This window comes from Pseudophryne corroboree, chromosome 6 (assembly GCF_028390025.1).
Source record: "Pseudophryne corroboree isolate aPseCor3 chromosome 6, aPseCor3.hap2, whole genome shotgun sequence".
Taxonomy (NCBI): Eukaryota; Metazoa; Chordata; class Amphibia; order Anura; family Myobatrachidae; genus Pseudophryne; species Pseudophryne corroboree.
The window spans coordinates 136,928,115-137,000,203 of record NC_086449.1 but is presented as its reverse complement, the minus strand read 5'-3'; the positions used below and the strand labels follow the sequence as shown (position 1 = coordinate 137,000,203).

The 72,089-nt window shown below is 47.2% G+C and overlaps 1 long non-coding RNA gene across 1 annotated transcript; it reads left to right on the top strand.

The window, feature by feature from the left end:
- Window positions 1-17,600: 17,600 nt before the first annotated feature.
- LOC134935053 (uncharacterized) lies at window positions 17,601-62,150 on the top strand. The gene is made up of 3 exons (XR_010179867.1): window positions 17,601-17,923; window positions 34,216-34,298; window positions 61,360-62,150. It is a non-coding gene; the product is annotated as an uncharacterized LOC134935053 (long non-coding RNA).
- Window positions 62,151-72,089: the final 9,939 nt, after the last annotated feature.

The window sequence follows — 72,089 nt, the reverse complement described above, 5'->3', positions numbered from 1 at the left end:
GCAGAGGAGACTGTGTTTATACCATATATTCCTTTTCAATTTAAGCGCCTGCAGTTTCCTGTAAGCGTCTGCTTTGCAATAATAATCAACAAGTTGCAGTGGCAAGCGCTCAGTGTTGCAGGCGTAGATCTCAGGACCAGCTGCTTCTCCCGTGGGAAGCTTTACGTGGCTTGCTCACGATTTAGTAGTCCCACCCATCTTTTTACGTTAATCCCTGAAAAAAACAGCAAATATTGTTTACAAAGAAGTTTTGTGATCAATGTGTACTTTTTAAAATATACTACTGTCTCTGTAATATTAGAGTGAAGCCATTATATAAATAATAATAATAATAATAATATATATTTTTTATGGGATCAGTACTAAATGCCGCCGGCCGGAATCCCAGCGGTCGAAATACCGACGCCGGAATCCCGACCACACAATCTCGACCACACAATCCCAACAGGGGTGGCGAGCAGAACGCAGCCCCTTGCGGGCTCGCTTCGCTCGCCACGCTGAGGGCATGGTGCCTCGCTGCGCTCGGCACACTATTACATTCTCCCTCTATGGGTGTCGTGGACACCCACGGAGGGAGAATATGTCGGGATTGTGGCGGTCGGGATTCCGGCGTCGGTATTTCGACCGCCGGGATTCCGGCCGGCGGCATCTTGACCGCATCCCATTATATATATATATATATATATATATATATACACTAGGTTTTTTGTTCCTTTAAAGGTTACTGGTAAGTGGTAACACCTCTCCTGGAGTATTGTGTACAGTACACAGTGTCCTATCTACAGAAAGAACAACAGATGTCAGTAGATGTGGTTGGGTCTGTTATGGTAAATAAATCAAGAATCTATGAAACAAACATATCTCTATCATTACAACAAATCTAAATAGAAAAATACTGTGCAACAAAATAAAAAATAACATTGGTAAGATATGGTACAATATACAGACCTGTAGATTATATTTTTGTGGCCAAATTCTATATGTATCTATATGTTACAATAATATTTAACCTTGCAATAAAAAATAAAAATGTAATTTAGTAAAGTCTTAGGAAGATATACACAAACCATCAAAGGTATTATTAGTCCTGTGCCCCACCGCTCAACGCCATAAATCGCAGTATCACACAGTTGGGGGTGAGGCTTAATGATGCGATTGACAGAGAATTGTCCAAGATTCGGTAGTATCATGATTATTATTCTTTATTTATATGGCATCACAAGGGGTCTGCAGCGCCTTAGAGAATACGTATGCACAAAACAGGAAACAAAACTGTACAAATCACTGCAGAACAGGGACAAGGTTTATAAACATTGCTACATCAGCAGTCATAGTACCCAAATATACAGCTGAGCGGCAGTAACCAAGGGACAGGTGCCATTGTAGGCAGAGGGGAGGAGATGATGTGAGGGTAGGAAAAGCACAAGAGGGCTCTGCTCGTGAGAGCTTATAATCTAAACCAGGGGTGGCCAAACAGTCGATCGCGATCCGCTGCCCATCCACCCGAAGCCGCGCCTCTCCTGCCTGCCGTCCTGCCCCTCAGTCTGGTCTCCGGCAGTGACGGCGGAGTGTATAGCTCAAATCAGGCGCCGGTTCGTTAGCCAATCAGTGCTCGCGAACCGGCGCTTGATTTGAGCCATACACGCTGCCGTCACCGCCAGAGACCAGACTGAGGGGCAGGACAGCAGGCAGGAGAAGCGCACGCTGCGCTTTCCACACAGCACAGTGAGCACTATGGAGGCATATCTGGCAATGTGGGGCATATGTGGCACTGTGGGGGCATATCTGGCACTGCGGGCACATGGCACAGTGGCAGCATATGTGGCAATGTGGGTCATATCTGGCACTGTGGGGGCATATCTGGCACTGCGGGCACATGGCACTGTGGGGGCATATCTGTAATTTGGCACTGTGGGGGCATATCTGGCACTGTGGGGGCATATCTGGCACTGGGGGCATATCTGGAACTGCGGCCACATGGCACTGTGGGGGTATATCTGTAATCTGGCACTGTGGGGGCATATCTGGCACTGTGGGGGCATATCTGGCACTATGGGGGCATATCTGGCACTGCGGGCACATGGCACTGTGGGGGCATATCTGTAATCCGGCACTGTGGGGGCATATCTAGCAGTGTGGGCACATGGCACTGTGGGGGTATATCTGTATCTGGCACTGTGGGGGCATATCTGGCACTGGGGGCATATCTGGTACTGCGGCAACATGGCACTGTGGGGGTATATCTGTAATCTGGCACTGTGGGGGCATATCTGGCACTGTGGGGTCATATCTGGCACTATGGGGGCATATCTGGCACTGCGGGCACATGGCACTGTGGGGGCATATCTGTAATCTGGCACTGTGGGGGCATATGGCACTGTGGGGGCATATCAGTATCTGGCACTGTGGGGGCATATCTGGCACTGTGGGGGCATATCTGGCACTGGGGGGCATATCTGGAACTGTGGCCACATGGCACTGTGGGGGTATATCTGTAATCTGGCACTGTGGGGGCATATCTGGCACTGTGGGGGCATATCTGGCACTATAGGGGCATATCTGGCATTGCGGGCACATGGCTCTGTGGGGGCATATCTGTAATCTGGCACTGTGGGGGCATATTTAGCAGTGTGGGCACATGGCACTGTGGGGGCATATCTGTATCTGGCACTGTGGGGGCATATCTGGCACTGTGGGCGCATGGCACTGTGGGGGCATATGTGTATCTGGCACTGTGGGGGCATATGTGTTTGAGGTTTTTACCTGTGGGGGCCAATGTGTTATTTCGTGCGAGACAGTCATTACACTCTGTGCAGCAAGGCTACGTCCCTTTTTTTGTTATACCACGCCCACTGTTTATTATACCACGCCCACTTTTTGTTATACCACGCCCCTTTTTGCACGCGCGCCTGCGGCGAGCGCTATTTTTCCTCCTAGGTAGATCACAAAAGCTTTTTAGCTTTCAAAGTAGATCGCCGACTCCAAAAGTCTGGCCGCCCCTGATCTAAACCATGCCTCCCAACTTTTGTCCATGCTGAACCAGGAACTGCCGTGCAGGAGGAGCGGGCATGGATGAAAAGGGGGTGTGACCTTGGGAGGAGTGGGTGGGGCCTCAGGTGAAGGGCGGGGCCTAGCACATCAACCCCCATTTTTGTCATTTTGGGGTCATGCCCAGCACTACCTGAGCAGCTGGGCAGCCCTCCTCCTCCCCGACTAACCCTCTCTGTACATCTATTCAGTGATCACCAGCTACTTTGCAGAGCAGAGCAGCAGTTATCACTGGCTCTCCCAATCTGCCCCCCTGCCCACGGGACACTGCGATCAGTGTCCAATTAACGGGACTGTCCCGCTGTATTCAGGAAAGTTGGGAGGTATGATCTAAACGGAAGTGGCAGATAGACAGGGGTGACGCAGGGGGGCGAGACAGTGAGCAAGGAGCATGTAGCAGTGGGTTAGGATGAGAGCTTGAAGTCTTTGATAAAGAACTGTAGTCTTGAGAGCCCACTTGATGTTTTGTAGAGAGGTGGGCAGAACCACATGACACCATCAGTTGTGTCTTGTGTCACTTTGGAGATATGCCCAGCACTCTCTGAGATGTTTGGCTGCCCCCCCCCCCCCCCCCCCAGGCTCTCTCTCCTCTTTGGATAGATGCCATGCGCCATCCACTGCTCTGCATAGCATAGCAGCAGTGTATGCACCCCCTAACTTCCCCCCTGCACCTCAGGACATCTTGTCACGTGGGTGGGACAGCTGGACAGTCCCAGAAAAACAGGACTGTTCCGCTGAATGCAGCACAGTTGGGAGGTATGAGAGAGTATGAAGGGGGATGAGGTCAGAGATGTAAATAATAGAGGGGTTTGTAAGTGAGTAGTAGGTAAGTATGTGTAACGGGATGTAGTCACAAGGAAGACAGTAACAATGTTGACTTTAGTAAATAAATAAAAATCAACACCAATGTCGATATATATTATGTCATCATTGTTAAAATAAGAGATGAGCGGGTTCGGGTTTTACTCGGATTTACTCGGTTCTCAAAACGGCATATGATTGGCTATCCAAAACACGAGACATCTGTGAGCCAATAAGATGCCGTTTTGAGAATCAAGTAAATCCGAGTAAAACCGAACCCGCTCATCTCTAGTTAAAATGTTGACAGGCAACGTGTTGAAAGCTGAAGTGTCGGGTTAGGTTGTGGGTGGGAGGGTTAGGGTTAGGCTGCGCGGTAAACCTAGAGTTAGGCTGCGGGGTTAGTTTAGGGGTAGGCTGCAAGGCAGGGGCGTTTTAATAGAAGAGTGGCCCATGTGCAGACTCCGGGTGGCCCCCTCCCCTTCATGGCGCAGTAGACTCTGGCATTCTGACAAAGTCTACTGTGCATGCGCAGGTCTCCGTAGACATGGCCCAGAGTCTTAATCTCTGTTGCATGTGTGCGGCGGCCATGATTTTTTCATCACAGTTGCAGCTTTGATGCGGGACTCCGGAAAGGTAAGTAATAAAACATGGATGCAATGTGTGTCGTGTAGGCCCTCCTGCACACATTGCACTGATTATAGAAATGCCAATACTGCAGGGGAGGAAAGTTATGGTTAGGCACGAAGGGTAGGCTAAGAGGTATGGATTAAGGGTAGAAATACTTACTGGAACGCCGGAGGATCGGAGTTCTGATCCATAAGTGATGGTCACATGACCGCTGCGACCCAGAAAACACCTCTGGAGGTGCTGCAGCCAGCAGGAGAAGGTAAGTTACCGCTGGGAGACCAGGACAATATGCCGACATTTTAACACTGTCTACATGATGAATATTGATATGATGACTGTCTGCATGTCATACCCAACCCTGTTGAGCACTAGTAGAGAACATGAAATTGATGTGTGTTAGAACTAGAATGAAGACATTTCCTATCATGTACTGTATATGGGGGGTCATTCCGAGTTGTTCGCTCGCAAGCGGATTTTAGCAGATTTGCTCATGCTAAGCCACCGCCTACTGGGAGTGAATCTTAGCATCTTAAAATTGCGAACGATGTATTCGCAATATTGCGATTACACACCTCGTAGCAGTTTCTGAGTAGCTCCAGACTTACTCGGCTTCTGCGATCAGTTCAGTGCTTTTCGTTCCTGGTTTGACGTCACAAACACACCCAGCGTTCGCCCAGACACTCCCCCGTTTCTCCGGCCACTCCTGCGTTTTTTCCGGAAACGGTAGCGTTTTTTCCCACACGCCCATAAAACGGCCTGTTTCCGCCCAGTAACACCCATTTCCTGTCAATCACATTACGATCGCCAGAACGAAGAAAATGCCGTGAGTAAAATTCCTAACTGCATAGCAAATTTACTTGGCGCAGTCGCAGTGCGGACATTGCGCATGCGCATTAAGCGGAAAATCGCTGCGATGCGAAGATTTTTACCGAGCGAACAACTCGGAATGACCCCCAGGATTTCACCCCCAAGTGTTTTGTGATTACTGTGTCTGTCTCTTTTGGGTACACTGTAAAGGTCACCTCGGATGAGCAGCCCCTGACTGTACCATATTTATGTGGCTGTCACCTCATTCCTTGTATTAAGTTCCAGGATCTTTGTTTCCTGTGGTTGCTCAATTGCCGTGGGAAGTGTTGCTGAGATTCCTCCGTCTATTAGCACAAATACAAGAGCCAGCTTGTTAACAAAGGCATGACGAGCGCATTAGGAAATATTCCAGCTGCTGAGGTCACAGCGTGTTAGTCAGAGTCTGAGCCCAGAGTCCCATCCGTATGAATCTCCACTGTGTCCATTCCTGTCCCAGAGATGTTATATTTCTACATGTGTTCTATAAGTCTCTGGGGGGTCATTCCGAATTGATCGTAGCTGTGCAAAATTTTGCACAGCTACGATCATCTTTCCTGACATGCGGGGGGACGCCCAGCATAGGGCTAGTCCGCCCCGCATGTCAGTCCGGCCCCCCTTGCAGAAGTGCAAAGGCGATGCCTTTGCACTTCAGGAGTAACTCCCGGCCAGCGCAGCTTTAGCGTGCTTGTCGGGAGCTACTCCACGCTCCCTGGCCCGCAGCAGTTGCGTATGACGTCACGCAGCCGCTGTGGCCCGCCCCCCGCTCGGTCCGGCCACGCCTGCATTGGCCGGACCACGCCTACTAAACGGCGGCTAAACGCCGCTGTTTCGCCCCCTCCCGCCCATCGATCGCCTCTGCCTGTCAATCAGGCAGAGGCGATCGCTATCCTGCTACGGCCTTTGACAGTTCCGCAGGCGCACTACGGCGCCTGCGCAGCAGGGACCCGTTCGCTCTGCTGCGTTAAAACGCAGAGAGCGAACGGGTCGGAATGACCCCCTGGAGCACAGTCACTCAGCACTGTATAAGCCGGGTCTCACACATCATACCAATCAGGTTATTGCTGCAAGAAAGTCAGTTCTTTACAAAGATACATTTGATGAACAAATGCTTAATGAATATGCATTCACCTTACAACAGGGTAAGGAATTAGGTAAAAACCGGAATGGTCTGGACCCCAGAGAAATTCGGGGAAAAAATGATTTAAAACTGTTCTACACGATGGAATATGATTGCACTGAAAGAGTTTGTAAATAATAGTGACTTAGGGGTCTATATGGAGTATCCAATTAGCTGCTGTTAATCACTGTGGCAAATTGTCTCGCTGGTGGCTATCCTATTAGCCCATACTTGCCTACTTTTGAAAAAGCATGTCAGGGAGATGTGAAAGTAATGCGCCCTACACACTGGGCGATAACACTGCAAGATATGAACGATCTTGTTAATTATTGAACGAGATAACGTTCATATCTGTCAGTGTAGAGGCACCAGTGATGTACGATGCGCGTCCCCGCGCTCATTCATTGCTGATGATCCGTCGGCTGTGCATGCAGGCCAATATGAATGAGATCGTCCATATTTGTCTGCACGTTTACGGAGCTGCGTGACGGGGGAAGCGAAGAAACTTCACTCCCCCCGTCACTGCCCCCCCCCCCCCGCGCGCGCGCGCCGCCGGGTCTCCCGTCTGCTGTATCAGCGGTCGGGCAGCTCGGCGGCACATCGCCGAGTCTGTAGGGCCCATAACACCTATCAGTGCGGACGCATACCTCCCAACATGACCCTCTCCAGGAGGGACACAATGCCCTGCTTCTGGACTTTTCTCTTAATTTATGATTGCCGGCACCTGTTTTGAACAGGTTAATGGATAAGAAAGGTGTTTCAGCAAAGGTTATGCAATCATCCATTAAGAGGGAAGTCCAGGAGCAGAGCATTCTGTCCCTCCTGGAGAGGGTCATGTTGGGGGGTATGCGGACGTGTACTGCTACATCTGAGAGGCGTGTCATGAAAATGACTTACATTCAAATGTAAATGAGGCCCAAAGTTAGTAAGATCTACTTGTTGAAGAAAAGACACTGATATTTTGCAGGATTTGTTTGTACATTGTGTTCTACAAGAGGTTCCATATACTGTAAGTGGCCACGAGAAACCTTATTTAAAATGCATGTAGCCATAGGGATCACTGTGCATTATTACCAATGCAGGAAAATGGCACTGATGTTCCCATTTGAATGTATGTATCTCTGATTTCTTTTTCCCCCCAAGATTGTAATAGCTGCATAATGGGGATAAGGTGCAATCAGGGAGTTTGTTGGTCTATTCAGGGAGTGAGGGAGATTGCTGCTATTTCAGGGAGTCTCCTGCAGAATGAAGGAGGGTGAGCAACTATGTATTAGCCATGATAAGACACCGCGAGCCGCGGCTTATCTGTAACTTAGTTTCACCTGCCTCAGAAAGGCGAAAACAAATCCTCGCAAACACCCCCGTTTTCATCTGAAAACGGGGCTGTACTACCGAAAATACACAGGTTATACTAAACATGTGTTCTCGGGAGAGAATTTATATTTTTACAGGTGACCAAATTGGATAGCCTGTAAAAAAAATACGGGTGAAACATTGGGAAAAGTTGCGTAAAACGTCCAATGTTTCTTCTCTGATAACTGGATACCCCCTTATGGACTGTCTTTGGGGCCGATTTTTCAGCATCCAGATCTGAGGATGCAGATGTGAGGTGATAAAATCCACCCAATCCGCAATGCAATTATTGATTACATCACATGGATGTATCAATAATCGTATGCAAGGACAGAGCTTGCAAGAATGGTGTCCCTGCAATGCTATTTTGCACCCTTATTGCAAAATTCCCAGAGTAATGGCTGCACATGCACCACTGCCGACATCGCCTCCACCACTGCCAATGCCAGCACTCACCTCCCCTTTGCGATGAACCCCCATCCCCACTTCTGTTCATACTCACCAAAGCCAGGGATTGGTGGTGGGAGCTCCTGGAGGGCTGCGGTCGTCAGGGCTCCCTGCTGCTGTGACCTCCGGTGATGTAAAGTGAGCTGCCACTTTGCAGCATCACTTTACTGCACTGGAGATCACAGGAGCCGCAGGGGGCCCCGATGACTGGAGCCTGCACTGGAGCAGCGATCACCGGTTCTTGCAGAAGTACAGAATCCGTAGTGAACCCTGTGATTATGCCAGATCGCATTTCCCATTATAAGTACAGGAAATGTGATTTTGGCTACTAAAAACAGTAAATCAAAAGGGTTGGAGCAGTTTTTCAGCCCTTTAATACATTCAAGTGATACTAAAATAATGTGAAAAGGGTGTGAAAACTTATATAACAATAATATGTAGTGCACATTGATGTATACAGTAGCACTGCTTGTAAAAAAAAATATATATGAAAAATCACTCTTTGTGGATGATAAATAGGAGTTGGAAAATTCTCACACCAATGTCCTCGGTGGTTTCAATACAAGCTGGAAATTTCCGTCCCGATGTGTCTGTCTGTTTGTTCAGGGGATCCACTTTGATGTAATTTAGCTCAAATGGGATTACATGAATTGCCAGACATCATACTACACATCAACTACAAAGATGGCAAAGTGAGATATAGGTGGATAATTACAGGTATATTTACTAAAATATAGGTTTTTAGAAGAGGAAATGTTGATCAAAACAACCAATCAGATTCCAGGTATTATTTACCTAGAGAAATAATCAGTAGAATCTTATTGGTTGCTATGGGCAACATCTCCAACAGTGAGGTTAATGGATGAAAAAGCACTGGCTAGCATTAGAGTCAGATGTACACATTATACAAATATACACACACACACAGATATATGAGCTCAGGCCCGGATTGGCAACGGCCGCTACCGGGGAATATCCCGGTGGGCCGATTGGAGTGCACGGCCGCCTGCCCTCTATGGCCCCGCCCCTTCTCCTGCTTCTACATGCTGAGCGCCGCGGCTGCTGGCCGCTATCAAGAGAGCCGGCCCGCCCCCCCTTCGCGTCACCCTGGTCCTTGTGAGAGACACGGCCACTGGCCGCTATCAGGAGAGCCGGCCCGCCCTTCTCCACCCCCTCCCCTCCGCTTCGCATCACCAGGCTGCCTGTGGGAGCCGCGGCCATTGGCCGCTATCAGGAGGGTTGATGCTAGATTCAAGTGGCCTATCAGGAGAGCTGGCCCGCCACCCCTCCACATCACCAGGCTGATTCTGAGCGCTGCGGCCGCTGTCAGGAGAGATATTTTCTAGATATGAGGTATGGGGTGTAATGTTACGTCTGGAGGTATGAGGTGTAAAGTGTTGTTTTCGGGTATGAGGTGTACAATTATGTCTGGGGTTATGAGGTGTAATATTATGTATGGGGGTATGAGATGTCATATGTTTGTGGGTATGAGGTGTTATATAATATTTGAAAGTGTGAGGTGTAATATGTCTGGGAGTATGAGGTGTGAGGTGTAATATATCTGGGAGTCTTATTAAATGTATGCATTGCGTAATGTAAACCACAAGGTGGTTGGAGCGGCATTCCTACAATGTGACCTATCCCGCATGTTGCATTCCACGCTGTCAGACAGCATGGACCCTCCGCGGCGCACTCGCACCTGCTGGGGGTGGTTGGATGTGATCATAACTGTGCCGCGGTGGATGGAATCTTTTTGTAGGCGGGAGTGTATGATTTTGAGTCGCCTACAAGAAGTTTCCATCCACCGCGGCACAGTTATAATCACATCCCTCCCCCCTGCTGACTCAAACATCACCCCAACCCCTCCACCCCTGCTGGAAGACTCCGCCGCTGCCAGTGCCCTTACTGACCTCGCTCAGCCAGGAAGCAGGTCGCTGTACGTCACTCTTCATGACGTCATCACGCACGCCGGCACCGCTTGCAGCTTGCCATTCCCCTTACCGCCTCCGGCCACATCCTGCACACCACCGCCGCTGCCCATGTCCTCCTCACAGCCGCCGCCCACGTCCTCCTCCACTTCCCATGGCCTACAACTCCGCACCACCGCAGACTACACCCCCCTCCGCTGCTCATGTACTCTTACCCTGCTTCCCTATGTCCCTGTCACTCTTCCTGTCCCTGCTGTCACTCGCTCTGTCACTGTCCTTGTTGCCACTCTCTGTCACTGTCTCTGTCACTGCCTCTCTGTCACTCTCCCTGTCCCTATGTCCCTGCTGTCACTCTCCCTTTCCCTGAATTGTGGATCATACCACGTGGCATATGTGAATTTCGGCTCATACCTTGTGGTGTAATGTGAATTTCTGCTCATATTGTGTGCTATAATGTGAATTTCTGCTCATACCGTGTGCTATAATGTGAATTTTCGGCTCATTCTGTGTGATATAATTAGAGATGAGCGGGTTCGGATTTAACGCCAGAATTAACGCCAGTTCGGTTTTATCCGGATTTTTTCTATTGGCTATCCAAAACACGTGACACCCGTGAGCCAATAAGATGCCGTTTTGAGAACCGAGTAAATCCGAGTAAAACCGAGTAAAACCGAACCCGCTCATCTCTAGATATAATGTGAATTTCTCTAACGTCCTAAGTGGATGCTGGGGACTCCGTAAGGACCATGGGGAATAGCGGCTCCGCAGGAGACTGGGCACATCTAAAGAAAGCTTTAGGACTATCTGGTGTGCACTGGCTCCTCCCCCTATGACCCTCCTCCAAGCCTCAGTTAGATCTCTGTGCCCGAACGAGAAGGGTGCACACTAGGGGCTCTCCTGAGCTTCTTAGTGAAAGTTTTAGTTTAGGTTTTTTATTTTCAGTGAGACCTGCTGACAACAGGCTCACTGCATCGAGGGACTAAGGGGAGAAGAAGCGAACTCACCTGCGTGCAGAGTGGATTGGGCTTCTTAGGCTACTGGACATTAGCTCCAGAGGGACGATCACAGGCCCAGCTTGGATGGGTCCCAGAGCCGCGCCGCCGGCCCCCTTACAGAGCCAGAAGGCAGAAGAGGTCCGGAAAATCGGCGGCAGAAGACGTCCTGTCTTCAACAAGGTAGCGCACAGCACTGCAGCTGTGCGCCATTGCTCTCAGCACACTTCACACTCCGGTCACTGAGGGTGCAGGGCGCTGGGGGGGGGGCGCCCTGAGACGCAATAAAAACACCTTGGATGGCAAAAAATGCATCACATATAGCTCCTGGGCTATATGGATGCATTTAACCCCTGCCAGAATCCATAAAAAAGCAGGAGAAAAGTCCGCGAAAAAGGGGCGGAGCCTATCTCCTCAGCACACTGGCGCCATTTTCCCTCACAGCTCCGTTGGAGGGAAGCTCCCTGGCTCTCCCCTGCAGTCACTACACTACAGAAAGGGTTAAAAAAGAGAGGGGGGCACTAATTAGGCGCAGTATTAACTATACAGCAGCTATAAGGGGAAAAACACTTATATAAGGTTATCCCTGTATATATATAGCGCTCTGGTGTGTGCTGGCAAACTCTCCCTCTGTCTCCCCAAAGGGCTAGTGGGGTCCTGTCCTCTATCAGAGCATTCCCTGTGTGTGTGCTGTATGTCGGTACTTTTGTGTCGACATGTATGAGGAGAAAAATGATGTGGAGATGGAGCAGATTGCCTGTAATAGTGATGTCACCCCCTAGGGGGTCGACACCTGAGTGGATGAACTGTTGGAAATTACGTGACAGTGTCAGCTCTGTATAAAAGACAGTGGTTGACATGAGACAGCCGGCTACTCAGCTTGTGCCTGTCCAGACGTCTCATAGGCCGTCAGGGGCTCTAAAGCGCCCGTTACCTCAGATGGCAGATATAGACGCCGACACAGATACTGACTCCAGTGTCGACGGTGAAGAGACAAATGTGACTTCCAGTAGGGCCACACGTTACATGATTGAGGCAATGAAAAATGTTTTACACATTTCTGATAATACGAGTACCACCAAAAAGGGGTATTATGTTCGGTGAGGAAAAACTACCTGTAGTTTTCCTGAATCTGAGAAATTAAATGAGGTGTGTGATGATGCGTGGGTTTCCCCCGATAACAACTGATAATTTCTAAAATGTTATTGGCATTATATCCTTTCCCGCCAGAGGTTAGGGTGCGTTGGGAAACACCCCCTAGGGTGGATAAAGCGCTCACACGCTTGTAAGGGCTCTACCCTCTCCTGAGATGGCCGCCCTTAAGGATCCTGCTGATAGAAAGCAGGAGGGTATCCTAAAATGTATTTACACACATACTGGTGTTATACTGCGACCAGCAATCGCCTCAGCCTGGATGTGCAGTGCTGGGTTGGCGTGGTCGGATTCCCTGACTGAAAATATTGATACCCTAGATAGGGACAGTATATTTTTGCCTATAGAGCATTTAAAAAAATGCATTTCTATACATGCGTGATGCACAGCGGAATATTTGCCGACTGGCATCAAGTCTAAGTGCGTTGTCCATTTCTACCAGTAGAGGGTTATGGACACGTCAGTGGTCAGGTGATGCGTATTCCAAACGGCATTTGGAAGTATTGCCTTATTAAGGGGAGGAGTTATTTGGGGTCGCTCTTTCAGACCTGGTGGCCACGGCAACAGCTGGGTAATCCACGTTTGTACCCCAGGTCGCCTCTCAACATGAGAAGACGCCGTATTATCAGGCGCAGTCTTTTCATGGACAAGCGGGCAAAAGGTTCCTCATTTCTGCCCCGTGACAGAGGGAGAGGAAAAAGGCTGCAGAAATCAGCCAGTTCCCAGGAACAGAAACCCTCTCCCGCCTCTGCCAAGCCCTCAGTATACGCTGGGGCTTTACAAGCAGAATCAGGCACGGTGGGGGGCCCGTCTCAATGAATTTCAGCGCGCAGTGGGCTCACTCGCAAGTAGACCCGTCACCCCTGGATCCTTCAGGTGATATCTCAGGGGTACAAATTAGAATTCGAGACGTCTCCCCCTCGCCGTTTCCTAAAGTCGGCTTTACCGATGTCTCCTTCTGACAGGGAGACAGTTTTGGAAGCCATTCACAAGCTGTATTCCCAGCAGGTGATAATCAAGATACCCCTCCTGCAACAGGGAACGGGGTATTATTCCACACTGTTGTGGTACCGAAGCCGGACGGCTCGGTGAGACCGATTCTAAATCTAAAATCTTTGAACACTTACATACAGAGGTTCAAATTCAAGATTGAGTCACTCAGAGCAGTGATTGCGAACCTGGAAGAAGGGGACTACATGATGTCTCAGGACATCAGGGATGTTTACCTTCATGTCAAAATTTACCCTTCTCACCAAGGGTACCTCAGGTTTATGGTACAGAACTGTCACTATCAGTTCAGACGCTGCCGTATGGATGGTCCACGGCACCCCGGGTCTTTACCAAGGTAATGGCCGAAATGATGATATTCCTTCGAAGGAAGGGAATTTTAGTTATCCCTTACTTGGACAATTCCCTGATAAGGGTAAGATCCAGGGAACAGTTGGAGGTCGGTGTAGCACTATCTCAGGTAGTGTTGCGGCAGCACGATTGGATTCTCAATATTCCAAAATCGCAGCTGGTTCCGACGACTTATCTTCTGTTCCTAGGGATGATCCTGGACACAGTCCAGAAAAAGGTGTTTCTCCCGGAGGAGAAAGCCAGGGAGTTATCCGAGCTAGTCAGGAACCTCCTAAAACCGAGCCAAGTCTCAGTGCATCAATGCACAAGGGTTCTGGGTAAAATGGTGGCTTCCTACGAAGCAATCCCATTCGGCAGATTCCACGCAAGAACTTTCCAGTGGGACCTGCTGGACAAATGGTCCGGGTCGCATCTTCAGATGCATCAGCGGATAACCCTGTCACCAAGGACAAGGGTGTCCCTCCTGTGGTGGTTGCAGAGTGCTCATCTTCTAGAGGGCCGCAGATTCGGCATTCAGGACTGGGTCCTGGTGACCACGGATGCCAGCCTGCGAGGCTGGGGAGCAGTCACACAGGGAAGGAATATCCAGTGCTTATGGTCAAGCCTGGAGACATCACTTCACAAAAATATCCTGAAGCTAAGGGACATTTACAATGCTCTAAGCTTAGCAGGACCTCTGCTTCAAGGTCAGCCGGTGTTGATCCAGTCGGACAACATCACGGCAGTCACCCACGTAAACAGACAGGGTGGCACAAGAAGCAGGAGGGCAATGGCAGAAGCTGCAAGGATTCTTCGCTGGGCGGAAAATCATGTGATATCACTGTCAGCAGTATTCATTCCGGGAGTGGACAACTGGGAAGCAGACTTCCTCAGCACGACCTCCACCCGGGAGAGTGGGGACTTCACCCAGAAGTCTTCCACTTGTTTATAAACCGTTGGGAAAAACTCGACAGGTATTGCGCCAGGTCAAGGGACCCTCAGGCAATAGCTGTAGACGCTCTGGTAACACCGTGGGTGTACCAGTCAGTGTATGTGTTCCCTCCTCTGCCTCTCATACCCAAGGTACTGAGATTGATAAGATGGAGAGGAGTAAGCACTATATTCGTGGCTCCGGATTGGCCAAGAAGGACTTGGTAACCGGAACTTCAAGAGATGCTCACGGAGGATCCGTGGCCTCTACCTCTAAGAAGGGACCTGCTCCAGCAAGGACCCTGTCTGTTCCAAGACTTACCGCGGCTACGTTTGACGGCATGGCGGTTGAACGCCGGATCCTGAAGGAAAAACGGCATTCCGGATGAAGTCATCCCTATCCTGATCAAAGCCAGGAAGGATGTAACCGAAAAACATTATCACCGCATTTGGCGAAAATATGTTGCGTGGTGCGAGGCCAGTAGGCCCGACGGAGGAAATTCAACTGGGTCGATTCCTACATTTCCTGCAAACAGGAGTGTCTATGGGCCTGAAATTGGGGTCCATTAAGGTTCAAATTTCGGCCCTGTCAATTTTCTTCCAAAAAGAACTAGCTTCAGTCCCTGAAGTTCAGACGTTTGTAAAAGGGGTACTGCATATACAGCCTCCTTTTGTGCCTCCAGTGGCACTTTGGGATCTCACTGTAGTTTTGGGTTCCAAAAGTCACATTGGTTTGAACCACTTAAATCTGTGGAGTTAAAATATCTCACATGGAAAGTGGTCATGCTGTTGGCCCTGGCCTGGGCCAGGCGCGTGTCAGTATTGGCGGCTTTATCCTGAAAAAGCCCTTATCTGATTTTCCATTCGGACAGGGCGGAATTGAGGACTCGTCCTCATTTTCTCCCTAAGGTGTTTTCAGCGTTTCACCTGAACCAACCTATTTGTGGTGCCTGCGGCTACTAGGGACTTGGAGGACTCCAAGTTGCTAGACGTTGTCAGGGCCCTGAAAATATATGTTTCCAGGACGGCTGGAGTCAGGAAATCTGACTCGCTGTTTATCCTGTATGCACCCAACAAGCTGGGTGCTCCTGCTTCTAAGCAGACTATTGCTCGTTGGATTTGTAGTACAATTCAGCTTGCACATTCTGTGGCAGGCCTGCCACAGCCAAAAATCTGTAAATGCCCACTCCATAAGGAAGGTGGGCTCATCTTGGGCGGCTGCCCGAGGGGTCTCGGCTTTACAACTTTGCCGAGCAGCTACTTGGTCAGGAGCAAATACATTTGTAAAATTCTACAAAATTGATATCCTGGCTGAGGAGGACCTGGAGTACTCTCATTTGGTGCTGCAGAGTCATCCGCACTCTCCCGCCCGTTTGGGAGCTTTGGTATAATCCCCATGGTCCTTACGGAGTCCCCAGCATCCACTTAGGACGTTAGAGAAAATAAGAATTTACTTACCGATAATTCTATTTCTCATAGTCCGTAGTGGATGCTGGGCGCCCATCCCAAGTGCGGATTGTCTGCAATACTGGTACATAGTTATTGTTACCAAAAAATCGGGTTATTGCTGTAGTGAGCCATCTTTTCTAGAGGCTCCTCTGTTATCATGCTGTTAACTGGGTTCAGATCACAAGTTGTACGGTGTGATTGGTGTGGCTGGTATGAGTCTTACCCGGGATTCAAAATCCTTCCTTATTGTGTACGCTCGTCCGGGCACAGTATCCTAACTGAGGCTTGGAGGAGGGTCATAGGGGGAGGAGCCAGTGCACACCAGATAGTCCTAAAGCTTTCTTTAGATGTGCCCAGTCTCCTGCGGAGCCGCTATTCCCCATGGTCCTTACGGAGTCCCCAGCATCCACTACGGACTATGAGAAATAGAATTATCGGTAAGTAAATTCTTATTTTTCGGCTCATACCATGTGCTATAATGTGAATTTCGGCTCATTCTGTGTGATATAATGGGAATTTTGGCTCTTACCATGTGCTATAATGTGAATTTTGGCTCAAACTGTGTGGCATAATGTGAATTTCGGCTCATTCTGTGTGGTATAATGTGAAATGTGCACCAGTACTAGATAGTATAAGGTGCATAATGATAGTATTATGGGGTGCATAATGGGGGTAATTCCGAGTTGTTCACTCGTTATTTTTTTTCGCTATGGAGCGATTAGTCGCAAACTGCGCATGCGCAATGTACGCAGCGCGCCTGCGCCAAGTAAATTAGCACAAAAGTTTGGTAATTTACTCACGGCGTAACAAAGTTTTTTCATCGCTCTGCTGATCGTAGTGTGATTGACAGGAAGTGGGTGTTTCTGGGCGGAAACTGGCCGTTTTATGGGAGTGTGCGGAAAAACGCAGGTGTTCGAGTTACAAAACGCAGGAGTGGCTGGAGAAACGGGGGAGTGGTTGGGCAAACGCTGGGTGTGTTTGTGACATCAAACCAGGAACGAAAAGGACTGAGCTGGTCGCAATGGCTGAGTAAGTCTGGAGCTACCCAGAAACTGCGGGGTAATCATTACGAGAAAATTAGCGAAGCTTTCGTTAGCAAATCTGATAAGCTAAGATACACTCCCAGTAGGCGTAGGCTTAGCGTGTGCAATACTGCTAAAAGCAGCTAACGAGCGAACAACTCGGAATCACCCCCTATGTGTATAAGGGCTATATGGTGTGGTAAACTACACTAAAGGACGTCCCCTTTTGAGTGGCCATGGCCCTTTTCCGAAGGGGCGCGCATAATTGCAACCTTCACTTTTTCATACCCCCACTTCAAAATTTCCACTTCGACCAATGTGTGTGTGTATGTAGGCTGGCATTGACGTGTGTGTGTGTGTGTGTGTGTGTGTGTGTGTGTGTGTGTGTGGTTGCAATGATTAGGGATATTCTGTAGCGGAGATGATCTAACTTGTTGTTCTGTGCTAGGGGACTATTATACGCTAAGGGAGATGATCTGTCTGAAGAGAGGGGAGTTATTTAGTTCTAAAGGAGGGGATGATCTATTTTTAGGCCCGGCAACATGGGGGTTGAAAGAGACACCTGTACCGGGTCTCGAAGTTCACAAGGGCCGCTGGAACAAGGACTGCAGTGCCTAATAATGTTTTAATAATGCAGCGCCTAATAATGGTCCGCATATTAAGTACATGACCTTATTAAAAGCAAATTAAGACTGCGGAGACCCCGAGCGCCGGAAGAAGCCACTGTGCACTCCATAGTGCATTCCAGCACCCAGGAAACATGCAGCAGAGTCGGGCAGAGCAAATGCAGCAGGAGCTGTACCATCACTACTGCACACCGTACCAGAAATGTGAGAGAGGGAGCCTAACACCGCAGAGAAGACACCAGCAAAGGTTACCTATTAATCATCCCGGCTGGTATAGCCATCTATACATCAGGACTGTCTCTCTCTCGCTTTAAAATGCCTTAACACAGTGGTTCCCATCATGGTACCCTAGGGCACAGGTTGTCAAACTCGATCCTCAGTACAACAAACAGTGCATCTTTTCCAGGTCTTCTCGCAGAGTCACAAGTGAAATAATTAGCTCCACCTGTTCATCTTTTGAAATGTGTTTAGTGAGTAATGAATATACAGATGGAGCCCTCCTCATCTATGCCTTTAACAGGATTAATTGAGCCAGGTCAGTTGGAGTTAATCCCCTGCTGTAATGACTTAATCCCCTGCTGTATTGTTCTCTCTGTATTGTATTGCAGCTGAGAACACTAGATGAAAGGCTTATGCTAATAAAACATGGTGCACCTAGGCGCAGCAAAAAAGCCAAGATCAGCAAGGCTCCATCTGTACCTGTTCACATGCCCGATTATCTGCATAACATTCGCTGTTTGTGGTCCTGAGGACTGAGTTTGAGAACCACTGTAATAGAGTATAGCATGAAGTAGCTATAATTGCTTTAAAATGTATTTAGAGAGTGTGCGCAGGATTAACTGTCACCCCAGTTTTAATTTCTTAACTACTTCTGCTACAACACAATACCATATACACATTTTAATGTGTTAGGTTTAGCTACTATGACATGCGCTGCCTTTTGTTGGTGTAACTCCGCGTACATTACATTTTAAAGCAGTAATCCCGCCTACTTTGGTATTGGTCCCGCCAGTACAGTTGATTTGGTGCCGCCCACAAGGCCACTTCTAGAAATTTTTCCAGGGACACTTTTATCTCCCAATCCGTCCCTGTATGCGCTGGTATTGGGATCCCAACGGTCGGGATGCCTGCTGTCACAATACTGACAGCAGCATCCCGGTGTTTAAAATACAGACACTGGTTCATTTTAAAAGCGAACCCTGATCCCCACACCCCCTAACCCTAACTCACCTTTCCCGCAGCATAAATCTAACCTTCCCCGAATCTCAGCCCGAATCTCACAGTGTGTACGGACCTTAACCCTCCCTCCCTCCCTCCCTCCCTCCCTCCCCGCAGCCTAACCCTAAACCTCCCTCCCCCGCAACCTGACCCTAACCCTCCCATCAGCCTAAATCTAACCCTCCCTTCCCCGCAGCCTAAATCTAATCCTCCCCCACATCCTAACCCTAATCTCCCCCCCCCCCCCCCCCCTAGGGTAACCCTAACCTCCCCCCTTGCAGCTTACCTCTCCAGCAGCCCACAGAAGCATCGTTCCTGATTTTGGTATACTGATGAATGTCGTGATACTGCCAAGTTCCTTCAAAAACTGTGTGCAAGTGTACCTAGATGAATTGATGCTGTTTTAAAAGGCAAAAGGTGGTCACAGCAAATACTGAAATATACAAAATACAAGGACAGTGCTGGCACATTCACATTAAAAATAGTTGTTTTTAATAACACATGTAAAATGCATTCACATATAAAATATATCTATTACTTAATAAAACCATTAAGTTATACACTTCTCGAAGTATTTCTTCCTTTTGTCACCAACCAGAGAATTTATATGATCCTTAATTTATATATACATGCAGCTAAGCGCTTAGACTAAATGATATTATATGATACTATTGTCCCAATTGTAACTAATTTCTTTAGTTTGTTACAATAGTAGCTTATCCAGCTGCTTCATCGAGCCTCAATTGATTTCTCCAATTACAGTTCTTTAACACACAGTTAATTAGATGCAGTTTCCAAACACAGTTCCTCCACACACTTATGCTGATAAATGGTGTGATTCCATCTTATGGTAGATTATAATTATCGCTCATGAGACTCATAAAGATATCTATCTACAAATGAGTGTGCAGCTTTACACGTGTTGGTTAATACCTCTCCCGGATGTCGCTTCCAAATACAGCCTTATGCGGAGTCCACCATCTAGTGGATAAAAGGTAAAATATTGGATCCTATCCGCGTGTATAGCTGTCTCTGGCCGGCCAACAAACAATTTGGATATCCAAAATCTCCTCTGCAGTATATCCGACAAACGCGTTTCTCCGCTTAGATATTCAGCTCAGCGGCTTCATCAGTGTCCTCGATTTGATTTAATTTCTCTTCCTTCACGTTGCATGTTGTTAGTTGCTGAAAATTAACTATTGACACTTTTATTTTTGAAAGCATTCTTACTTAGCATTTTTTCCACACCTGCCTAAAACTTTTGCACCGTACTGTATGTATATAAGTATGTGACTGTATTTGTATGTGACAGTATATATGTATGTGTATACAGTATGTGTGCTGCATTGGGCTGTTTCACTGGAGATTCGCTTCCGGTCCAATTATGCCAGGACAATGTTTAGAGGCACTTGCCCCTGTATTCACCTGCGATGCAGGTACTGGTTGTAAAGAGCTGTATGTTTCTAAACATTGTTCTGGCATAAATGGACTAGAAGCAAATCCCTGGTGAGCCAGTCCAACTGTACGTGTTGTGTGCATGTCCCCCCAACTATGACGATTTGATGGGACTGTCCTGTTTTTTGGGTAGTGTCCCATCAGCGGGCAGGTGGAACAGGAGGGAGGTAATGCTGTGTGTGTGAGGCTCGGGGCTGTTGGGGAAGTGATGTGCAAGTCCCCGGCGTGAAGTGAAATGTGCATGTGACTTGTGGCCACACTCTAGTTCATGTGCATGCTGCAGACTTGCGCACTATGATCTGATCCCTGTATCCACAAATGTTGCTTATTAGGGCCACCCCCCCCCCCTCTCTCTCTCTCTCTCTCTCTCTCTCACTCACACACACACACACACACACACACACACACACACACACCGAGTCTTAAGTGCCCCAGGCCTCCCAAAGCCTTAATCCAGCTCTGCATTGAACGCACCAATCGATGAGCATCGGAATGCAACACTGAATTGAGAAACCATTTCTGTTGAGTTGGGAACACTGATATCTACCAACCATCAGCTTCCAATGTCCATCCATAGGGCATACCACAATTCCCAAGAGAGTGCAAGTGCTTGGTTGCTCCTAGCCATCTCCCTGTCCCCTAAAAACATCCTGCGAATGCCATGAACACTGGCATTAAAGGGGCACTGGTTAGGGGGGAGAATCTCCCAACTGTACTACAATTGGAACAACATTTTTGATCCATGTAGTGCAGTCCCCATAACTATACCTCCCAACTTTCCCGCATTCACTCTCCGAGATGCTGGACACGCCCCCAGACTCTCCTGCATCGTGAATAGGCACTGTACGCGTGCGCACGGCGTCTATTCACCCGCTGCTTACCCATGCAGAGCAGCGGCGTGTTCTCCCCCAACCACACACACCATGGGAAACTTCAGCCCGCGGGTGGGACAGCGGGACAGTCCCATGAAAACGGGACTGTCCCGCTGTCCCACCCGCGGGCCATATTGTCCCATAGTGGGTGGGGTAGGGGGTGGCAGTTAGTGGGAGCACACACCGCTGCTCTGTGTGGGTAAGCAGCAGATGAATAAACTCTGTGCGCATGCACCCAGCACCTATTCACAGTGCAGGGAGAGTCTGGGGGCGTGTCCAGCATCTCGGAGAGTGCTGGGCACGCCCCCACAGTGATGGGAACCACAAAGCTCTGCCCCAGTTCCCCGAGGCCGCACCCTCTTTTTTCGGCTATGGGTGTTCCAAGGGTCCCGATCCACTGGCCACCAATGTTGGAAGATATGCCCATAACCAGAGTCGGATTAACAATGGGGCGGATGGAGCTGCAGCTCCAAGCCCCCCATTGGAAATAGGCCCACAGAGTTCCCTACAGTGCAGGCAGCCAGTGATAACAGGAAAAATATAGGTGGTCATTCCGAGTTAATCGCAGCCAGCAGCTTTTAGCTGCTGCTGCGATCAATAGTCCACGCCTATGGGGGAGTGTATTTTAGCTCAGCAGGGCTGCGATCGCTTGTGCAGCCCTGCTAAGCTAAAAAAATCAAGCAGAAGAAGCCTAGGGCTGGACATACTTACCCTGTGCGATGGATCCAGCGATGATGGGCGTGGCTTTGACGTCACTCCTCCGCCCTCCGTTGTCCTGGACACGCCTGCGTTATACTCACCACTCCCCGAAAACGCTCTCCAACAGTCCGAATCCGCCCCGCCACACCTCCTTGCAGTCAATCTTCTTAGCGGTCGCCACTGCGACCGCTTCCGTCGGAAGCCGCAACGTAACCCGGCGACCCCTGTCGCCGGGCAATGTCGCGCATGCACATTCTGCACCGGTTCGCACAGCAGCGAAAAAACGCTGCGTGCGAATGGGTCGGAATGACCCCCATATTTCCTGTCATCACACACAGCAGCGCACGCACCTCATTCACCCACCTGCCTTTCCTATCCTCCTGTATCCATCTGAGGCCCCGCCCCCAGGCAGGGCCAATAACAGAAATTTTGGGGCCCGGTACACTGATGTCTTTGGGGCCCCATATATACATATATATCTATATATATATATATATATATATATATACACACGTATACACACACGTTTTGTAGTCCAGCACTCCAATGACATTAGGTCCTCTGGTGCCCCTTGGATAGTGGAGTACAAATAACAGGCAGCGACACTCAGTGACTATCAAAAGCACCAATATATTATAGCATAGTGAAAATAAGTTGACTTTTCGGAGCCCGCATGCTCCTTTGTCTTCACCCTGACAGAGGTGCGCACCCTGAGTGCCGCTGCCTGTTGTTTGTACTCCATTTATATATATATATATATATATATATACATGGAGAAGGACAGCACACCTGTGCAGGTAAAAAGGCAAATGTCCTGGTGCCAGCGGTAGGTGAACAAGCAGAACACCAATATATCCAAAGAAATTGTCCACAGCACTCAGTAAATAAATGTAGAGGAGGCAGGAGTAAAGCAACGTTTCAAAGGTTTATTCCTTCATCGTCAGGCACATAATACAATACACAAAACTCTCACCTTATACCCCCAGGTAACACACGTGTTGGCGGCCGGAAGTCAGAGGGACGTCGTCCACACAGGACGTCATCAACCGCTGCCCGTTGCCATAGCCACCTAACAAACATAAAGAAATGGGATACAATGTAATAGGGGATGATACATTAATACAAAAATTAATCACAACAAAATAGCAATACATCTTTAATAGAGACACATAGTAAACATTAAGAAGAGATCATGAGCAAGAGAGCAAACTCTTAATCAAATGCAGGCATAAATTCCAGACTGTTCATTAAGGCCCTTCGGTGCCAGGGTTTGTAGGCGATGTATCCATCGTGCCTCGCACCTCAGTAATTTCAGAGAACGGTCACCTCTTCTCACATCAGGGGGAATATGATCAATTATAATGTATCGCAGAGTGGCCAAACTGTGACCGGCATTCATAAGATGCCTGGCCACAGGTTGGTCACTCTGCCTGGTGGTTAAAGCATTCTGTATGGCATACCTGTGTGCAGCCATACGTTCCCTCAAGGTACGTTCCGTCTTGCCGACGTAACTTAGACAACAAATAAATAATAAAGCGGATAGTACATGTAACTCTGTGCTGGATAGCAAATTTTTGACCACTGTGGGGATGATTAAATGTAGTACTTGTTATAAGGGAACGACAGGTGGTACAATTAATACACCTATAGCACCCTGGTTTGCGGCCTAAAAATCCAGTTTCAGCTGGATTAATCCGTTGAGCAGTAATGTCCGTCTTGACAACCAGGTCACGAATATTCCGACCTCTAGTATAACAATTCATAAGATTCATTTCAGAGAGATTAAGGGATTTGTCAGTCTTGACTATAGGCCAGAGTTTTTTACTGGTGTTATTAATAATATGGCTCGATGCATTAAAATGTGTCACCCATGGTATTTTAGGGGCCCCAGTGATTTTATCCTTTGATTTCAACAGGACTGAGCGGGGTATTCTAAGTAGTGATGTGCACCTGAAATTTTTCGGGTTTTGGGTTCGGTTCCGTGGCCGTGTTTTGGGTTCGGACGCGTTTTGACAAAACCTCACCGAATTTTTTTTGTCGGATTCGGGTGTGTTTTGGATTCGGGTGTTTTTTTCAAAAGACCCTAAAAAACAGCTTAAATCATAGAATTTGGGGGTCATTTTGATCCCATAGTATTATTAACCTCAATAACCATAATTTCCACTAATTTTCAGTCTATTCTGAACACCTCACAATATTATTTTTAGTCCTAAAATTTGCACCGAGGTCGCTGGATGGCTAAGCTAAGCGACCCTAGTGGCCGACACAAACACCTGGCCCATCTAGGAGTGGCACTGCAGTGTCACGCAGGATGGCCCTTCAAAAAAATACTCCCCAAACAGCACATGACGCAAAGAAAAAAAGAGGCGCAATGAGGTAGCTGTGTGACTAAGCTAAGCGACCCTAGTGGCCGACACAAACACCTGGCCCATCTAGGAGTGGCACTGCAGTGTCACGCAGGATGGCCCTTCAAAAAAATACTCCACAAACAGCACATGACGCAAAGAAAAATGAAAGAAAAAAGAGGTGCAAGATGGAATTGTCCTTGGGCCCTCCCACCCACCCTTATGTTGTAAAAACAGGACATGCACACTTTAACGAACCCATAATTTCAGCGACAGGGTCTGCCACACGACTGTGACTGAAATGACTGGTTGGTTTGGGCCCCCACCAAAAAAGAAGCAATCAATCTCTCCTTGCACAAACTGGCTCTACGGAGGCAAGATGTCCACCTCATCATCATCGTCCGATTCATCACCCCTTTCACTGTGTACATCCCCCTCCTCACAGATTATTAATTCGTCCCCACTGGAATCCACCATCTCAGGTCCTCGTGTACTTTCTGGAGGCAATTGCTGCTGGTGAATGTCTCCACGGAGGAATTGATTATAATTCATTTTAATGAACATCATCTTCTCCACATTTTCTGGAAGTAACCTCGTACGCCGATTGCTGACAAGGTGAGCGGTGGCACTAAACACTCTTTCGGAGTACACACTGGAGGGAGGGCAACTTAGGTAGAATAAAGCCAGTTTGTGCAAGGGCCTCCAAATTGCCTCTTTTTCCTGCCAGTATACGTACCTACGTGACGTGCCTACTTGGATGCGGTCACTCATATAATCCTCCACCATTCTTTCAATGGTGAGAGAATCATATGCAGTGACAGTAGACGACTTGTCAGTAATCGTTGGCAGGTCCTTCAGTCCGGACCAGATGTCAGAATCAGCAGTCGCTCCAGACTGCCCTGCATCACCGCCAGCGGGTGGGCTCGGAATTCGTAGCCTTTTCCTCGCACCCCCAGTTGCGGGAGAATGTGAAGGAGGAGATGTTGACGGGTCGCGTTCCGCTTGACTTGACAATTTTGTCACCAGCAGGTCTTTGAACCTCTGCAGACTTGTGTCTGCCGTAAAGAGAGATCCAAGGTAGGTTTTCAATCTAGGATCGAGCACGGTGGCCAAAATGTAGTGCTCTGATTTCAACAGATTGACCACACGTGAATCCTGGTTAAGCGAATGAAGGGCTCCATCCACAAGTCCCACATGCCTAGCGGAAACGCTCTGTTTTAGCTCCTCCTTCAATGCCTCCAGCTTCTTCTGCAAAAGCCTGATGAGGGGAATGACCTGACTCAGGCTGGCAGTGTCTGAACTGACTTCACGTGTGGCAAGTTCAAAAGGTTGCAGAACCTTGCACAACGTTGAAATCATTCTCCACTGCGCTTGAGACAGGTGCATTCCACCTCCTTTGCCTATATCATGGCCAGATGTATAGGCTTGAATGGCCTTTTGCTGCTCCTCCATCCTCTGAAGCATATAGAGGGTTGAATTCCACCTCGTTACCACCTCTTGCTTCAGATGATGGCAGGGCAGGTTCAGGTGTTTTTGGTGGTGCTCCAGTCTTCTGTACGCGGTGCCTGTACGCCGAAAGTGGCCCGCAATTCTTCTGGCCACCGACAGCATCTCTTGCACGCCCCTGTCGTTTTTTAAATAATTCTGCACCACCAAATTCAAGGTATGTGCAAAACATGGGACGTGCTGGAATTTGCCCAGATGTAATGCACTCACAATATTGCTGGCATTGTCCGATGTCACAAATCCCCAGGAGAGTCCAATTGGGGTAAGCCATTCTGCGATGATCTTCCTCAGTTGCCGTAAGAGGTTTTCAGCTGTGTGCCTATTCTGGAAAGCGGTGATACAAAGCGCAGCCTGCCTAGGAACGAGTTGGCGTTTGGCGAGATGCTGCTACTGGTGCCGCCGCTGCTGTTCTTGCAGCGGGAGGCAATACATCTACCCAGTGGGCTGTCACAGTGATGTAGTCCTGAGTCTGCCCTGCTCCACTTGTCCACATGTCCGTGGTTAAGTGGACATTGGGTACAACTGCATTTTTTAGGACACTGGTGAGTCTTTTTCTGACGTCCGTGTACATTCTCGGTATCGCCTGCCTAGAGAAGTGGAACCTAGATGGTATTTGGTAACGGGGGCACACTACCTCAAGAAATTGTCTAGTTCCCTGTGAACTAACGGCGGATACCGGAGGCACGTCTAACACCAACATAGTTGTCAAGGCCTCAGTTATCCGCTTTGCAACAGGATGACTGCTGTGATATTTCATCTTCCTCGCAAAGGACTGTTGGACAGTCAATTGCTTACTGGAAGTAGTACAAGTGGTCTTCCGACTTCCCCTCTGGGATGACGATCGACTCCCAGCAGCAACAACAGCAGCGCCAGCAGCAGTAGGCGTTACACTCAAGGATGCATCGGAGGAATCCCAGGCAGGAGAGGACTCGTCAGACTTGCCAGTGACATGGCCTGCAGGACTATTGGCTTTCCTGGGTAAGGAGGAAATTGACACTGAGGGAGTTGGTGGTGTGGTTTGCGCGAGCTTGGTTACAAGAGGAAGGGATTTACTGGTCAGTGGACTGCTTCCGCTGTCGCCCAAAGTTTTTGAACTTGTCACTGACTTATTATGAATGCGCTGCAGGTGACGTATAAGGGAGGATGTTCCGAGGTGGTTAACGTCCTTACCCCTACTTATTACAGCTTGACAAAGGCAACACACGGCTTGACACCTGTTATCCGCATTTCTGTTGAAATACTTCCACACTGAAGAGCTGATTTTTTCGGTATTTTGACCAGGCATGTCAATGGCCATATTCCTCCCACGGACAACAGGTGTCTCCCCGGGTGCCTGACTTAAACAAACCACCTCACCATCAGAATCCTCCTTGTCAATTTCCTCCCCAGCGCCAGCAACACCCATATCCTCATCCTGGTGTACTTCAACACTGACATCTTCAATTTGACTATCAGGAACTGGACTGCGGTTGCTCCTTTCAACACTTGCAGGGGGCGTGCAAATGGTGGAAGGCTCAAGCTCTTCCCGTCCAGTGTTGGGAAGGTCAGGCATCGCAACCGACACAATTGGACTCTCCTTTGGGATTTGGGATTTCGAAGAACGCACAGTTCTTTGCTGTGCTTTTGCCGCAAGTCTTTTCTTTTTTCTAGCGAGAGGATGAGTGCTTCCATCCTCATGTGAAGCTGAACCACTAGCCATGAACATAGGCCAGGGCCTCAGCCGTTCCTTGCCACTCCGTGTCGTAAATGGCATATTGGCAAGTTTACGCTTCTCCTCAGACGCTTTTAATTTTGATTTTTGGGTCATTTTTTTACTGATCTTTTGTGTTTTGGATTTTACATGCTCTGTACTATGACACTGGGCATCGGCCTTGGCAGACGACGTTGATGGCATTTCATCGTCCAGGCCATGACTAGTGGCAGCAGCTTCAGCACGAGGTGGAAGTGGATCTTGATCTTTCCCTATTTTTTTAACCTCCACATTTTTGTTCTCCATATTTTGCGCACAACTAAAAGCCACCACAGGTATACAATGTAGATGGATGGATAGTATAGTATTACTTATACTTATGGACGACGAGCGATGACACAGAGGTAGGTACAGCCGTGGCCTACCGTACTGCTGCTTAGTGCTTATATATAAATATAATATACTGTATAACGGACCTGGTGGACAGTGTCAGCAGCAGACTGCTAAACTAGTATGAAGAAAGAAAAAAAAAACACCACAGGTATACAATGTAGATGGATGGATAGTATTACTTATACTTATGGACGACGAGTGACGAGTCGACACAGAGGTAGGTACAGCCGTGGCCTACCGTACTGCTGCTTAGTGCTTAATTATATATATAATATACTGTATAACGGACCTGGTGGACACTGCAGTGTCAGCAGACTGCTAAACAAACTAGCATGAAGAAAGAAAAAAAAAACACCACAGTGTTTTTCAGGCAGACAAACGTATACTGGACTGGTGGTCACTGTCAGCAAAACTGTGCACTGTACTCCTGCTATAACTGCTCCCCAGTCCCCACAATTAGGCAGTGTGAGCAGTGCACTCAGCACAGATATATCATGCAGCAGTGCAGCACACTGAGTGAGCACAGATATGGTGGAGCGTTTTTTTTCAGGCAGAGAAACAACGGATTAAACTCAAAACCCTGCACTGTACTCCCTAACAGCTGCTCCCCGTCCCCAATCCTCCCCACAATTATAACTAACTAAGTTCTAATATAATACAACGGACTCGGAGAGGACGCCAGCCACGTCCTCTCCCTATCAATCTCAATGCACGTGTGAAAATGGCGGCGACGCGCGGCTCCTTATATAGAATCCGAGTCTCGCGAGAATCCGACAGCGGGATGATGACGTTCGGGCGCGCTCGGGTTAACCGAGCAAGGCGGGAGGATCCGAGTCGCTCGGCCCCTTGTAAAAAAAAGGTGAAGTTCGGGCGGGTCGGATTCCGAGGATCCGAACCCGCTCATCACTAATTCTAAGTGCTTTATTTTTGGCTTTAATAAGGTTATCAAGATTATACCCCCTAGCCAGAAAGTCAGAAATCATATTGTCAATACTTTTTACTGCAGTTTGGGTGTCACAACAAATTCGGCGTACTCTAATAAATTGAGAATATGGCAAGCCGTATTTGAGTGATTTAGGGTGGAAACTTCCCACATGCAGCAGGGAGTTCCTATCAGTGGATTTTTTGAACAGGGATGTAATCAGCCGATTACCACACAGTTCAATGGTGACATCAAGAAAATGAACACTAGTCTGATCCATACTGTAAGTGAACTTGATGGGGCAGTCTAAGGTATTGTGTAAACATCAATAAAAAATTGAGATAACCACTTAACTAGCGCTTCAGTATGTTCACGGGCTCACTTATTCTTCCCAATTCATCTCCATCATTTTGCATAAAAGACAAGGAAGTAGGGAGAAGAATATAGTGTGATACAGTTTTTTAATGATACACAAAATACAAAACATTAAAATTCAGCGGTCTGCATAAAAGGCATATTTGACAGGTAGGCTTCTCAGTCAAAAATAGATACAGTGGAGGTTTTACCAGATTTGATGGAACTGTGGTTTAGACAGTTCAAAACAGCATATGGGTATGGTGGGGATCCCAAGAAGCGTCACTCATAGTTGTCCCAGCTGCAGTTCAGGTACCGGTTCTCCTTCAGTGTACTAGAGTTGAGATGCCTCCTTTTATGCAGACCGCTGAATTTTAATGTTTTGTATTTTGTGTATCATTAAAAAACTGTATCATACTATATTCTTCTCCCTACTTCCTTGTTTTTTATGCAAAATGATGGAGATGAATTGGGAAGAATAAGTGAGCCCGTGAACATACTGAAGCGCTAGTTAAGTGGTTATCTCAATTTTTTATTGATGTTTGCACTGTTACTGAGGGGTTTAAGGACACCTCTAGGAGTTAACCTGTGACAGGCTGCTTCTTGCGCACGACAGAATTCTTCCACCCTGTTGTTTTGTAAGGTATTGTGTAACTTCATGAGATGATCAAAGGAATATTTAGAACCAGTCCAAATAATAAATAGGTCGTCGATGTAGCGACCAAAAAATAAAATATTAGCAGAAAATAAAGAGTTAGAGAAAAAAAATTGTTTTTCCATAACAAACATATAAGCGTTAGCGTACGGTGGGGCCACATTCGACCCCATCGCAACGCCAGACACTTGTAAATAAAAATAACCATCAAAATAAAAATAATTATGTGTATGGATCACCTTGACTATGAGCAGAATAGAGTGTATAGCTGGATCAGTGGTAATTCCAACACAGACACAACGTTACACCCACTGTTATAATTGACCTCATTTTCAATCAGATACTGCAACCACAAGTGATTTGGATATGAATGAAGATCATTTCAACCGTGATGTTTCTCATGCCCCTTTAGGGGTACGTACACGGTACCAGTTAAAAAATCCTTGAGGCGACCGACACGCAGGGGTGGCAAGAGGTCGAGGTCGTGGCAGAAACGACAGACCTCCGCTACCCAGCAGATAGTGGTGAATCTATCTAATAGGACATTAACTGATCTAGAGCTCAAGGTGTTAAACTGTGGACTTTTGTTTGTACCGACCTGTCATTTTGATAGTTTTAAATGGGAGATTGAAAAATATTCATTGAATCGTCAATTACGTTTACATGAGCATTTCAGTGGTTCAGGGGTGACACGGATGGCTACTGAACAGAGGGTTTCTTCTGTTCCGCCGCAATTGCGGAAATTACAACCTCTGTCCACCTTTGAACCATTTACTAATAATTCTTCCATTAAAACTTTTTCCCACATGTTTTGCATTGTCATCAAGCTTTGTATAACAACTTATCTTTTGGTGAGACTGAGGCTATAAAGAATATTGCTAGTTATGATGATATAATAATTCGCCCCGCAGACAAAGGCGGGGCAATTGTTATACAAGATTTAAATCAATACAGAGATGAGATTAATCGACAACTTGGCGACACTAATGTCTATAGACGTCTTGATGGTGACCCGACTGATGCTTTTGTTGATATACTATCCTCTAAATTATTGGTAGCTGTGAATGAGGGGTTTATAGATCAAACATTGGCTGATGCACTTAGTCCTAAATATCCAAGAGTGCCATTAATCTATACCCTCCCCAAAATTCATAAGGATTTGACATGCCCGCCTGGTCATCCCATTATCTCTGCTCGAGGGTCGTTGTTTCAGAATTGTTATGTTTACTTAGATTCTTTGCTACAACCGTGCATTACCAATAACAAGTATTATTTATATGACACTACTGCTTTTTTAAATAAGTTGGGTGAAGTACAGGTTCCATCCAATAGTTGGCTTTGTAGTGCCGACATTACTAGTCTTTACAGGGGCGGATCCAGAAGAAAATGATAGGGGGAGCACCATGGAAGGGGCAAGTACATTTGCGTGCGGCTTCGGTGCATGTGAGGTGGCGCTTCTTATACAATGCCCACAGTTGTAGCGCTCATTATGCAATGTCCACTGTACTGGTAGTGCCCCTTATATAGACCCCAAAGTAGTGGTGCCCCTTATGCAATGCCCGTATTGCCCCAGTAGTAATGTTGCCTGTAGTAATGCCCCCAGTCATTTAGCGCCCTAGTAGTTATGCCCCCAGTGGTAATGCCCCTCCAGTTATGACCCCAGTAGTTTACCCCCCCCCCTTTAGTTTAGCCTCCCAGTGGAAATGCCCCCAGTAGTTTGTCTGCTTGTAGTTTAGCCACCATTACAGATGGAGTTCTGTCTGTGCCTGGGCCTATCACCGCGTCTGGGGCGTGCCCATGTCCGTGACATGCACGTGCCCCATTCACTGGAATGAGAGCATCTGTGTGCACTCCCAGCGGGGCTAAGTGGCGACCAATCAGACAGAGAGTGCCCCATAGAGGTACTGTGCCCCACGGCGCGCGCGCGCCAAAAAATGGGTGTGGCCAATTAAAATGGGACGTGAAACACAGACATATGCCCCCAATAGTGCAGTGCCAGATCCACAATGGCCCCCACAGTGCCAGATCCACAATTGACCCCACAGTGCCAGGTATACAAATGCCCCCACAGTGCCAGGTATACAAATGCCCCCACAGTGCCAGATCCACAATTGCCCCCACAGTGTCAGATCCACAATTGCCCCCACAGCAGCCAGTGCTGCAGCTGCTTACCGCTGCTGCACTGCTGTTGCTGCTGCTGATCCTCCTCCGGGCTCCGGCTGTGAGGGACGGGTGAGTCAGGAGAGGAGAGCGCCCGCCAGCGCGGCTGTGTCTGGCGCGACGGCGTATAACGGACTTCGTTCAAACCAGCCGCCGGTTCGTGAGCCAATCAGAGCTCGCGGACCGGCGGCTTCTGATTGGCTGCCGGTCCGCGAGCTCTGATTGGCTCACGAACCGGTGGATGGTTTGAACGAAGTCCGCTATACGCCGCCGCGCCAGACACAGCCGCGCTGGTGGGCGTTCTCCTTTCCTGACAGCTGAGACACGCTGTCGCCGGACTGAGCGTCAGCGTGTCTCAGTGACACAAGCGGGGGCGCTGTGCAGGGAGACGGGCGCCCGCTGGTAACACAATCTCAGCGGGCGCCCGTCATCTCTCTGTGCGGCGCCGGCGCTGGGGGGGGACGGAGGCCACAAATGACAGGGGGGGCACGGGCCCGAGTGCCCCCCCCGGATCCGCCACTGAGTCTTTATACTGTGATCACTAATGATGATGGCATTAGGGCAGTTCGCCAGTTAATTTCTGAACATGAGTTGTATGCTGGTCCCAACATTGATTTTGTTTGTGACATTCTTGAGATGATCTTAACACATAATTATTTTTATTTTGATGGTTATTCTTATTTACAAGTGTCTGGCGTTGTGATGGGGTCGAATGTGGCCCCACTGTACGCTAACACTTATATGTTTGTTATGGAAAAACATTTTTTTTTTCTCTAACTCTTTATTTTCTGCTAATATTTTATTTTTTGGTCGCTACATCGACGACCTATTTATTATTTGGACTGGTTCTAAATATTCCTTTGATCATCTCATGAAGTTACACAATACCTTAGACTGCCCCATCAAGTTCACTTACAGTATGGATCAGACTAGTGTTCATTTTCTTGATGTCACCATTGAACTGTGTGGTAATCGGCTGATTACATCCCTGTTCAAAAAATCCACTGATAGGAACTCCCTGCTGCATGTGGGAAGTTTCCACCCTAAATCACTCAAATACGGCTTGCCATATTCTCAATTTATTAGAGTACGCCGAATTTGTTGTGACACCCAAACTGCAGTAAAAAGTATTGACAATATGATTTCTGACTTTCTGGCTAGGGGGTATAATCTTGATAACCTTATTAAAGCCAAAAATAAAGCACTTAGAATTAGTGATGAGCGGATTCGGTTTTACTCGGTTTTACTCGGTTTTACTCGGTTCTCAAAACGGCATCTTATTGGCTCACGGATGTCACGTGTTTTGGATAGCCAATAAGATGCCGTTTTGAGAACCGAGTAAAACCGAGTAAAACCGAGTAAAACCGAACCTCGCTCATCACTACTTAGAATACCCCGCTCAGTCCTGTTGAAATCTAAGGATAAAATCACTGGGGCCCTTAAAACGCCATGGGAGACACATTTTAATGCATCGAGCCATATTATTAATAACACCAGTAAAAATCTCTGGCCTATAGTCAAGACTGACAAATCCCTTAATCTCTCTGAAATGAATCTTATGAATTGTTATACTAGAGGTCGGAATATTCGTGACCTGGTTGTCAAGACGGACATTACTGCTCAACGGATTAATCCAGCTGAAACTGGATTTTTAGGCCGCAAACCAGGGTGCTATAGGTGTATTAATTGTACCACCTGTCGTTCCCTTATAACAAGTACTACATTTAATCATCCCCACAGTGGTCAAAAATTTGCTATCCAGCACAGAGTTACATGTACTATCCGCTTTATTATTTATTTGTTGACATGTCCGTGCGGTCTAAGTTACGTCGGCAAGACGGAACGTACCTTGCGGGAACGTATGGCTGCACACAGGTATGCCATACAGAATGCTTTAACCAACAGGCAGAGTGACCAACCTGTGGCCAGGCATCTTATGAATGCCGGTCACAGTTTGGCCACTCTGCGATACATTATAATTGATCATATTCCCCCTGATGTGAGAAGAGGTGACCGTTCTCTGAAATTACTGAGGTGCGAGGCACGATGGATACATCGCCTACAAACCCTGGCACCGAAGGGCCTTAATGAACAGTCTGGAATTTATGCCTGCATTTGATTAAGAGTTTGCTCTCTTGCTCATGATCTCTTCTTAATGTTTACTATGTGTCTCTATTAAAGATGTATTGCTATTTTGTTGTGATGAATTTTTGTATTAATGTATCATCCCCTATTACATTGTATCCCGTTTCTTTATGTTTGTTTGTTAGGTGGCTATGGCAACGGGCAGCGGACGACGTCCCTCTGACTTCCGGACGCCTCCGCCAACACGTGTGTTACCTGGGGGTATAAGGTGAGAGTTTTGTGTATTGTATTATGTGCCTGACGATGAAGGAATAAACCTTCGAAACGTTGCTATACTCCTGCCTCCTCTACATTTATTTACTGAGTGCTGTGGACATTTTCTTTGGAGATATATATATATATATATATATATATACACTGCTCAAAAAAATAAAGGAACACTTAAACAACACAGTGTAAATCCAAGTCAATCACACTTCTGTGAAATTAAACTGTCCACTTGGGAAGCAACACTGATTGACAATCAATTTCACATGCTGTTGTGCAAATGGAATAGACACCAGGTGGGAATTATAGGCAATTAGCAAGATACCCCCAATAAAGGAATTGTTCTGCAGGTGGTGACCACAGACCACTTCTCAGCTCCTATGCTTTCTGGCTGATGTTTTGGTCACTTTTGAAAGCTGACGGTGATTTCACTCTAGTGGTAGCATGAGACGGAGTCTACAACCCACACAAGTGGCTCAGGTAGTGCAGATCATCCAGGATGGCACATCAATGCGAGCTGTGGCAAGAAGGTTTGCTGTGTCTGTCAGCATAGTGTCCAGAGCATGGAGGCGCTACCAGGAGACAGGCCAGTACATCAGGAGACGTGGAGTAGGCTGTAGGAGGGCAACAACCCAGCAGCAGGACCGCTACCTCCGCCTTTGTGCAAGGAGGAACAGGAGGAGCACTGCCAGAGCCCTGCAAAATGACCTCCAGCAAGCCACAAATGTGCATGTGTCTACTCAAACAAACAGAAACAGACTCCATGAGGGTGGTATGAGGGCCCGACGTCCACAGGTGGGGGTTGTACTTACAGCCCAACACCGTGCAGGACGTTTGGCATTTGCCAGAGAACACCAAGATTGGCAAATTCGCCACTGGCGTCCTGTGCTCTTCACAGATGAAAGCAGGTTCTCACTGAGCATATGTGACAGACGTGACAGAGTCTGGAGACGCCAAGGAGAACGTTCTGCTGCCTGCAACATCCTCCAGCATGACCGGTTTGGCAGTGAGTCAGTAATGGTGTGGGGTGGCATTTCTTTGGGGGGCCGCACAGCCCTCCATGTGCTCGCCAGAGGTAGCCTGACTGCCATTAGGTACCGAGATGAGATCCTCAGACCTCTTGTGAGACCATATGCTGGTGCGGTTGGCCCTGGGTTCCTCCTAATGCAAGACAATGCTAGACCTCATGTGGCTGGAGTGTGTCAGCAGTTCCTGCAAGACGAAGGCATTGATGCTATGGACTGGCCCGCCCGTTCCCCAGACCTGAATCCAATTGAGCACATCTGGGACATCATGTCTCGCTCCATCCACCAATGCCACATTACACCACAGACTGTCCAGGAGTTGGCGGATGCTTTAGTCCAGGTCTGGGAGGAGATCCCTCAGGAGACCATCCGCCACCTCATCAGGAGCATGCCCAGGCGTTGTAAGCAGGGACGTGCGGTGAGCTAAATGGCTCAGGAGGCACTGGCTAGCACCAGAGCCAGATTTGAATGCAATGTATGAGCCAAAGGGTACATCTGGGCATTATAGACAGGTGCAGTAGCATAAACTTCTGGAAATTTGGTGAGATTTGATCTGAGAAGTGCAGAAAAGGTCAAACTGCCTCACCTGCCATAGACTTTTTACTCCAGAGTTTTAGCTATAAAAATGATTAGAATAATGCAAAGAAGATATTTCAAACATATTCTTTGTATTTTTCATATACTTTATACAATCAATACTCTGGTACAAACGTTAGTATGACAGGAAAGGCTCTGCCTCACCACACCGCACGTCACTGCATTGTAGGGGGGTCATACAGGCACTTGGAGTCCATACACACTACTGAGCCTCATTTTGACTTGTTTTAAGGACATTACATCAAAGTTGAATCAGCCTGTAGTGTTTTTTTCCACTTTAATTTCGAGTGTGACTCCAAATCCAGACCTCCATGGGTTAATAAATTTGATTTCCATTGATAATTGTTGTGTGATTATGTTGTCTGCACATTCAACTATGTAAAGAACAAAGTATTTAATAAGAATATTAATCATATTATATCATACCAATTATATCGGCGAGAGGCTCGTTATTTCAGCCGGTAGCAATCTTTTTAGATGAGATATTTCAGCCTTATATACAACGCATGCCTAGGTATCTATTGGATATGAGTACATTATTGAGACGCATTGAAAACTTATCCACTCTGCCGACTAATACATTGCTCTGCACAATAGATGTGCAGAGCATATATATGTCTATACCCCATGAGGGAGGCCTGGCAGCAGTGGAGAAGTTTTTAAATGCACAAAATGATTATGATGGACCAGACATTTCGTTATGTTTGAAATTATTGGAAATGACGCTGTGTAAAAATTACTTTCTATATGACGGCAGATTTTATTTACAGTGTCAGGGGTGTGCGATGGGGTCCAGTGTGGCCCCGTCGTACTCAAACATATATATGTTTGGAGTTGAGGAGGAATTGTTTTTTGTTGACACAGAGATATCACGAGATATAATTTTTTTCTGCAGATATATAGATGATTTGCTAGTGATCTGGCAGGGCACTGAGGAGTCTTTTGTTTCCATTATAGAGGCACACAATAATAGGGAACACCCTATTAAACTTACGTACTCAATGTCTGCTGAAACGATTCAGTTTTTAGATGTGCAATTGACCATCTCTGGGGGGAGAATATCTACATCATTGTTTTCAAAAGCTACAGACAGGAATAACCTACTACACTTTAAAAGCTGTCACCCTTTACCCCTTAAGCGGGGCCTTCCCTATTCTCAATTTTTGAGGGCCAAGCGCATTACATCAGACCCTAAGTTAGCAGTAGAACAAATAGAGGATATGGCAAAAAAAATTCTGGCGAGAGGGTACCATCCTGCTTTGTTACAGAAAGCCAAAACTAAAGCTTTGGCTTTAGATAGACAACAACTACTATATCCGCAAAAAAATTAAACCATGTATTCCATGGGTACAAGAATTTAATTCTGTCAGTAATTCAATTAACGGTTCAGTTAAAAGACATTGGGACCTTATACAATCAGATCCGGATTTAAAATTGACCAATACTAGAATTATGTCTAGTTATAAAAGAACTAGAAATCTACGGGATATATTAGTCAGAACAGACATCTTTGACCCTAAGCCACAATCTGTGTTTTATGGCATGAGACTAGGGTGCTATAAATGCACATGCACCACCTGCCAGTTTCTAATACCAGGAGACAAATTCCAACACCCTCACACTGGGAAAACGTACCAAATCCAACATCGACTCACATGTGGGTCGCGCTTTGTAGTATATCAATTGATTTGCCCCTGTGGGCTGTCATACATTGGAAAGACAGAGATAACTTTCAAAGAACGTATGACAGCCCACAGGTCGGCTATTAAGGCGGCTATCCACACTGGTAAGAGCGATCAACCCGTCGCACGTCACTTTTGTGTGGCCCGCCATTCGTTGACATCTGTAAGATACAGAATGATAGATCACATTGTGCCATCATTAAGAGGTGGCAACCGGGGGTTAAAATTGTTGCAGAGAGAGGCGCAGTGGATCCAATGCCTGGACACTGTGTCACCCCGGGGTCTAAATGAGAATTTGAGTTTGAGTTATTTTAGATAATATATTGCTGTCATTATGTGGCCCTAGTTAGGTCTCTATTTGTATATATAGGAAGATGAGCTAGAAGCATTTATAACAACTGATTAGCAGGTCTAATGTTATATGCTGTATGCATTTTTTTTTAGAAGGTTATGCATTCAGTGACAGTGTTTATGGTTGCTATGGTGACTGGGAAGCACATGGATGACGTCATCATTGACGGACACGCCGCCGGGCGGGTGATTGTCCCGCTTCCGGAGAGACGGTGTTTCACACCTGGTGAGGTCTCTATTTATGTGAGTATTGTGTTACATTGATTGTAAGCCTGAGGACAATGTGAATAACATTGAAACGTTGCTGTATCACTGCTGTCTGTCGTTATTTATAAGTCGCCTGGAGTGCTGTGCCTTTGGAGAAGTATATATATATATATATATATATATACACATAGATACATATACATGTATATACATATTACAGTGACAGTGATGTACCTTATCATCCAAAAGCACTCACAGTCTATAGAGAGTGGAATTGGGGCCGCGGGCGGCTGCTGTCTTTGATAGTCTCTTGCATGGGCGGGCAGCATGGCTCCTCAGCAGTGACAGGGACAGATGGAGGGAAGGATCGGCACGCGGCATACTGCATATTGATGCCACGCCGCCGGCAACGCAACAAGGTCACGGACCAGATCATGTGACGGGGTAATGCAGGGGGTCCGGCATGGGCAGAAGAGTTTTATTGCACCGATGCTTTCTGTGTAGTTTGCGGGCATCTGACGCACACAGTCTTAATAGCGTTATTATGTTATGTTATGCGGCCCCAGTTTTTGCGGTAAATTCTCGGGGCCCGGTATGGGTGTCCCCTTTGACTCCCCCTGTCGCCGGGCCTGCCACCAGGGCCTCCAAAGCTCCACCCCCATACAGCCCGAGGCCACGCCCCCTTGCCAATCCAAAATAATTGCAGCAGCTTACCATTCCTGCAGCAGCTTCCCAACAAGAAAACGCCTCATGAAAGATGGGAAGGGTCTGGGCAGGAGGCTGCTGTCTTAGGAGAGCTGGGTCCCTGGATATCAGAGCTGAGGGAGCATGCAAAATCCGGTGAGTCACAGCTCACACCAGACCTAGAGGTCTCCTCTCCTCCTCAGTGGTGTCTGTGTCAGTAAGTTTTGTGTTGTGTGTGTGTATCAGCAAGTAGTGTCTGTGTCAGTAAGTTTTGTGTTGTGTGTGTAGTGTCCGTCAGTAAGTGGTGTCTATGTCAGTAAGTTTTGTGTGTGTGTGTGTGTCAGCAAGTAGTCTGTATCAGTAAGTTTTGTGTTGTGTGTCTAGTGTCCGTCAGTAAGTGGTGTCTGTGTCAGTAAGTTTTGTGTTGTCTGTGTGTGTGTGTGTGTGTGTGTCAGCAAGTATTGTCTGTCAGTAAGTGGTGTCTGTGTCAGTAAGTTTTGTGTTGTGTGTGTGTGTGTGTGTGTGTGTGTCAGCAAGTAGTGTCTGTCAGTAAGTGGTGTCTGTGTCAGTAAATTTTGTGTTGCATGTGTAGTGTCTGCAGTAAGTGGTGTCTGCATCAGTAAGTTTTGTGTTGTGTGTAGTGTCTGACAGTAAGTGATGTCTGTGTCAGCAAGTTTTGTGTTGTGTGTGTGTATCAGCAAGTAGTGTCTGTGTCAGTAAGTTTTGTCTTGTGTGTGTAGTGTCCGTCAGTAAGTGTTGTCTGTGTCAGCAAGTTTTGTGTTGTGTGTGTATCAGCAAGTAGTGTCTGTGTCAGTAAGTTTTGTTTTTGTGTGTAGTGTCCGTCAGTAAGTGGTGTCTGTGTCAGTAAGTTTTGTGTTGTGTGTATGTGTGTCAGCAAGTAGTGTCTGTCAGTAAGTGGTGTCTGTGTCAGTAAGTTTTGTGTGTGTGTGTGTGTGTGTGTGTCAGCAAGTAGTGTCTGTCAGTAAGTGGTGTCTGTCAGTAAGTTTTGTGTTGTGTGTGTAGTGTCCGTCAGTAAGTGATGTCTGTGTCAGTAAGTTTTGTGTTGTATGTGTGTCAGCAAGTAGTGTCTGTCAGTAAGTGGTGTCTGTGTCAGTAAAGTTTGTGTTGTGTCTGTAGTGTCTGTCAGTAAGTGGTGTCTGTGTTAGTAAGTTTTGTGTTGTGTGTGTGTCTCAGCAAGTAGTGTCTGTCAGTAAGTGGTGTCTGTGTCAGTAAGTTTTGTGTTTTGTGTATGTTTGTGTGTCAGTAAGTAGTGTCTGTGGGTAAGTGGTGTCTGTGTCAGTAAGTTTTGTGTGTGCGTATGTGTCAGTAGTGTCAGTAAGTTTTGTGTTGTGCTGTGTGTCAGTAAGTGGTGTCTGTGTCACTAAGTTTTGTGTTGTATGTGTAGTGTCTGTCAGTAAGTGGTGTCTGTTTCAGTAAGTGTTGTGTGTGTCAGTAAGTAGTGTCTGCGTCAGTAAGTTTCTCTGTGTTGTACGTGTGTGTCAGTAAGTAATGTCTATCAGTAAATGGTGTCTGAGGCTGTTAGTTTATCTGTGTTAGTAAGCGGTATCTGTGTCATGTGTGTGTCAGTAAGGGGTCTCAGTAAGTTGTATCTGTGTCAGTAAGGGGTGTGTGTTAGTGAGTATGTATGTGCCAATAAGTGGTATCTGTCAGTCAGTAGTGTCTTTGTCAGTAAGGGGTGTCGCAGTAAGTGTGTCAGTAAAGGGTGTCGCAGTAAGCGGTGTGTTTCAGTAAGGCATGTCTGTCAGTAAGTTTGTATGTTCCAATAAGTGACATCTGTGTCAGTAAGGGATGTCTGTGTTAGTAAGTGGTATCTGTCAGTAAATGTGTTTTGTATCAGTAAGGAATGTCTATGTATGTAAGTGTGTGTGTGTCAGTAAGTGTGTATCAGTGTGTTTGTGTCAGTAAGTGGAATAGTGTGTCAGTAAGTGGTATCTGTAAGTAAGGTAAGGGGTGTCTATAAGTCTGTCTGTCAGTAAAAGGTGTCTGTGTCTGTAAGGGCTATCTGTGTCTATAAGAGATGTCTGTATAGGTAAGTGGTGTATGTGTCAGTAAGTGGTATCTGTCAGTAAGGGGTGTCTGTTGGTGTGCGGTGTCTGTCTGCAAGTGTGCCTGTGTCAGTAAGATATGTCTGTGTCAGTAAATGGTGTCTGTGTCAGTGGCGGAAGTCTGGGAGGCAATGGAGTCGGATGCCGCCGGGCTTCAGCAATGAAGGGGGCACCTTCTCGATTGCCTCCGACAGTGTGGTTGTCCGGCTGTGGCTCCCGTCTCCCGAATGACACCCCAGCTCCAGCCCCCTGAGAAGTGCGGCTGCCCGGCTCCAGGATGATGATACCGCGTTTCTTCAGCACCCACCCCCGATAGCGCAGCTACCCAGCTCCGGCCTCAGCCTGATGACATCACGGCTTGCCGGCTCCCGACCCACAGTGCAGCTACCCGGCTCCAGCTCCTGCACCACCACAGCACAGCTTCAGCTCCTGCCGCACAATGCCGCTGCCCATCTGCTGCATGCTGACACTGAGGCAGGTGAGAAGAGGTGTCTGATGGAGGAAAGTGTCAGGGTGGGGGACAGTGTGTGTATGTGTGTATTTGTATAGATGTGTATGTGACTGTGAGTATGTAGATATGTGGCTATGTGCGTGTATATATATGACTATGTGTGTATAAGTGGTATAATGTGTGTGTGTATATGCTGTGTGTATATGTGGTTGGGTGTATAATTGTATATATGTGAGTGTGTGTATATGTGGCTGTGAGTGTATACCTGAACTGGGCTGCAGGGGGGGCAATATAAACTTTTTCGCCTCCGGGCATCTGATAATAACTTACGCCCCTGGTCTGTGTTAATAAGTATCTGTATCAGTAACTGTGTCCCATGAGCCCTCAGTTCCCTGATTGCTCTGTTTTGCCCCTATCTCTGCTCCCCTTTCCCTATCTCCTCTATATTGCCCCCCATCTTTTCTAATCTTTCCACACCTGCTCTGTTTTGCCCCATCCTTTCTCCCCTTTCCACCTTCTTTGCATGTTGATACAGCTCTCTGTATCATATGGAGGTCACTGCGATTCTATCCGTATTAAATGCTGGTTACTGAGATGCTCTCTGTATCATATGGTGGTCACTGATGCTCTGTATTATATGGTGGTCACTAATGCTCTGTATTATATGGTGGTCACTGATGCTCTGTATTATATGGTGGTCACTAATGCTCTGTATTATATGGTGGTCACTGATGCTCTGTATTATATGGTGGTCACTAATGCTCTGTATTATATGGTGGTCATTAATGCTCTGTATTATATGGTGGTCACTAATGCTCTGTATTATATGGTGGTCACTAATGCTCTGTATTATATGGTGGTCACTGATGCTCTGTATTATATGGTGGTCACAAACTTTGTCTTATATAGCGCCACTATTAAATGGTTTCAGGTAGGCAATAGCTTTGACCTCCATCGAGATAGCCACACACCCTATTTAGACCACACCCACACCACACTGATCACCCCCCCACATCACTAATCACACCACCGCAGCGCTTGTCACACCTCCTGCTGAGGCACACAATAGGCCCTTCCTAAATTTCAGCTCCAGGCCCATGTAGACCTTAATCTGGCACTGGCCATAACTAAGCTTTGCCCAACCTAATGTGGCGATTCCTTGGGGCAGAATTTCTGTGCTGCACAGATTCTCACTAATGTACCATTAACAATCTGTACATACTTTAAACTTCCATTTGCCAAACATTTTGGCTGAAGTGAACATGTTCCATTTAATTTAATTCTATTCTTTTTTAATTTGCATTTATGAAAATGTCACCAGCTGTATCTATTTTATTTTCTATCTTTGTTATCCCATTTTAATCTGCATTTCTGAAAATGGTCCCAGATGTATTTGTTTTTTAATTTCTTATTCAATTCTAATCTTTTAACCATTGTATCCATGTACAACAAACCTTTTCCATCAGGTCTGCACTTTCCAGTGGCGTAACTATAGAGAGTGCAGATGATGCAGCTGCCATGGGACCTGGCTGCTTGGGGGGTTTGAAGGTGCAGTATAAAATCCTCTGCACCGTTCTGAATATATATATATATATATATATATATATATATATATCTTTATTTATTTGTAGTTCTCCACTGCGCCAGGTTCGGGGTCCAGCGGTCTACTTACTGGTGAGAGGGGAGGTAGGGGAGAGGTGTCAGAGTTGTCCTTAATATATTCAGCCTGTTGGAGAGAAAGACTCGAAGGATGATGATGACTCCGGAAGGCGGAAGCAGCGGCGTGACTGATGGATTGGGCTCTCTGAAGTTTCCAGTGGTGTGCTACAGTGCTGCTGACGGTGAGCGCACTTCCACCCGTATCATAGCTACACAGTTTGGGCGCGGGTGAGCATCCCCCCTCCCAAACCCATCATAACCAACTTAAGTGCAGAGCACGTACAACTCAGGCTGGGCAGTGGGAAGAGAGAGATTATGGAGGTCCCAGCCCAGGAGGAAATTGTGTGATAAACTATCAGGGGTATTCTACTGTCAGGGCATTATCTACACAGGGGGAGGGAAGGGCGTGCTGCATATTCTCAGTGAGCATCAGCCTGGAGTAGAAGACACCGTTATGTCCTGAGGGGCAGGGTGACGGGACCCAGCGACTACAGGACAGGGGGCAAAGTGATTGGGCACAGTCAGTGGCATACTGCCCTCCACTGTTAGGCCCCAGTACCCTCTCTGCTGTTCTGACCCCATCACCTCAAACCCACTCCCTGTCGCTCTTGCGGAGAGCAAGGCGGCCCTTTCAAAATCTTGATATGGGGCCCGCAATGGTCTAGTTATGCCCCTGGCACTTTTTCTGTAGTTATTATTCACACTGGTTTACTGGACAGCTTTGCCCATTCCTATAGTATATCTATACACAGTATACAGTAGATCCAGTACTAATGACAATTATGCCTCTATCACAAGGCACATCCGGGTGCTGACTCTGGCAGATGAAAGAACAGATCCTGACCCTTCCCTTCCTCAAAATGCCATAATTGTTGACCGTGTCCATTTGAAGCAGCCAAAAGAGCAATAACTGAACTAGAGGAATTAAGGGCTCAGTGCTAAATGCATAAAAACATAAAACAGTAATCCTTACAGAGACACAGCTAAGCTCTAAGATTGGGCATGTATCTATTGCCATTTATGGATATTCAGTATTTTATTGAAGTTAGGGCTGAGAGAGGGATAGGCTTATTCTGTGTAGAGGACACCATGGAAGTATTCCCTGTACTTTTAAAAAAACATTAGTAAACTATGGCTTCACCCAGTGGCGGAACTTGCGGCGGTACAACCAGTGCATTGCACTGGGGCCCCGCCGCACTGAAGGGGCCTACAACCGTCGGCATTACAGTGAGTCACTCTGACTCATTGTATACCACAGCCGCTGCCACCAGCACTGCACCAGCTGCCAGTGCCCCTCCTGTTTTTCCTTTTAACAATAACGCTTCGGCAGTACGGCTGGAGAGGGAGAAGGGGTCCTGGCTGGAGATGGAGGAGGGCCGTTCCTCCCTCTCCTCCACTCTTGCACGCCTCCTCCTCCCAGACACCGTGCTGCTGCTGATGACAAATGCTGAGTGCCCGTCCAATGGGGAAGGAGGAGACACTATCTCAGCTCCTCCCCACCCCAGTCTCCGTCCTGTGTCTCCGGCAGCGGTGTGTCTGGCAAATGAAGCGCCGGTTCGTGAGCCAATCAGAGCTCGCGGACCGGCAGCCAATCAGGAGCCATAGCTGCTGGTCCGCGAGCTCTGCTTGGCTCACGAATCGGTGCATCATTTGACAGCAATGCCGGAGGCACAGGACGGACACAGGAGAGGCGTGCGCTGTGCCCTCCTACCGAGACTCACACACAGCAGCGCAGCAGTGAGCGGGGGAGCGTGTGTAGCTGGCACTGGGGGTCATATGTGGCATTGGGGGCACACCCCTAGCAACAAGCATTACCCCATGGTAACAACCACGACACCCAGCTCACCAATTCATTATTGTTAGCATCTACCAATCACCAATCCTCTCTGCAGTCCTTAGTATTTTATATTATACACTTTCTGGGAAACATTGTTGACCTGATTCTTAGTCTGAAGCAAATCTAAAAGTTGAGGCATCCCGCTATTGCCACACCATACATATGCACCTTGATAGTGGATGGTTTGCTCCATACATGGCTGCTCCTTTCTGTCTATGAAATGGGAGGTGTCTGGGTGGCAACTGGGCAGTTATAACATGGAACAGAGTAGCCTAGTGGCAGTGCTGTGAGAATGTAGCCGACTACAGTGCTTGTTTGAGACGTGCAATGTAGATGGAACGTCTGTGTCAGGTGAGTCATTTGCAGGGACGTGCAGTGAGCTAAATGGCACAGGTGGCACTATCTGGCCCTAGAGCCAGATTTACACACAATGGGGACAATTTACTAAGATTCGTATTTTCCCGTTTGAGGTCAAAGTTCAATCACGAATGACATCGCAAGTCTAAATTTGCAACTTTTTGAATTTATTACGGCTAATTTACTAAGCTGTCGTATTCTGCATTTTCCGTTTTACCGATGTCGATGTCATTCGTTTTTTTTGGCAGTGTTTTACGTGAGTGACTTGTAAAACACTGCCGACTTTAATACAATGAATCTCGGCCGGATCTGAGAGATCCGTGCTGGGCTTCATTGTGCACTTTTTTTAAAATAAAAATCAGTGTTAAATTAAAAAAAAAAATGCGTGGGGTCCCCCCTCCTAAGCAAAACCAGCCTCGGGCTCTTTGAGCCGGCCCTGGTTGCAAAAATATGGGGGGGGAAATTATAGAGGTTCCCCCATATTTCAACAACCAGCACTGGGCTCTGCACCTGGTCCTGGTTCCAAAAATACGGGGGACAAAAAGCGTAGGGGTCCCCCGTATTTCTGAAACCAGCACCGGGCTCCACTAGCCAGATACATAATGCCACAGCCGGGGGACACTTTTATATAGCTCCCGGCGGCCCTGGCATTACATAACCAACTAGTCACCCCTGGCCGGGGTACCCTGGAGGAGTGGGGACCCATTCAATCAAGGGGTCCCCCCCCTCCAGCCACCCAAGGACCAGGGGTGAAGCTCGAGGCTGTCCCCCCCATCCATGGGCTGCGGATGGGAGGCTGATAGCCATTGTGTAAAAAAATTAATATTGTTTTTAGTAGCAGTACTACAAGTCCCAGCAAGCCTCCCCCGCAAGCTGGTACTTGGAGAACCACAAGTACCAGCATGCGGAGGAAAACCGGGCCCGCTGGTACCTGTAGTACTACTACTAAAAAAATACCCCAATAAAAACATAAGACACACACCTTGAAAGTATAACTTTAATGCATACATACACACCTCCATATACACATACTTACCTTATGTTCACACGAGGGTCGGTCCTCTTCTCCATGTAGAATCCATGGTGTACCTGTTGAAAAAATTATACTCACAAAATCCAGTGTAGAAGCCTCTTCTTCTTTTAATCCATTTGTAATCCAGGTACTTGTCAAAATAAAAAAACGGACACCTGACCTCGCACTGAAAGGGGCCCCATGTTTTCACATGGGACCCCTTTCCCCGAATGCCAGGAACCCCCTCTGACTTATGTCTAAGTGGGTTCCATCAGCCAATCAGGGAACGCCACGTTGTGGCATCCTCCTGATCGGCTGTGTGCTCCTGTACTGTCTGACAGGCGGCACACGGCAGTGTTACAATGTAGCGCCTATGCGCTCCATTATAACCAATGGTGGGAACTTTGTGGTCAGCGGGTGACCGAAAGTAACCTCACCGCTGACCACAAAGTTCCCACCATTGGTTACAATGGAGCGCATAGGCGCTACATTGTAACACTGCCGTGTGCCGCCTGTCATACACTACAGGAGCACACAGCCAATCAGGAGGGTGCCACAACGTGGCGCTCCCTGATTGGCTGATGGAACCCACTTAGACATAAGTCAGAGGGGATTTCTGGCATTCGGGGAAAGGGGTCCCATGTGAAAACATGGGGCCCCTTTCAGTGCGAGGTCGGGTGTCCGTTTTTTTATTTTGACAAGTACCTGGATTACAAATGGATTAAAAGAAGAAGAGGCTTCTACACTGGAGTATGTGAGTATCATTTTTCCACAGGTACACCATGGATTCTACATGGAGAAGTGGACCGATCCTCGTGTGAACATAAGATAAGTATGTGTATATGGAGGTGTGTATGTATGCATTAAAGTTATACTTTCAAGGTGTGTGTCTTATGTTTTTATTGGGGTATTTTTTTAGTAGTAGTACTACAGGTACCAGCGGGCCCGGTTTTCCTCCGCATGCTGGTACTTGTGGTTCTCCAAGTACCAGCTTGCGGGGGAGGCTTGCTGGGACTTGTAGTACTGCTACTAAAAACAATATTCATTTTTTTACACAATGGCTATCAGCCTCCCATCCGCAGCCCATGGATGGGGGGGACAGCCTCGGGCTTCACCCCTGGTCCTTGGGTGGCTGGAGGGGGGGGACCCCTTGATTGAAGGGGTCCCCACTCCTCCAGGGTACCCCGGCCAGGGGTGACTAGTTGGTTATGTAATGCCAGGGCCGCCGGGAGCTATATAAAAGTGTCCCCCGGCTGTGGCATTATGCTAGTGGAGCCCGGTGCTGGTTTCAGAAATACGGGGGACCCCTACGCTTTTTCCCCCCCGTATTTTGGAACCAGGACCAGGCGCAGAGCCCGGTGCTGGTTGTTGAAATATGGGGGAACCTCTATCATTTTTTTCCCATATTTTTGCAACCAGGACCAGCTCAAAGAGCCCGAGGCTGGTTTTGCTTAGGAGGGGGGACCCCACGCAATTTTTTTTCTAAAAATGAACACTTTCCCATCCCCTTCCCACTGATGAACATGCACGGATCTCATGGATCCCTGCATGCCTATCCAAACACGGATAAAAAAGCAGGTCTGGTTTTTTTTAGCACTTTTTTACGAATTGTATTTCTGCACGGCAGTGTTTGGCTATTGTCGGCAGTGTTTGTGATTTGCACTTTTTTAGTAAATTCACGATTTCTACCAAATTGCAGGCGTATTTGACCGATGGTGTATTGATTCGTGATTTTTTCATAGGACTTCCAAAATATTACGAATGCCCTCATCACTGCCGAGATTTTTGCTTAGTAAATTACCGAAATGACACTTTGAAGAAAAAACGGCATCTCTGTCAAAATCGGGACCTTAGTAAATAAATATACCCCAATGTATGAGTCAAAGGGTACATCTGTGCATTATACACAGGCTCAGCAGTATAAACTCCTGGAAATTTGGTGAGTTTTGATCAGAGATGTGCGAAAAGGTTGGGCCCATAGACTTTTTACTCCAGAGTTTTGGCTATAAAAATTATTAGAATAATACAAAGGAGATATTTCTAACATATTCTTTGTATTTATCATATACTTTATACAGTCAATACTCCGGTACAAATGTTAATATGGCAGGAAAGGCTCTGCCTCACCTGCCTCACCCCACCGCACGTCACTGGTCATTTGCACAGTATGGGTGCAAGTGCCAATACTCAGGACTGATGCTGCTGGAAAATAGCGGGCGGAGCAATGCATAGGCATGAAGACAAAAACAGTGATTTCTTTGTCCTATACGACCAATTGCAGTTCACTCCTAGGGGTAAATTTACTAATGTTCGGGTTTATAGAAGTGGAGATGTTGCCCATAGCAACCAATTAGATTCTAGCTATCATACAATAGTGAATAGGTTCTCAAACTCAGTCCTCAGGACCCCAAACAGTGCACGTTTTCCAGGTAACCCAGCAGGTGCACAGGTGTATTTATTATTTACTGATACATTTTATATGGTCCACAGGTGGAGTACATTATTTCACTTGTGATCGTGTGAGGAGACCTGCAAAACATGCACCGTGAGGGGTCCTGAGGACAGAGTTTGAGCACCTGTGCAATACTGCATTGGTTCTCAAACTCGGTCTACATTACCGCAAACAGATCATGTTTTCCATGTCTCCTCACAGAATCACAAGTAAAATAATTGGCACCACCTGTGGATCTTTTAAATGTCAGAGAGAGGGGGGAGGGGGTGCTTTTCCCCCCCCCGCTGGTATCCCCCCAAATGTGTCCGTGAGTAATTAATAACCTGTGCACTTGCTGAATGACTTGGAAAATGTGAACTGCTTGGGGTCTTTTTACTAAGCTTTGGACGTAGTTAAAGTGGATTGTGATAAAGTTCAAACCAATTAGCTCCTGACTGCCATGCCAGAGCCTGTGTTTGAAAAATGACAGTTATGAGCTGATTGGCTGGTACTTTATCTCCATCCACCCATCCACTATAACTCTGTCCAAGGCTTAGTAAATAGAATTACTCCAGTAGTGTATTGTGTATGGTGCCAGGCTTAGTGCTCTGCTGCTCCACCTCCAGTCCATCCCACCTCTCCTTGTAGTAATCCACAGCACAACTGGAGTTATAGAATGGAGGCAGAGACGGGTGATGGGCAGAAGTATGTCTTTCAAACTTTGTTGAAGAATTGAGTAAATCAAGGTAATGAGGGGGTATCTGGATTGGCCTATAAACGCATAAGGGGACTCTGAGGACTGAGGCATATAAAGGGGCATGACTGAGGAGGAGCCGAGCATTTAAAGGGGCATGACTGAGGGGACTCTGAGGCTGGCATATAAAAGGGCATGACTTGGGGGGCTCTGTGTGGCATATTGCCAACTGGCAGCATTACTATGTGGCATACTATCAATTGGCACAATACTGTATGGCATATGAATTGGGGGCACTACTGTATGGCATGTGTGACATATAAAAATAAAAAATAAAAATATCAAATCATTCAAAATACATTCAAGATATTTGTAGTTTTACGTGTCTTATAATAAGATTTATTCTGCATAGAATTCTTACCTACTTGCTAATGTGACCTCTGTCCAAAATCATTTTCTTAATCCAGCACTCCAAGAAAAAGGTTTGAACACCCCTGCTATAGATACAAATCCTTTGAAACCAACATGGCCAGAAATTGCACTGCTGATGCTAATTACTATTGTAATCTATGAGGATGTAGATTATAGTGCAGCCCACCCCTTCCCCTAATTCACTTAAGCAATATTGGTACATTTTACAACTACATCTGCTATTTTGTTTTGCTGTGTAACTTCTAAAGCCACTGTTGTGAAATGTGTTACATCTGTACCCCACTGTCCCGTTACCTATGCCAACCGGAAGCATCCAGCACCAAATCAGCACCTCCAGTTCCACAATATTTGGTTCAAGACAATATGGGGGAGCCTGCCTTCTAGGCTGACTCATTAGTGCCCTCCTGGGGGGTGGTTTAGGAACCAGATTCTGCCACTGTCCTCCTGGATACCTGTGGTAAATGGCTCACCCAAATCTGGTGATAAGAGACATTCACAATGGGAACCGACTTTGTGCCCATTATGAGGGGCATAATCATGAGAGTTAGTGATGAGTTGTGGTCTCCAAAGCAGAGGCCACAGTCAAGTGTGACGCCAAGGCAGCGAGTATTGGATTCTCAGGAAATAGTGAGGGAATTATGCTGAGGGAGATGGGAAGGGAGGTGGTGACTCTAGGAAGAGGGAAGATGATGAGCTCTGTTTCGGACATGTTGAGCTTTAGGTAGCATTGGTTACAGCCATGTATGTTGCCAGGGTTGGACTGTCCCACAGGGGTGCAGGGGAAACCCACCGTTGGGCCCCACTGCCCGTGGGCCCTCCTCCCCCTCTAGGGATCAGGTTCCAAAGTAACTTTATACATACAGTATGTTACTGCACAGGACTAGTGTGTATTTTCTACAGTGCCTTGCTGTTATTAATATGTTATATCTTTAAACATACACTAGCAGTGTATATATATTTATCAACAGGCCAAGACTATGCACTCTGTAATAGTCAAATCTCTGTGGTGGCTGGCCACACCCCCACTGGAGCTTGGCTGCACTCTTAGGCATGGGCCCCTACCACGGCATTTCCCGGTGGGCCGTTCATGTCCCAGTCCGACACTGTGTCGATTCATAAAAGTAGATTCTCTCAGGCATACTGTATAACAGAAGCAAGTGTGGTGCTCACAGCATGGGGTGTACTACGAATGCCCGGCCCTTTGGATCCCAGCGCCCGGCATGCCGGTGCCGGGATCCCGACCGCCGGAATACCGGCAGCGGGGCGAGTGCAAAAGACACCCTTGAGTGCTCGCCACGCTGAGGGCACAGTGGCGCGCTACCCCCAAGAGGGAGATTAGGTCATACCTCCCGACATGACCCTATCCAGGAGGGACAGAATACTCTGCTCCTGGACTTCCCTCTTAATGTATGATTGCCAGCGGGTGGTCTTCAGTTTGCCGGCTGTCTGGATCCCGACGCACAGTGTTCCAGCGCCGGAATCCCGACAGCTGGCATACCGACACTTTTTCTCCCTCTTGGGGGTCCACGACCCCCCTGGAGGGAGGATAAATAGCGTGGCGCGTAGCAAGGGGCTCATTTGCACTCGCCACGCTGTCGGTATGACGGCAGTCGGGCTCCCTGAGCCGGTATGCTGGTCGCCGGCATACCATACTACACCCATTGCCAGCACCTGTGCTGAAACACCTTTCTTATCCATTATCCTATTCAACACAGGTGCAGACAATCATAAATTAAGCAAAAAGTCCAGAAGCAGAGCATTGTGTCCCTCCTGGAGAGGGTCATGTTGAGAGGTATGGATTAGGTGTCGGTATACCGGCAGTCAGTATAGCATACTTGCCTACCTGACCCTCCCCATGAGGGAGAAAATGCTCTGTTCCTGGACTTTCCTGGTAATGTATGATTGCCATCACCTGGGGTGAAACCCCTTTCTTATCAATTAACTAGCTCACCACAGGTGATGGCAATCATACATAACCAGGAAAGTCCAGCCGCCAGGAACAGAGCATTTTCTCCCTCATGGAGAGGGTCAGGTAGGCAAGTATGCAGTATGGCGAGTGCCTCCCTACAGCATGAACAGGGTATAATTCCAAACTCAGTAAATCCAGTCCAGGAAGAGAAACATAAACAGGAACAGGCCAAGGTCAGGGAATGGATTGGACATTGTCAGCTCAAACAAGCCAGGTATATGGATGGGAAGGCAGGATCCCAAATAGCTGGAATCACTAACTGCAGGACAAGTAATAGAAACCAGACCAGGAACCAGCTCAAGAGCAGCACAACTAATGATCTGACCCTGATGACTGGAGGGTTTTAAAAACCAAACACAGGTGCAGCTCATTACTGGCTGAGACTGAGATTAAGTTTAACTATTCCATTACTGGAATGGTTTCAGTCCAACTCACAATAGCTGCTATAGAGTGAGTACAGTATAAAACTGCACCAAGACACCAGACAGGAAATGGGATGATAAGCAGTGATGGCTGCATTCCCTGGGCTGCAACTCCGACCACACAGTGCAGGGGGGTGAGCTAAGCACACATAAACATACATGTTATGCTGTTGTATGTAAGGGATCAGTATGGGAAGCTGGCAGGCGGGATCCCGACGTCGGTATTTTGAACCCGACCGCGAAGAAGCCGACGGGTAAGAAGTGCTATATCCTCTCCCCTGTCCCCCTAACCCTCCCTACCCACTGCCTAACCCTAACTTCCTCCCGTCAGTGCCTAACCCTAACCTTCCCCCCACGTCAGTGCCTAATCCTAACCTCCCGTCCCCGCTGCCTAAACCTTACCCTCCAGGTCCGCAGCCTAACCCTCGGAGGTGGAGAGCCTAACCCTAACCAAACGTCTCTGCACCCTAACCCCCCTCCCCCCCCTCCACATCCTAACCCTCCCTGGGCACTGCCTAACCCAAACCCTCCCCCTAGCAGCCTAAACCTAACCTTCCCCTCCCCCCCTGCGGCTTACCTCCCAGCGGTGCGGTATAAGGACGTTAGGCATCACAGCTGACGGGATTCCGACGCTGGGATGTCTACCTATTAGGGATACCGGTGTCGGCATTCCGAATAGTGTTGGATTTCCAGCGTTGGTAATCTGACTGCCGGGATCCCGACAGGCGTGACCCTGAATGTATCCTGTATGTAATATATGTGCTGGCTGGTAATCGTTGGAGTTGGCAGCGTTGTGTGCATCACAGTCGCCGTACAGCCAGCGGGGTTTGGCATTAGGCTTCATCTCCTCCTAAGCCTGCCCCAAGACCCTTGTGAAACTAGCCAATGGGAGTCTGGGGGCAGGCGTATAGTGGAAGGAGAAGAGAAGCCTAATGCTGAGTCAAGATAAACACAGAGCTGCCAATCCCCTGGGGGAACCAACCAGCACATATAATACATACAGCATAACATGTATGTTTACATGTGCAAGTGCCCCCCCCCCCCCCCCCCCCCCACACTCCCACACCTCGCACTATGTGGTCAGCGCACGGCAGCTGCTGCTGGTGATAAGTAGTACTGCAAGCAGAAAAGAGTAGTGACCTATAGAGTAGATTGGTTAGATGAGTGCATGTTTCAAGAAGATAGAAATGTGGCAGCAGCGAGAGACAGTTTGAAGAGATGTAATAGATCTGTCAGATGATGATCTAGACCAGTGGTTCTCAAACTCGGTCCTCAGGACCCCACACAGTGCATGTTTTGCAGGTAACCCAGCAAGTGCACAGGTGTATTCATTATTCACTGACACATTTTAAAAGGTCCACAGGTGGAGCAAATTATTTCACTTGTGATTCTGTGAGGAGACCAGCAAAACATGCACCGTGTGGGGTCCTGAGGACCGAGTTTCAGAACCTGTGATCTAGACCACAGGTTCTCAAACTCGGTCACGGTGCATGTTTTGCAGGTCTCCTCACAGAATCACAAGTGACATAATTAGCTCCACCTGTGGACCTTTTAAAATGTGTCAGTGAGTAATTAATACACCTGTACACCTGCTGGGTTACCTGCAAAACCAGTGGCGGATCTTGCCACGGGCAAGCAGGACTTTTGCCCGGGGCGCCGCCTTCCGGAGGGCGCTGGCGCCATCCGGAGGGCGCCGCACCGTGGCAAGATCCGCCACTGCTGCCCGCTGTGTCCCTGTCCGCCTCCGCTGCCGTCCCGATCCCCGTCCCCGTCCGCCTCCTGAAGGGAACTAGACGCTATGCGTCTAGTTTCCCTTCCTGGAGAGTAACTTTGCTGAGCGGTGCGCGATGACGTCATCGCGCACCGCACAGCAAAGGTCCTCTCTACGAAGGGAACTAGACTCATAGCGTCTAGTTTCCCTTCGTGGAGAGGACCTTTTGCTGTGCGGTGCGCGATGACGTCATCGCGCACCGCTCAGCATTCAAGCGGCGCTTTTAATGTACAGGGGGCGTAATTGACCACGCCCCCTGTATTAGGCCACGCCCCATTTCCTGCCCGGGGCGCAGAGCGCCCTTGAACCGGCCCTGTGCAAAACATGCACTGTGTGGGGTCCTGAGGACCGAGTTTGAGAACCACTGATCTAGACTGACTGGGGTAAATTTACTAAAGCTACTACAAGTGGTGATGTTGCCCATAGCAACCAATCAGATTCTATAATTTCTCTACTGCATCCTAGAAATGACAGACAGAATCTACTATGGGCAACATCACCACTTTTACATTTTTAGAAGCTTTAGTAAATATACCTGTAAATGTGTAACAACAAACTGAGGTCGACACTTGCAGCATCAGTGTAATACAGGTCTTTATACAGCATGAGCCAGACACCAAGTGGAAGTAACAAACAGTAGACAAACAGGAAGTGAGTCACCTCGGCATGACATCATCTCCCATGATGCACAGCATGTATTTACAATACCTCACTGTGTTTAGAATAGATTGCAGGCATTAAGTACAGTTTGACTATTTATCCTTCAAAGGATTCCTGGGCAAAAGACCCAAATACCTAAATAGATTTCTTACCCATGCCATTTGTAGCAGTGATCACCTAGGTCAGGTGTTCTCAACCATGGTTCTCAAGGTACACTAACAGTCCAGGGTTTTAAGGATAGCCATACTTGAGCACAGGTGACATACAGTAATTAACACCTCAGTTAGTTTGATTAAACCATCTATGCCCAAGCATGGAAGTCACTAAAACCTTGACTGTTAGTTTTGCTAAACGAAGTTGGGAAATACTGACCTAGGCTTTACCTCTAGAACAGAGGTTATCAACTCCAACCCTCAAGTACTCCCAACAGTGTCATGTTATGTCAGATTAACTCACCCAAGGACAGACTGGGGCCGTTTTTCGGTCCTGGCATGTGTATGCATGTGAAAAAGGGCGTGTGCACCGTGAAAGGGGTGCGTGGACACTGCTCGTGGAACGTGCAGAGAGTCGGGGGGGGGGGGGCATACTCACAGCATACCCCCACATTTCTTAGAGATGGGCACTTAGGGCGGCGGGGTGGGGATGGAACACACAAACCAGAGAGCTGGAGAACTCAGCCTTCACAGCTCTCTGTATGACCAACCCAGCCCATCGGCCCTTCTATCATTTGCCAGAAGTGCTAGATGGGCAGTCCAACCCTGAACTCACCTGTTAAAGACATCCACAAAACATGACCTGTTGGGAGTACTTGAGAACTGGAGTTGTGAACCCCTGCTCTAGAGTTTCAATAAAGTATTGTCCACTGTTTTCCACAGAATTTAACATTTCTGAAACAACTTGCCCAAAGTCTCCTAAAATTGCCAACTAATCTTTTAAAACATCTATCCTTTGGTTTAATAAGCATAAACATGGAAAACAGTGGTGACTCTCATTGTGCCTAATGCTCTGTTACAATCTCACAATTTTTTTATTTTTAGAAAATAGAATTGTATCTACACATGCAGATGAGTGGGTGGCAACCGGTCATTCACACGTTGAATTACTGTGGGCATGTCATGGGTGTGAAGGCACAATTGCAGTTTATTAAGAGTTATGTATTTGCAGGGGATGTAGTTGGGATCCCAACAGACGGAATCCTGAATGTAAAGTGTAGCGGGGAGGTTAGGGTTAGGCTGCGGCGGGAGGGTTAGGGTTAGGCTGCTGGGAGTATGATTAGGGTTAGGCTGCGGGGGGGGAGGGAAGGTTAATGTTAGGATGTGGGAAGGTAAGGTTAGGGTAAAGCTGTGAGGAGAGTGGGTTAGGGTTAGGCTGTGGCGAGGGAGGGTTAGGGGGAGGGTTAGGATTAGGGATACTTACCACCACCACTGCCCCTGTCGGGAATTCAAGCAGTCGGGATGCCCGGGTCGGTATTCTGACTGCCAGCATCCCGTACCCAACCCGTTTGAGAGATCTATCCAATTTCAGATGGATCTCATGCACCAAGGACAGATCTGATACAAATGTGGTGTGATATTGATGAGGGCTACGTTCACAAGCGGATGGATGGGGAGGTGCAGTCACATAGATGCAACCAATTCTGAATATAGGCTGAGATCTGTGTTTATTTCTGAATATGGAAAGTGCCCGCATTTGCAGATGCTTTACGTGCAGCTCTGAATCAGGAGTCATGGTATTTTTCCTAGCAAAATAGTCTTAATCACAATCTGTTGGAAATTCCTGCTGCCTCTCCCAAAATATGAATTTAGTCTACCAGCAGAGCAGAATCCCACAGCAGCACAGAGGGGTAATGTGACACTGGGGCAAAAAGAGTCACACATTCACCTTGTACGTAAATCGATGCTAATGTGTAAGATAGCATGCTGCAAATGTAAAGTCTCCAATTTCTACCAAATCCTTTTCCCCTAATGAATTATTCAGCAATGTGCTTAGTAGGGTTTTTATAAGTGAAGAGAATATGGGTTACTTTGCTCCCAAGCTGGAACCTATTAAAAGGCTTACGTCACTGACTAAAGTCTACGGAAGTGTTCGGAGAAGCTGGAGGACTGCCATTTGAATCCGCCTGTTCAAGCGTAACTTTAACACAAATGAATTACAATGTCTTCCTGGGATCAATCAGTGCATGTGTTATAAATAAAGTTTCTCAAGCTTGATTAAATAGAAAATAGTGAGCTATGTAGGTTACATGAAATCTAAGGGATGATATGCATTAAGCCGTTTTTAAACCTCTGTAGATTATAAACACTGCTGCCGGGATGCGGTCAGGATGCCGGTACCGAAATCCCAACACAAGACCAAAATCCCGGCACCGTAACTCGGACAACACTTGGATCATTTCCACAGGAATCATGACCTTATGTAATTATGCTGGGGCCTACTAGACTGTAGATGGGGTGGGGGGGGTGGGGGGAGGTTTAGGCTGCAGGGGGAGGGTTAGGGTTAGGCTGCAGGGAGGGGAGGTTAGGGTTAGACACCCCTAGGGAGGGTTAGACTGCGGGGTAGGGGCGGTATGGTTTAGGCTGCAGAGGGAGGGTTAGAGTTAGGCTGCGGTGGTAGGGGATGGTTAGGGTTGGGCTGCGGGAAGGGAGGGTTGGGGGGTAAGGATGGAGGGTAAACATACTTACTCGACCGTTGTCGGGATTCTGTGCATCGGGATGCCGGTGTCGGTCATATGACCCTCAGCATCCCATCCACCGGCATATCGTACGTAGCAGTCTCTACAACCCAGGGGCTTTTGCTGATCTAAAGAGCATAGGCTAATTAACAAGATTAATATTCCTGGAATGGCAAGTTCTCCATCCCAGTGGTCCCAGAATAATGGACAAAAGTTACTTCTCTTATGGTATTTGTTGTTAATCAAGCTAACTGAGGCAAGTATTGTGTAACAAAGGTACATAATAAAGAAAAACATATAACAGAGTGTAACACCATAATCATAACATAATAATAAAGCTCAATACATTTTGCTGTGTGTAACATAAGATGGTTAAGCAGTGGCTGGGGTGATAAACCCTTTTGGTAATGAGCTACTGTAAATATGCCCACGAAAGCATGTAGAGTAAAGTTCACAGGAACTGCAGGACAGAGGTAGATCATAAATAAAATAAGATATAATATAAATGATGGAGATGAGAAACAAGCATCCAAAGCCTAAAAGGTGCATACACACTTGCCGAGAAAATAAGTGACATCACTCATTTTCACCCTTTCTGGGTGACGTCACTCATTTGCACCCTTCCTGGGCGACGTCGCTCATTTTCACCCTTCCTGGGCGACGTCACTAATTTTCTCGGCAATTGAGTATGCCACCAGCAACGATCGATGTGCGGCCCCGCGGGCCATTAACGAACCTCGCTGTCGGCCGTGCAGGCAGCTCAATCTGGACTGTCGTCCAAGAGCTGCCTGCACATCCCGGCCGCTGCGTGATGTCACTGAGCGATATGAACGTCATATCGCTCAGTGAGTATGCCGGGCCACCGATCACCCTGCCCGGGAGGGGTACATTCGGCAACATCGCTAATAGAGCACGTCGCCTAATGTGTACCCACCTTACAGTCAAGGGGGGCTCCAGATCCACCCTTTTCTCCTGAGTCAGTAAAAGGAATGGAGAGTGATACAGCACTTATAGCATTCCTGTTACCAACTCAGATGAAAAGGGTGGATCTGGAGCCGAAGGTTTTTAACCTGTGTTGAGCAATATTTGGCCAACTTGTGGCTAATATATTTGGTTCCCAAGTGGTATTTTGACAAAGTCATATGACATTGCTGGAGAAGCAGAGCCTGGCGGCCACATTTCCAGTTCTAACTTTGGACCTTGGCAACCCTGGGCTCTTCTGGATGGCTCAGACATGAGTTGGGCCATGATTTATGGAGACGTGTTGGCATTGTCATCACCTGTCACTCAACCGCATGCCACTTCACTGTCCCGCCTGCACAGTGCTTGCTGCTCAGTCTCTCTGCAGTGATGTAAGGGTCTAGTAACTTAGCCTTGGAGAGAGATAAAGCACCGGCCAATCAGCTCCTAGCTTCCATGTTACATGCTGTGTTTAAAGAATGACAGGATCTGCTTGGTTGCACTGGCGTATCTATAATGGGTGCAAGATGTTCAGGCACATGGGCCCCTGGGTCCAGGGAGCCCCCACACCGCACACCCTGCACCCATTTACTTATACTTACCAATCTGCCAGTCTGGCGCAGGCTGCATAGCTGAAGAAATCACTGGGAAAATGGCCACAGCAACCATTTTCCGGTGATTCGTTAAAATAGAAATAGAGATGTCCCTAGGAACACAGCGTGGGTGCCATGTTCCCAGAGATCTGTGCATGCGCAGTAGACTCTGGCACAATGCCAGTACCACCAGTGGCTGAGGGACATGAAGGGACTGGGAGTTCCTCTATCTTCTCTGCTACCTTAGAGGCCTATTTATCACCATCCGCAATAAAATCGCCCAAACTCGCACTGCGATAATTGACTACATCGCAGGGATGGATCACGTATTGCATGCAGCAAGCACTGTCTCTGTGATGACACTCCGCAGCATCATTGGGGTACCACTGCCGCCCAGCAAACCCCCCCTCCCCCATCGCGACTACCCCCCATCGCCGCGGACCCTTCTACCCCAGGGGAATATACTTACCAGTCCAGGGAGCCGGTCCACGCTGCTCCTGCTGGGCTGCCGGGCGCCAGATCCCATGTGCTGCGGTGACCCCCGATGCTGTGAAGTGCACTGCCGCTTTGCAGCGTCACTTTACTTCACCAGGGTCACATCGCAGCACAGCAGACATCGGCTCCTAGGGCTGGTAAGTATGGGTGATTTTTAAAAACATTTTTTTCTTTTTCTTTTTACACTGTGATCTGCTTATGTGTCCATAGGACACACAGAGCTGGTCTCACTGCCGGGTCCCCGCTCAGCTTTCTCTGCCAGTGAATTAAATGGTTTCATGAAAACTGCTCAAAGTGCCTTTTAATACATTGGAGTGATACTAAAATAATGTGAAAAGGGTGTGAAAACACCCCTTTTCACATTATTTTAGTAAATAGGGCCCCTTAATTTTTGTGAGGGGCTGTGGCAATATCAATGTGTTTGTGTTTTTTTTTTTTTTTTTTTTGGGGGGGGGGGTTCTGAGGGTGCTAATGTATTTTATTTTTTTTCTTTGGGGGGAATATTTGTTATTTTCCACTATGTATTATATGTTATATTTGGAAAATAAGAACAAACCTGATGGTGTGCCTTGTGCTGCGATTTGACAAAAGGTTGAAAATCACTTATTCAGAAGATTGCACGCTGATATGTAAGTACAGCTGCGTGTTGGGCCTCCTTAAGATTTCCCCCTGTCTTCACAACCGAGGTGCCCTGTTAGATCAAAGTGGGTCTACTCTATGGGGGTCATTCCGAGTTGATCGCTCGCTAGCAGTTTTTAGCAGCCGTGCAAACGCTATGCCGCCGCCCACTGGGAGTATATTTTAGCTTAGCAGAAGTGCGAATGCCTGTGCAGCCGAGCTCTGCAAAAAAAGTTTGTGCAGTTTCTGAGTACCTCTGAACCTACTCAGCGCTTGCGATGACTTCAGCCTATTCGTGTCCGGATTTGACGTCCTACACCCGCCTAGCGAACACCCAGCCACGCCTGCGTTTTTTCAGACACGCCTGCGTTTTTGCAAACACTCCCTGAAAACAGTCAGTTGACACCCAGAAACGCCCCCTTCCTGTCAATCTTCTTGCGGCCGTCAATGCGACTGAAAATTCACTACAACCTGTACACAACCACAATGGACTTTGAACCCGTACAACATGCGTGTGCATTGCGACCCATACGCATGCGCAGAAATGCTGATTTTTAGCCTGATCGCTGAGCTGCGAACAACGGTAGCTAGCGATCAACTCGGAATGACCCATTTCGGTAATTCATACTGCCACTTCTCCTTCTGCATCCGTGGTAACATGATCAAATTCCATTCGCTTACATGCTCCATGCTGTCACTACTAAATGATCATTTCAGTCACTTGCTTTTGGTCAGTTATCGAGAGTCCCCCATACATGCTTCCGAAAAGACTTAACCTATGGGCCCTACACACTGGCCGATTACACTGAAAGATATGAATGATCTCGTTCATTAATGAACAAGATATCATTCATATCTTTCAGTGTGTATGCACCAACGATGATTAATGCACGGCCCCGCGCTCATTCATCGCTGATGCCAGCTCATTTATGCCTGCAAGCCAATATGGACAATATCGTCCATATTAGCATGCAGGGCTATGTGGCCGGGTGACGGGGGAGTGAAGAAACTTCACTCCCCCACCACCACCACCACCCCACCCGCGCGCCGCTGGGTCGGCCGTTGCCCGTATCGGCCGTCAGGCACCTCGGCCAGTGTGTAGGGCTCTTTAGAGGTTGACATTTTTCTGGGATGAATCAATTCTCATCCTACCAGTTTATTAGAACATCGTGGATGTTTAGTAACATTGTAAACACTGACATTTTCTGTTTGTTAATAAACAACTTATAATGTTACATAACATCTGAGTATTTGGTGTGATTACCCTGCTACATTGCTGGGACAAGGAGAGGTCAGGACAATGTAGGAGCTGTAGAACAATATGTGAAAACTGCTTAGAATCCTCGTTCCCCACAGGCTGCAAGCCCACATGTGCATGTCACATACTGTATGTCTAGTGTTCTCTCTTTGTATTCCAGGGCTTTGGTAGAAGAGTGAGAAACTGGTTTGAGACCATCATTCAGATGCCAACTGCTGGTGACCCTGGAGAAGTCGCCATCACTCTGTGTCCTAGCAGTTACAACGTATCCTAAGCTCGGTTGTATGTACGACGTCTGAATAATCCTGAACAGCACTGAGCCATACTTCAAATGTTACAACAATGAGGTTATAGTTATATGTAAATGACTTTATTACAATACACAAAGGAGATCCTTTATTAAAATGGAACTATGATCAGAAATGGGCTGTAACCTTTTGCATCCAGTTAGATTTTAGCTGTCTTTTGTCTATTGCAGTGTAGAAAATGAAAGGAAACATCTGATTGGCTTGTATGGATTACAGCAAATTTCTGCACATTCAACAAATAAGGAAAATAGTAGACTTAAAGGCTTCACGTAAAATGTTCAATGTCTTGCCACCTGCCTCTTGTGGGTCTATATAGCATGCATGAAATAGTCAGAGTCCTTGCTCTCTGTGCACGGCTGTCCTGCTGTGGTTCCTGGCTCTTATTTCTTATATTATTGTGCTGCACTTACCCTGATCCATCTCTCCAAGCATAAGTGGTCACACAAATTGAAAATACATTCAAATCTAAATTGTGAAGCAAGTTATAAGCATACATTGTATCTTTATGACATGCAAGTACACTTAACCAGACTTATAGAGAGAAAGAGAGAGAGAGAGAGAGAGAGAGAGAGAGAGAGATCAAACAAACAAACAAGACAGCACTCAGGAAACAAATCTTTAGCAGCCAAAAATAGAATACAAAAACACTCACACTGATGTTTCTCCAATAAACATCCCCCTCTAAACTTGAGTGCTGGTTCTTTTACTTTCTTTTTTTTTTACAAAAGTGTGTGTGTGTGTGTGTGTGTGTGTGTGTGTGTGTGTGTGTGTGTGTGTGTGTATATATATATATATATATATATATATATAGAGTTGGAGGTTGCAGAATTCCTAGGCTACAGATAGAGGGTATGATTCAGAGAGGTACACAAATGCAGATGCAGCTGCAGATTAGTATGCCAGGCTGTGCGGAAATATGCCAAGGTTGCAGCCGCCGGGATTTGTAATCAGATGCCCACATGAGTCATCTCTGATACGCCGCTTGGGTGCAAAGATGCACATCGGTTAGATATTGACCTTCTGATTAACCCTATGGGAGCAACTTTTGATTGCATACAGCTGTTGCAGGCAGTTACATGCCCCAAAATAGTTGCAACGCACCTGTGTTTTATTAGCCACCCACCCGTTCCCAACCCCAAACAGTGCCTGGCTGACAATCACTTTGCAAATGAATCCACACTGCGACCATCATTGCAAAACCATCGCAGCGAATGGGCAGGCAACTCCGACACGTGCACAGTGACAACACAAATGCCCCGCTGTGTACACTGCAATATTGCGTCCTTCTCTGACTCAGGTCCAGAGCTGGGACAGTGGTCACTTCTCTCGTTCCCTATGGTGTCAATGGGGTATTGCTGGCAACACTTACGGAACAGCAAAGGCCATTAGTGAAATGAATCACAATAGCTAGTTGTGGAAGGACACTTATCTCTATTGTACACATACATCTGTTCAGCTGTGTTTCTATTGGACTTTTCCCAACAGGTTCTAATCTACCACAATGGACAACATTATAGATGGCCTCTTATCTACTAATTGCTTTTGTTTCAGAACCAACTATTGCAATTATGTGCAATCAGATCAATGTACAATTGTAACATGCATTATTATCTGACCTTTGTAATAAGATTGTGCTATACATCAAAAAACAAACATTACAGTTTTGATCTGACAGATCAGATAGACATTGTAGTGTGTGCACAATGTAAGGCAGCTGTAGGATCGGGTTTAGTATCAAATACCTACAATCAAAATCCCGACGGTCAAAATCCCGACAAATATTTAACGACGGTCAAAATCCTGACATGGTCAAAATAATGACAAGGTCAAAATACCGACATTTATAATGTCGACAAGTCAAAAAGTCGTCACAAAATTTTCATTGGGTTTTTGGGGTGTTTGTTGACATAGGTCTACATTTATTATTTATTAGCAGTTTCTTATATAGCGCAGCATATTCCGTTTCGCTTTACAATTAGAACAACAATTATAGAACAAAACTGGGCAAAGACAGACAGACAGACAGACAGACAGAGGTAGGAAGGCCCTGCTCGCAAGCTTACAATCTATAGGGAAATAGGCATTGATACACAAGGATAGATGCTACCTGTTACATAATGGTTCCCCAGGTTGCTAGGTTCTTAATGGGTTGTATATGATATGATAACCCAGCAATGTTGGAAGACAAAATGTGAGTTTATGTGGACTGTACAGAGGGGATGTAACTTGATAGGGAAGCTGTGAAGGTTATGTGTGTGGGTCTGAAATTTGGTAGGCTTGTCTGAAGAGATGAGTTTTCAGAGAACGTTTAAAGGTTTGGAGACTAGAGGAGAGTCTTATTGTGCGTGGGAGTGCATTCCACAGAGTGGGTGAAGCCCGGGTAAAGTCCTGTACTTTTGAGTGGGAACAGGTAATACATGTGGATGAGAAACGCAGATCTTGTGCAGAGCGGAGAGGTCTGGTAGGGAGATATTTTGAGATGAGTGAGGAGATGTATGATGGTGCAGTTTGGTTAATAGCCTTGTATGTAAGTAAAAGTATTTTATATTTGACACGGTAGAATACCGGTAACCAATGGAGGGACTGACAGAGCGGATCAGCAGATGAAGAACGTCTGGCGAGGAAGATTAGCCTCGCAGCTGCATTTAAAATGGATTGAAGTGGTAATAGCCTATGTTTGGGAAGACCAGTAAGGAGACTATTACAATAATCAATGCGGGAGATGATGAGTGCATGGATTAGAGTTTTTGCAGTGTCTTGTGTAAGATAAGGGCGTATTTTGGATATGTTTTTAAGGTGCATGTAACATGATTTAGAGACAGATTGAATGTGTGGAACAAAGGACAGTTCAGAGTCAAGGGTGACACCTAGGCAACGAGCTTGTGGGGTGGGGTGGATAGTTGCATTGTCAACAGTTATAGAGATATCAGGTTGGTAACTACTCTTAGCTGGTGGGAAAATCATTAATTCGGTTTTGGAAATTTTTAGTTTGAGGTGGCGAGATGACATCCAAGATGAAATGGCAGACAGGCATCCAGTGACACGAGCCAATACTGGTGGTGACAAATCTGGGGAGGATAGGTAGATTTGAGTATCATCAGCATACAAATGATACTGAAATCCAAAGGAGCTGATTAGTTTACCAAGAGAGGAGGTATAGATTGAGAAAAGCAGAGGACCTAAGACTGAGCCTTGCGGTACTCCAACTGATAGAGGTAGAGAAGAGCAGGTAGAATCAGAGAAGTGAACACTGAAAGAGCGATTAGATAGGTAGGATGAGAACCAAGAAAGGGCTGTGTCCTGAAGACCTAGGGATTGTAGTATTTGTATGAGAAGAGAGTGGTCAACAGTGTCAAAAGCAGCAGAGAGATCTAGAAGAATAAGTAGTGTGTAATGGCCTTTTGATCTAGCAGTGACTAGATCATTCACTACTTTGGTCAGTGCCGTCTCTGTGGAGTGTTGGGCACGAAAGCCTGACTGAAGTGGGTCCAATAAGTTGTGCGAGTTAAAAAAGTGTGTAAGGCGAGTGTAGGCAAGCCTCTCAAGTAGCTTGGAGGGACTGGGTAGCTGAGAAATGGGACGGTAGTTAGAGAGTGTGTTTGGGTCAGATTGTGTTTTTTTAGAATGGGAGTAATGACTGCATGTTTAAACAGAGAGGGAAAGATACCAGTAGAGAGAGAGAGATTACAGATATTAGTTAAGGTTGGGATAAGCACAGGAGACAAAGTTTTACTGACCTGTGAGGGTATAGGATTAAGAGGAGAGGTAGTGGAGTAGGAGGATGAAAAGAGTGTTGATACTTCATCTTCACTTGTGGGATCAAATGAAGAGAAAGTGCCAGAGGGTTCAGGTAGGGAATTGAGCAGGTCACTGGCTGAGTTAGAGCATACCATTTCATCTCGGATTTTATCAATCTTATCCTTGAAGTAGGAAGCAAGTTCTTGTGCACGGATAGTAGCTAGTGGGGGAGGTGAGGGAGGGTAAATAAGTGATTTAAATGTATTAAAAAGTTGCTTGGGGTTGTTGGCATGATAAGAGATGAGAGATTGGAAATATGTTTGTTTGGCAGTGTCCAGGGCCTGACGATAGGAGTGGTAGGTAGTCTTATATGTGAGAAAGTCACTTGGATTCTGAGATTTCCGCCACTGACGTTCTACTTTACGTGACAGTTTTTGTAGGTGTCTTGTTGATTTAGAGTGCCATTCATTGAGCTCGCCCCCCGTGCCGGCCATCTAACAACTGGGATCCCGGCGTTGGTATGGTGACGCCGGTCACCCAAACCCAACCCTGCACAGTATAGTAGAATGCTCAGAGGTCAGTGATGTGCGGTTAAGGTAAATGGCTGGGGAGGCCCTGGCTACTATCAGATTTAAACACACATATATAAGACCTGAGGTTTAACGTGGGCATTATACACAGGCTAGAAATTTGATGAGTTTTGATCAGAGATGTGCGGACAAGGTAGGCAGGGAGGATCTGCCTCTCCTATCATACTCCAGTATACTCCAGAGTTTTGACTATTAAAATTATTAGACTAGTACAAAGAAAATATTTATAATATCTTCTTTGTATATTTCATATAATTTTTATAGTCAAACTCTGGAGTATAGTGGAGTATGATAGGAGAGGCTCTGCTGTCAGTAGAGTGGGCAGAGGGGCCAGAGAGGGGCCAGGGAGGAGGCTGGAAGATAGCAGTCATCGCTGCTCTTCTTACCCAATGACACCCATTACCCTATCCACATACATTTTCTATATAAGAGAAATGGAAAGCTTAGCCATTCTTCTCATACCAATGTATGAGGAAGCGGTATTTAATCAGTGTATAAAACAAAGCAGGTAAAAAGCATCGTTATCACATCGAATGAGTGATAAGGGGATTTTCACCATTGCATGATTAGAGCCTTTAGGGGCATATTTATCAAATAATATTTTTGAGATATTCCTCAGAAACAGTGATATCTGCAAATATTAAGTAACCCTGTAAGTACCATGAAGGGATCTCCACTTCTGACGACAGCTGCAGCCCCCATAGGATTCCAAGGGGTCTGTGATGCTGTCAGATTTACTAAGCTCCAGAAGCGAAGCATTCCAGAGTTTGGCCCCAATTGGTAACACCATCTCCAGATGGCATTACCCTATAGTAGCCTATGGGATACATTCCGCAGTAATCACCAGGAGAGGGGTTTCCCCAGAAACCTCCTCGCCAATGCCCCCGCAATGGCTCCAGCTCTCAAAGTAGAAGTTAAATGATTGCACATCGCAGAGACATGCACGTGAGCTTCAGTGCAATTGGGGAATGTTCATTTCTTATAGCAGTGATAAGAAATCCTAATTATCTGTTGTAAAACCCGATAATCAGTAAATATTCCCCATAGTGTCCACATCCTGACCTCGCCATAACGCTTTATGTAACCTACTCATTAGAATAGGTTCTGAAATTCTGTCCGAGTCAGCAGATGTCCTCTCAGATACAGATCTTCAAGTGTTCGTGTTAAGGATATTAAAACACAAAAGGAGAACAAAGACAGGTAAGACAGGAACGAAGGAGCCAAGTGACTGTGATCTGCTGTCACATTGTAAGTGTATTAATAGCCCTGGAGCCGGCAGATGGTCCCCTCATGGATCTGGGCTGTATAAAGCAGGGTGGGGGACGCCTTCCCGATCTCTTGCAGGCAGAACAAAGAGAGGAAAGCCCTGCGTTCTCCACACTTCCTGGAACGGCTCCGACATGCATTGTCCCGTCACAGATATTGTCCCTGACAGACGCCAACTGACAGTCTGACCACAGGCCAAACTGTGCTGCCAAGAGTCCTCTTACAGCAGGGTAACCCTTCAGCCACCACCTGGAGAGCACAATACATAGACTCTGTCTCATCATCAGACAGGGCGACAAGTCTATGATAACTACAATAGCCAGGATGCGTATAGAGAGGTCATTAAAATACCAGCACTGTGCATCGCAGTTCTATGTAATGGCAGGCCCTGAGACGGCCAGGACTAAGAGGACTATTTATTAATTATCAGATTTTAGATCTGATACTTATCATTTCTTATCATGGCAATAAGAAAATCTAGATCTTTGGAATGCATTAAAAATAAGAATTTACTCACCGGTAATTCTATTTCTCGTAGTCCGTAGTGGATGCTGGGGACTCCGTCAGGACCATGGGGAATAGCGGCTCCGCAGGAGACAGGGCACAAAATTTTAAAAGTTTGACCACTAGGTGGTGTGTACTGGCTCCTCCCCCTATGACCCTCCTCCAAGCCTCAGTTAGGATACTGTGCCCGGACTAGCGTACACAATAAGGAAGGATTTTGAATCCCGGGTAAGACTCATACCAGCCACACCAATCACACCGTACAACTTGTGATCTGAACCCAGTTAACAGTATGATAACGTAGGAGCCTCTGAAAAGATGGCTCACAACAATAAACAACCCGATTTTTTTGTAACAATAACTATGTACAAGTATTGCAGACAATCCGCACTTGGGATGGGCGCCCAGCATCCACTACGGACTACGAGAAATAGAATTACCGGTGAGTAAATTCTTATTTTCTCTGACGTCCTAGTGGATGCTGGGGACTCCGTCAGGACCATGGGGATTATACCAAAGCTCCCAAACGGGCGGGAGAGTGCGGATGACTCTGCAGCACCGAATGAGAGAACTCCAGGTCCTCCTTAGCCAGGGTATCAAATTTGTAGAATTTTACAAACGTGTTCTCCCCTGACCACGTAGCTGCTCGGCAGAGTTGTAATGCCGAGACCCCTCGGGCAGCCGCCCAAGATGAGCCCACCTTCCTTGTGGAGTGGGCATTGACAGATTTAGGCTGTGGCAGGCCTGCCACAGAATGTGCCAGTTGAATTGTGCTACAAATCCAACGAGCAATCGTCTGCTTAGAAGCAGGAGCACCCAGCTTGTTGGGTGCATACAGTATAAACAGCGAGTCAGATTTTCTGACTCCAGCCGTCCTTGAAATATATATATTTTCAATGCTCTGACAACGTCCAGCAACTTGGAATCCTCCAAATCGCTAGTAGCCGCAGGCACCACAATAGGCTGGTTCAGGTGAAACGCTGATACCACCTTTGGCAGAAAATGAGGACGCGTCCTCAATTCTGCCCTGTCCGAATGGAAAATCAGATATGGGCTTTTATACGATAAAGCCGCCAATTCCGACACTCTCCTGGCTGAAGCCAGGGCCAGTAGCATGGTTACTTTCCATGTAAGATATTTCAAATCTACCGATTTGAGTGGCTCAAACCAATGGGATTTGAGAAAATCCAAAACTACATTGAGATCCCACGGTGCCACTGGGGGCACAACCGGGGGCTGTATATGTAGTACTCCTTTTACAAAAGTCTGGACTTCAGGAACTGAAGCCAATTCTTTCTGGAAGAAAATCGACAGGGCCAAAATTTTCTTCCGTGAGCATCTCCTGAAGTTCCGGGTACCAAGTCCTTCTTGGCCAGTCCGGAGCCACTAGTATCGTTCTTACTCCCCTTTGCCGTATAATTCTCAGTACCTTGGGTATGAGAGGCAGAGGAGGGAACACATACACTGACTGGTACACCCATGGTGTTACCAGAGCGTCCACAGCTATTGCCTGAGGGTCTCTTGACCTGGCGCAATACCTGTCCAGTTTTTTGTTGAGGCGGGACGCCATCATGTCCACCATTGGTCTTTCCCAATGGACTACAATCATGTGGAAGACTTCTGGATGAAGTCCCCACTCTCCCGGGTGAAGATCGTGTCTGCTGAGGAAGTCTGCTTCCCAGTTGTCCACTCCCGGGATGAACACTGCTGACAGTGCTATCACATGATTTTCCGCCCAGCGAAGAATCCTTGCAGCTTCTGCCATTGCCCTCCTGCTTCTTGTGCTGCCCTGTCTGTTTACGTGGGCGACTGCCGTGATGTTGTCCGACTGGATCAACACCGGCTGACCCTGAAGCAGAGGTTTTGCCAGGCTTAGAGCATTGTAGATTGCTCTTAGTTCCAGTATATTTATGTGAAGAGACGTTTCCAGGCTTGACCACACGCCCTGGAAGTTTCTTCCTTGTGTGACCGCTCCCCAGCCTCTCAGGCTGGCATCCGTGGTCACTAGGACCCAGTTCTGTATGCCGAATCTGCGGCCCTCTAACAGATGAGCACTCTGCAACCACCATAGCAGAGAGACCCTTGTCCTTGTCGACAATTTTATCCGCTGATGCATCTGCAGATGCGATCCGGACCATTTGTCTAGCAGATCCCACTGAAAAATTTGTGCATGGAATCTGCCGAATGGAATCGCTTCGTAAGAAGCCACCATTTTTCCCAGGACTCTTGTGCATTGATGCACAGACACTGTCCCTGGTTTTAGGAGGTTCCTGACGAGTTCGGATAACTCCCTGGCTTTCTCCTCCGGAAGAAATACCTTTTTCTGAACAGTGTCCAGAATCATCCCTAGGAACAGCAGACGTGTCGTCGGGATCAGTTGGGATTTTGGAAAATTCAGAATCCACCCGTGCTGTTGGAGCACTACTTGAGTTAGTGCTACTCCGACCTCCAGCTGTTCTCTGGATCTTGCCCTTATCAGGAGATCGTCCAAGTAAGGGATAATTAATACGCCTTCTCTTCGAAGAAGGATCATCATTTCGGCCATTACCTTGGTAAAGACCCTGGGTGCCGTGGACAATCCAAACGGCAGCGTCTGAAACTGATAATGACAGTTTTGTACCACGAACCTGAGGTACCCTTGGTGTGAAGGGCAAATTGGGACATGAAGGTAAGCATCCTTGATGTCCAAGGACACCATAAAATCCCCTTCTTCCAGATTCGCTATCACTGCTCTGAGTGACTCCATCTTGAACTTGAATTTTTGTATGTACAGGTTCAGAGATTTCAGATTTAGAATAGGTCTTACCGAGCCGTCCGGCTTCGGTACCACAAATAGCGTGGAGTAATACCCCTTTCCCTGTTGTAGAAGGGGTACCTTGATTATCACCTGCTGAGAATACAGCTTGTGAATGGCTTCCAATACCGTCGCCCTGTCTGAGGGAGACGTTGGCAAAGCAGATTTTAGGAACCGGCGAGGGGGAGACTTCTCGAATTCCAACCTGTAACCCTGAGATACTACCTGCAGGATCCAGGGGTCCACCTGCGAGTGAGCCCACTGTGCGCTGAAATTCTTGAGGCGACCCCCCACCGCCCCTGAGTCCGCTTGTAAGGTCCCAGCGTCATGCTGAGGCCTTTGCAGAAGCCGGGGAGGACTTCTGCTCCTGGGAAGGGGCTGCTTGCTGCAGTCTCTTACCCTTTCCTTTGCCTCGGGGCAAATATGAATGTCCTTTTGCTCGCTTGTTCTTATAGGAACGAAAGGACTGCGGCTGAAAAGACTGCGTCTTTTTCTGCTGGGAGGGGACTTGAGGTAAAAAGGTGGACTTCCCGGCTGTTGCCGTGGCTACCAAATCCGATAGACCGACCCCAAATAATTCCTCCCCTTTATACGGCAATACTTCCATATGCCGTTTGGAATCCACATCGCCTGACCACTGTCGTGTCCATAGACTTCTTCTGGCAGATATGGACATCGCACTTACTCTTGATGCCAGAGTGCAGATATCCCTCTGTGCATCTCGCATATAAAGGAATGCATCCTTTAATTGTTCTATAGTCAATAAAATACTGTCCCTATCCAGGGTATCAATATTTTCAGTCAGGGAATCCGACCAAGCCACCCCAGCACTGCACATCCAGGCTGAGGCGATTGCTGGTCGCAGTATAACACCAGTATGTGTGTATATACTTTTTAGAGTATTTTCCAGCCTCCTATCAGCTGGATCCTTGAGGGCGGCCGTATCAGGAGACGGTAACGCCACTTGTTTGGATAAACATGTGAGCGCCTTGTCCACCCTAGGGGGTGTTTCCCAGCGCGCCCTAACCTCTGGCGGGAAAGGGTATAACGCCAATAACTTCTTTGAAATTAGCAGTTTTTTATCAGGGGTAACCCACGCTTCATCACACACGTCATTCAATTCCTCTGATTCAGGAAAAACTACAGGTAGTTTTTTTTCAGACCCCACATAATACCCCTTTTTGTGGTACTTGCAGTATCAGAGATATGCAAAGCCTCCTTCATTGCCGTGATCATATAACGTGTGGCCCTACTGGAAAATACGTTCGTTTCTTCACCGTCGACACTAGATTCGGTGTCCGTGTCTGGGTCTGTGTCGACCGACTGAGGCAAAGGGCGTTTTACAGCCCCTGACGGTGTTTGAGACGCCTGTACAGGTACTAACTGGTTTGCCGGTCGTCTCATGTCGTCAACCGACTTTTGCAGCGTGCTGACATTATCACGTAATTCCATAAACAAAGCCATCCATTCCGGTGTCGACTCCCTAGGGGGTGACATCACCATTACCGGCAATTGCTCCGCCTCCACACCAACATCGTCCTCATACATGTCGACACACACGTACCGACACACAGCAGACACACAGGGAATGCTCTGATAGAAGACAGGACTCCACTAGCCCTTTGGGGAGACAGAGGGAGAGTTTGCCAGCACACACCAAAGCGCTATAATTATATAGGAACAACCTTAT